The 72,089-nt window shown below is 33.1% G+C and overlaps 1 protein-coding gene and 1 long non-coding RNA gene across 2 annotated transcripts; both read right to left on the bottom strand.

Moving 5' to 3' along the window:
* Window positions 1-2,294: 2,294 nt before the first annotated feature.
* LOC134271988 (uncharacterized) lies at window positions 2,295-9,609 on the bottom strand. Its single transcript, XR_009993114.1, has 3 exons — window positions 9,533-9,609; window positions 8,126-8,225; window positions 2,295-2,401 (listed from the first exon to the last, which is right to left on the bottom strand). It is a non-coding gene; the product is annotated as an uncharacterized LOC134271988 (long non-coding RNA).
* A 27,395-nt stretch (window positions 9,610-37,004) lies between these two features.
* On the bottom strand, window positions 37,005-38,184 carry LOC134271992 (uncharacterized). Its single transcript, XM_062754226.1, has one exon. The coding sequence runs from the start codon at window positions 38,182-38,184 to the stop codon at window positions 37,027-37,029; it is 1,158 nt and encodes a 385-aa protein (XP_062610210.1). The 3' UTR covers window positions 37,005-37,026.
* Window positions 38,185-72,089: the final 33,905 nt, after the last annotated feature.

Consider the following 72,089-nt stretch of genomic DNA (forward strand, 5'->3'; position numbering starts at 1 on the left):
ACATTGTGAGTGGTTCTTGCCAACATGGGGGTTTCACTATACAGTATGAAGTACTAAGTGCTGATGGTCGTATAAGGGACCCCCCTTATTGGCGAGATCTTCCGATCTTGTGGCGGAAGAACCACTCAAGTTCAATGACGGATATAAAAACTTACTGAAATGTACCATTCCATATTGTGGGGGATGCTGACACACATGCGAATCAACCCGGTGCAGTTGGCATCCCTTCATAATTGATTGTAAATATGTTGTCATTGGTAAATACAATTGTTGATTTTGATGTTGATGAAAGACAAACTGAAAGTCATTGAAATATTGACAATTTGATGTTGACGTTGATAATACAATGAAGTTGTTGATAATGTTGAAATGTTGATCTAACGTTGAATGTTGATATAACTTGTCATTAATATCTCATAAAATGTAAATATGTTGTGTGCTTGGGGCTTGCTCTTGCTAACTGGCATCCCCTTGCAGTTGTATGTTGTTTCATTATAATTTAATGTACTTATTTCCACCGCGGCCAAAAAATTGCCACAAGTAAACTTTAAACTTTTAATTTGTTGTGTTCTGCGATAATGTTTTTTTAATAAAATTTTGGAAAAAAGGAAGAATACAAATCAACAATCCCAATTGAAATAATGCATAAATTGATGTTGACGTAATAATAATTATAATAATAATGCATAATTCATCAGCAGGTTTCGTAAATATCTAGATTAATGATCAAGATTGCAAATCAATTTCACGAATGTGCTCGTATATTTGACTAAAATGAACACCTTGTAAATTTATAACTTTTCAGATTTATACACAACCATTCTCAAAGATAAATAAAGGTCCAGGCTTTTTGATTTCATTAAAAGCTGCTTTTTTAAGAAAAATGCAACTCGTACATTTACTCACCTTGTCTTTGATCATTTGCAAAATTATTTTGTTAAAACATTCCGATTGTACACACAATTTTTTGCATAAAAACGTCATTTTTTGACCCCCATTTGACCCCGGGGCAAATTAAAAATTCCAAAACCTTACTGCACATCTACATGACACCACCATCCATCTCCTAAAAGAAGATGTAGGAGGAGTTTCTTCACAAGGGAAGAAAAGTGTGACAGACGGACAAACGAACGGACAGACGAACGGACGGACATGAGTAACAACAAAATATCCTTTAGAACGTGTGGGTATAACAATTAAAATATGGAGGGTCAAATGAAAAAAATCTACTACCTTGGAGTCGCAAGATCATTTATAATTTTAGCGACAGGGAGTGTCTAGGGAGATCGGACCCACCCCCTCCCTGGAACTTAGAGTTATATAAATAGGACTGTATAATGAAGCAAATAAAAATGACTTTGGACGTCCTTCCCCTAGAAAACATGAACCCCATCATCATTGTTTTTAGTATGATTATTTATTATTAATCATGGAATTATTTTGACTTTTTCATTGGAAAGCCCAGCATGAAAGAGTGTGTATTTAGAGGCAAACATCTTAGTGCGGATATTACATGTACCTTCTCATGACAGCATCTAGTATATTTTTCTGTGATAGCTATCGGAAATCTGTTTGTTTGCATGAATATTCAAGAAACACAATGCTTTGACTAAGAGCAAGCTAGTGTGCACATCACTGAATTTATAACCGAATCGAAGACCAGGAAAAAATTTCATTCTAATAAATTTTAATTAATTCTAATTTTTCGACACTGTCATCTCAAAAAATAAGACAGTTTTATAGAAATTATTTCCATTTAGAAATGTCGGTGCAACTGTTGTTTCCATTGCTGTTTCTTCAGTTTGTAATAAATGACTTTTCAAAAAATAAAAAAAAAATCAATTTTTGTCTGAACATCTCTCAGACTGCGGTGTGCATTCTATAAACAGTTCAGTTTTCGACTTAAACCACTCGACCAACTTCAACCAAACTTGTATATATCCTGGAGTGAAAAGACTCCAGTACTATATAACTGAAGAATCATGCAGTGTTTACAGGGGAAACATTCCAGAATCCATATCTTTAAAAAATCCTAACCTCAAGAACCACCATTTGTGAGGAATTTTCTATCCAACTCATTTCAATAATTTTTTTTTTATGTTCTAAAATGAGGTGAATATTTTCATTATAGAAAAATAATGCCCCTGTTAATTGGTCAAACTTTGAAAAAGTGCTATATTGACTTGTGAATCGAATAAAGGAAGAGGGAAAAACAAAATAAGTCATAAATAGATCGAGAATACCACTTATTTATTAAACAAGGAAATAATTTTTACAGACATAAGAGACGTTTACACTAGATATTTAGGTCACGGGTAAGATTACTTTAAAGTGTTGTTTCTGTTATGTTTAGTAGCGTCCGTAGCAAGGGCATTCTCCCTTACAAGCCATGGGAACACCACTGTTGATAAAAGAAAACGAATATAAAATTGTTTTTCAATATAATGATGCTAAGTATGTATTTTTTGAAAGTTTGTGTTGTTCAAACGATTTTAATTTGTCATGTAAGAATCACGACTTTACCTGTTCGTACCAGTATCATTTTAGTTAAATATCTCCCTTTCATGTACGATGAAAACCGGATTGCTTAACCACCTCTATTATATATTTGTTATGCCAGCTTTTAATAGAAGAGGAAATTGTTAAAGTTGAGGTTTTCCTATAAATTAAATACATCGCTTATTTGATCATCTTGATCATCCATAAATATGGAAATATATTTTTAAAAAGTCTTTTAACATACGCGCATCCCAGACATGCAGTATTTGAGTAAGTCTGACCATCTACGCCACACACAGGATCTTAAACTTGAATACAGGCACATCAATTGTTGGTATAAAATCCTAAAAGGGAATCGAAATGTATACATGTAATAATTATTTACATCAACTAATACTTTGCTTTTCCCCTTAAAATCTTATTATACAATCAATAGATGGAAACAGTGATAATCCACACTTATAAGAACCTTTTTTTAAATTTCAACTCTTACATGTATATCACATAGTATAAAAGTATATTCATGCTTATATCTTCACTAAGGTAGCTATTAAGGAGGCTGGGGGCCAACAAAGTAACCATAAATTAACCACCAGATATAACTTATTTTTTTAGATACGGTATCTTAAGCTGTCAACTATCATTTGGCAAAGAAAAAACTCATACATTTAAGTTTTAAAATTTGATCATTTTTGTAAATCTTTATATGGAGCTCTTCTTTTAAAGGAGATTAAAATAGTCTGAAAATGGCTGCCACACCCCAGCCTCGTTAAATACCATATGCAGATATCAAACCCACATAGAGACATACACATTAACATATAAACTCTAGATATAACATTTAAATTCTAAATGTTGTTACAAGTTGCTTTAACATCAAAGATGAGAGAGAAAAAGAGAGAAAAAGCAAAGAATGATAGGGATATAGTGTTTTTTAACATTGAGGGGAGGGGGGGTTAAGGATCAACATATTTTTCTTCAGATATCAATATTTTTCCTATATTCAATACCGGTATTCGTATTAAACACAAATTTTATATCCGAACAGGTCTATTTTTTCATAATATAGAAGCATTTACAATTTAAAAATATTATCGAAAATTGGAAACATACAGGACATGTTATTAAATAGATATGTGTTATAAAAAGAAGTTGCACTTTCGGGTTAATGTATTTTTCTTTGAATTGCCTGGTGCTAATAGTATGTTGGATAGATTTTATTCTTTAAACGTTTGAACCTGTCGACAATTTCCTTTTGATGTTGCCAGTTAATATATTTATAAAACAATCATTCAAGACATTCGCAACTGGAAAAAGCTCTGTTTTAATTGACCTTACCTTCACTTGGGGCTACCAAGAATTGGACCACAAACACCAATACGGCAGTACTTCCTCCAAACATTCTGGATACGTCCTGAAGATAATTTTAGATAGAATTTGTCATATTCTGAATTTATTGTTGCTGTTGGCCCCTCCCACTACAGGGAATTTTATTTTGCTGACTCGGATTTCCAATAGTATAAAGTACCTATTTGGAAAACTTGTCAAGGTTTCACAAACCACCATTCACCTTGTTAATTTAATCTACGTATGTAATTATAGGGATTTAAAAGATTCAATGCATTTAAATATTTTTTTTCGAAAATAAATCATAGTTTTTTTAACAATGTTTTTTAAAAAGCAATTATTTACCAAATCCTCGGTGATTCTCAAATATGTATGAAATAGAAATCTCATTAATGTCTCACGACGTGGCTTTATCTCCGACAAGCATTTTAATGAAAGCGTCCAACAAGCATGTTTCTTTTTTCATCTTTTGACAAACTGCAATGTTTCCCTCAAAAATTTTATTTTCATGATTCATTTTCAAGTATGAAAAAAGAAAAAAGGCTAGAAAAAGGTACCAGTTTTTCACATAACCAGACCTACTAAATCATAATTATTTAATCTATAATTTGTAAATTCTCTACAAAAGGTTTTACTTCAAAAACAAAGAGAGAGAGAGAGAGAGAGAGAGAGAGAGAGAGAGAGAGAGAGAGAGAGAGAGATATCTAAAACTCTATATATTTAAAAGTACAGTGTATATTTGAAAATGTTATCTGAAACCTGATGACAGTCCTGTAACATATCCAGTATGGATTTTGCTTTAATTATTTTGTATACTAGTGAGATATTTTTAAAATTCAATGCTTCAAAGTGCAACATTCTGGTCTTGAAAGGAAGAAAATAGAAATTTTTGATTACCTTTATAAAACTATTGCACAGTATGTGATGAACAGTTTTGCAAGAAGTTTACTTAATAGATAACAGTATTCAGCTAAAAAAAAAAAAAAACAGTCTTTACAATTGCTGTTTCCTTATGTTAAGAGGAAAGTCTTCTCTCGTATTTACGTAATTTCGATATTATGAACATAGTTTATCTAAAAAATTATAACGGACTTTGTCATTGAAATGAGTTAGGTGCCTGTCAACTATACAGAAATGAAAAAAAAAAAATTTTAGTTGATCCCTTAAAATTTCCTTAAAAGATAATTAATTTCATCCATGAGTATATGCATTGGCAAAATGCCATATTGAAATCCGCAAATTACGGAAATCATGCATTTTGACACTTGCAAATGAAAAGCAATTTATCTACCATAAAATACTTGTTTGACTTTGCACTCTAAAGTTGTAACAATCATATGATTAAGGTGAACAAGACCCTCTAATTGAACATTGCGCAACATTTTATTTCACGGGAACATCTAACAAAACTTTAATAAAGTTTCTAGTGGCTTTCAAAAAAGGTGTCTGATTTCATGTAATATCTTCTTATTTCCTGTTAGAACATAGTATTGTCATTCAGAGTCACAAACTGACAATTCTTAGAAAGATAGAATTGCTCTGTTCCTTTTTTAAGACAACTAAGAGATTTTGATGTTATCTTAACCAAACCAGGAAAATAAGGTTCATTAGAAATCAGCAAGCACCATAAAGAAAGGATGTGTAAGCAATGTCTTAAATTAGTTTTTTTTAAATATCAGAAATATGACAATTAGTTAATTGATAAACTGAAAACTAAAAGGTTCCATTATATAAAATATTTTATTATGAGTTTTATAGCTCCGTTATTAGCAGATCTATTTTGGTATTGAAATGAAGCAAAAGTCTGATACAAGTTTTATATTTTGATATTTTGCTAGAAAAAAAGATAAAAGTTTTCAATCGGCAGCTTTCCAACTTTTGCAGCATTTACCTTTATCACCTGCATAAGGACTTCACATTTCGCTGTTGATTTGATACGGAAGATCATGTTTTACAAAAGAAATATATCAAGAAATGGGTTACTTATTTACAAACAAATTGCATGAAGAAAGAATATCAAAAACCTCGTTTAAAGTCATCATTTTTTAAGTTCTATGCCCGATACAATGACCTTGGAAGCAAATACAATCTATCATAAAGTCAAATGCTTACTGACTTTTTTCATACCTAGTGTAAGGCCATTATTTACAAATTGAATATTTGATAAATATTTTCCGTTCGTATCCGAACATGACAAGGAGCACACTGGATTGTGACTCGTCGGCAGGTTATGTTCACCCCTCCATTGCACCTGAACCCACCTCTTATTTTTAGAGGCCCGTATTTGCTCTGTTCCTAATTACCGTCTTCCTTGGAAGACGGTATTATATAGTTGAAGTTTTTTACAGTCTTTGGACTATGCACTTCCTCTCTTCTGTGATTGGTAGAAATTACATGATGAGAAAATTTTCAATTATTTCATTGGTTGAAATGCTGTTCAAGGCAAGGGAGATAAATTTCTGATGGTCTAATTTTCGTACGACTAAACTATTTTTCAATATTTCCAATCTTTAAAAAATGACAAAACGAACAAGAAAATCAGCAGTAATTAATTCTAAATAACAAATATTTTTAAAAGCAATAACTAAACAGGTCTCTTTATTTTCATCAAGTTGCAAATACGATTTGATTTTTAATTGCTTGCTGGCTTTACAATTTGCATGTATTCTTTTCCCCTTATTTGTTTGAAGAAGGTAACATTTAACGGAATCAGCCGAGGTTTGCCCAAGGTCTCAGTCAGTTTACGGAGATGAACGAGCGACAACCGCGGTAGAGCTAATACCAGTAAAATCTAATGTAGAAATACGAAATCAAGAAATTCAAAAGAATTATGCGACTTGGAAGATGTAGATTAGTTTATTGTTTATGGTTGTTGCTAAAGATGGTAAGCTTTTTTAAAAAGCTCAACTTGTTGTGCTATTTAATTGAATTTTGAGAAACTCATTTTATCATCTTATTTATCCAAATATTTCATTTTAATAACCAAACCTGTATTTCTGCTGGTCGACATTCTGCAACCCACGAATACTTGTCGTTCGGTTCCTATTCCTTCCAAAGTACAAAGAATAACAATATGATACTGACAGACGCATCGTCCAGCATAAAAAAATGGTCTTAATCTTTTTATTCTATAAGGGACACAGACTCGACGAGTTCTTGTGGTGTCCCTTGGATAATTATCGGGATATAAAACATATGTCATATAAGTTTGTACAGTCTTCAGCTTCCAAGTTTTGGTATAAAATCGACAGTTCAGACAAAAATTTGAAAGAATGTAAAGTTTCCATTGGAGAACTATTTAAAGATATATTTTTTCCGATCCCATGTCTTTTATTTCAAAATGATCTGCGAAAAATTGAGGAAAACCTGTGACATTTTGATAACTAACACTTCTTTTACTAGTATGCACACAGGACAGAGCTTTTACACCAAGACTTGAAAATCTATTAACTTCAAATCTGCTAATGTTATCTACAGAATAGAATACAATCTGTGTGTACTTGTTTTGTGGTGAAACCAATGATTCACAGGCGAAACAACCCAAGAATTCATGTTAATTTGGTGATGTTTGTTTTCAATTCTCACAACAAGAACCATTATCTGTGAGGATTTTTTTTATCCGAATCACTTCAATAACCTGATTTATTTGCTCTAAATTGTGCTGAACATTTTCCGTATAGAAAAATAATGCCCCTGCTAATTTGCCAATCATTGCAAAGGTGCTAGGTTGATATGTGAGTGGAATGAAAAAAGAGTGTAAAACAAAATAAGTAATGAATTGATTTAGAATTTTACCTTTTTATTATTGAAAGAAAATTCATTTTACAGACATAAGAGTCCTATGCACTAGACTTTTAGGTCACGGTTGACAGAAGTTGAAAGTGTTGTGTTCAGTAGCGTCCGAAGCAAGGGCATTCTCCTGTACAAGCCATGGGGATACGACTGTTGATATAAGAAAATTATCTCGTATAAAATCATTTTCAAATATGATAATGCTTTGAAATGTATGCATTTCTTTTTTTTTTCTTTTTTCTGTAAGAAATATTTTGAGCGTGTAAGAATGAAGAATTTAACTATATATTATTATTGTTAAATATTTCCCTTTCATGTGAAGAGGAAAAACAAGATTGTTTACTGCGTGTTTTATGCATTTTTCTCCCAGCTTTGTTAAAATAGAAAGGAGATTGTTCCAGTTACGTTTTCCTATAATAACATTAATTTTTATTTGATCTTCAGTAAATAAAAGGAAAATATATTTTAATAAAGTGTTTTCACATACGCGCATGCCAGGCATCCAGTATTGGAGTACGTATGTCCGTCTACACCACACACAGGATCCCAATATTGAGCACAGGCACATCCATTATTGGAATAAGATCCTAAAAGGGAATTGAAATGTAAAAACTTTTTTTCATATCCACTGATACTTTTCTTTCCCCCTTTAAAATCTTATGATACAATATATTTATGGAAAAAGTAATAATCAGGTATATAAAAGAGCCAATTTTGTGAAACAATTAAGTGTCAAATGTCGCGAAATTACAAATAGTGAAAGCTCTTACCTCATTTATCACCCTCAAGATTTAACATGCGTAAGCATTGAAATTCATTTGTTTTAAAGATATAAAATAAAAAGTGACACAAACCATTTATATGAAGAGAGGTGTTTAAGTACATAAACACATGACAAACCTACTGAAATAATGCAGAAAAAATCATCGGCAAAGGCGCTATTTGCCATTAAATTTTAGCACTGAACAAAAAAATAAATTAGACAATTGTTCACAACTTCATAATTTCCTTTTCCACTGTTCATTCATTCGAAATCTATTTCTTATCTTTACTCAAGTAAAATCGAATAAAATTTTGTGTCTAATATATTTTGAGTATTATTTCAAATGATAACTTATCGCAAGACTTACTTTCGTCTCTCTTTGTCTAAAATTGGTACAAACTGAGTGAAGAGTTAGATGTTGATTTATGGCATTTGTCTATACCTGGCTTACTAAATAATTGAATAAGCAGCGAAAATATATCACTGTATAATAAAATACAAAAACTCAAAAAATAAAAAAAAAAGACTCAAAAAAAAAAAAAAAAAAAAAAAAAAAATTAAACCATAACATGCAGTAAATAACATATATTGCATGTTTACTAATATGAAAATTTTTGAATACTTCATTCATTTTTCTTCATTGTTCCTTGCGTGCTAATCTATTTTGTATTAATAAAAAGTATCCTTTTTATTAAGATTAATTGAATAAAAAAAAAATATGTAATTTTTAAAATGATAACTTGATTATCATCAGACATTTTCGTATGAAAAATTGCATTTTTCTTATTGAAAATTTGTCTTAAGTGGGAAAAACTAAGCGAAGACTTTAGGTTGCTGATTCATAACATTTGTTTCTACTTTTCTTAAAAATCTTATCGCGTAACCTGGAAACGAAAGTGTTCATAACCTTGACATATATCTTGAAGTAAAAGATGTTATACTTAAGGGTTAGCCAATTTTCCCTTGTTTTGCTTGTCGCTTACAGTATAGTATGTTGAATGGATTCTTTTCTTTAAACGTTAATTTTAACTTGCCGACAATTTCCTGTTGGTTAATGCCAGCTAACATATTGACAGTACAACCTTTTAAAGACATTTACAACTAAAAAAAGCCTAATTTCAATTAACCTACCTTCACTTGGGGCTACCAAGAACAGGGCCACACACACCAATACGACAGTACTTCCTCCGAACATCCTGGATAAGTCTATAGATTATTGTAGATATAAATTCACAATTCTTAATTTATAGTTTCTGTTAGCTCCTCCCACTACAGGGAATTTTATTTTGCTGTCTAGGATTTCCAAAATTGAATGTACATAAATGGACAATGTGTCAAGATCCCGAAAACCAATGATTGTGACATCATGATTTACCTTGTAAATTAAATCTATGTATGTTATAATGAGGATACAAAAGATTTTATGCATTAAAATATTCATTTGTCCAAAAGTGCATTATAATTATAAACATTTGTTTCTTTTTATAAAGATTATATTTATTACACAATCTGTGATTCCTGTATAGATGGACAACCATGAATGTTCAACCACGTGCCTTGTACTTTGTATGTACAGGCGTCGGAACGGGGTGGGGGGGGGGGGGGGGCTTGCTAGGGGGTAGCTCCGAACAGCATTTTAATGAAGGCGACGGAGACGCATGCTTTATTTTTCATCTTTTGACACATTATATTGTTTCATCCAGGTATTGTTACTTCCGTCAAATATTACTTACTTTTATTTTCCAAAATTCATTTTCACTTTTCCTCTCTAAATATGATAAGTATATGCGTCAAAGGCTAAAAATCTTAAGTGCGGTTACATGTACCTGTTCTTAATATTACTAGCCCTCTAAATCAAAATATATTAAGGTATGACTCTTCTTCTATATTTCTTGAATTTAAAGATTAATGTAATTTGCAAAGAATCAATAAGACAATATTATTTAGTGATGGTACATGTATCATTAAGATTAAATTTTACGCTTTTATATTAGACGCAATGTCAAATAAAGGTCATTATTATTTTTCTGGATATTAAGAGAAAAAAAACAATTGTTGCAAATTTTGCGATGCCTATAATTTCAATTTCAAAAGGTCTCATGTTATCTCTTTGCATAAAAGATATTACAATATAAGGTGTATGAAATTATATTAACAAATTAACATTAAAGATTCACTAACCTGGATTATGGCTAATCCGAAAAACTAAATACTTTTAAGGATATATGAACCTTAAATGACAATCGCTTGGAGACTGGTAAACAGAAAAGTTATGCTGCCTTTCAGTTTTCACCACAATATAATATCTGTAAGAATGTACTTCAGTCGATCTCTATTGCATTCACTCAACCTAAAATAAGTTACGAATTCTCTTTGATACAATTTTCTGCAGTCATGAATTATAATTTCTTTTTGGACAATATATTTGCATGGAAACTGGGACTATATGTTTTGGCGTCAGATAAGCAAATGTGGCACTAACATGAATTTGACCGACAAATCAGCTGAATTAGAAATGCATTATGATTTTTGTATGAACACTACAGGTATTCTACGCTTGAAAAAAGAAATTATTTCTGGCTATCGGAAAGGCACAAAAACAATTTTCCATAGTTTCTAGTATTTTGTTCACCAGAATATTTTCTTTTTATTTTACACTCCATTGACATGTTCATATTTTAATCTGAACCACGTGTTCGAAGTAAAATGTAAACATTTTTTTAGCGTAAACGTTGCTATTCATTCAACGAAAAAAACATTTTTTTAGCGTAAACGTTGCTATTCATTCAACGAATGGTCAGATGCTGGCGGTAAGATCCTCTTTGCACATTAATAACAGTATCCATTTTGTAAGGCAAACAAAGGTTTGTCAGTGTAGTTGATATTTAACATTTTTTTAACCAGCGCGTATTGGGCACTAGTGACCTCTAATTTTCGCCGTAAATTATGATGAGATATATTGTTATTCCACCTTTAGCAACACTTTTCTGCTGCAAATCATGTCTTACAGGACATGTTTTCAATGGAAATAGTTTATAATATTTTCCTAAATACTGCCAATTTGTTAGTAAAACCGGTTCTACCCTTTGACCTTTGAAAAGGTCAACCTAAACCACGTGGCTTGAATTTCAATCACAATAAACAATTACAATAGTTGGAATGCTAAATCTTATTTTTTAATGCCCTATAATATTTAAATCAGAGAGAGAGAGATAGATAGAGAGAGAGAGAGAGAGAGAGAGAGAGAGAGATTACCATAAAGGGGTTATCAAAAAGTTCTTAAACTGAGGCTTTGAAATTAGTTTTAAGAAGTCGGTGCTTTACAATTGATTTGGAGCATAAAACATCAAAACGTAAAGAAATGTTGAAACCTTTAGCTTGATACGATCATTATTTTCCAATTTTTTTATAAAATAAAAACGACAATCTATGATCATCTGGCGCTGTCACCGTTTGGTTTTATGACGTAACTAGTTTTCAATGTCTTTTTCTACCTTATACAAAATATATTTTGATGAGATTTCCTAGAGCTGAGTAAGGACTGAAACTTGTTCACATAATTTTACAATGTCATGACCAGCGGCTTTCAATAAATATATTTTTCCAAATGGATTAATTTTATACATTGGGGAGATCTTCGCTTGATTGGGGGTGCCAAGATATTTTGATTTTGGGAGTTCAATATCTACAACACTTGATCAGCGTTATTTTTTGACGTGATTGATTTTTCATACCTTGACTACAATTCGACATAAACTGTTCACCCTGTTTCTCTTTGAATCTATTTTGACATTACTTTGGATGCATATTATATTTCCCTGTAGCCTATTTAAACATTTCTTAGATCTTTACCAGTTTCTTTTTCAGGGGGCAAAACTTTATAGAATGTTGAAAAAGGAATTCTCTCCACTCTTCTGACGTCATTTTAAAGGCCTTACTTGTTAAGATAATCCATAAGAATTTAAAATAAAATGAACTTTGTTTCGTCTATGAATGATAGAAAACACAACATTCTTGACTAATAAGAAGAAAATGGACATTTCTTATGACCTTTTTTCAAAATTATAGCACCGTTTTTCTATGTATTTATTTTCGATTAGTGTATATCACAGATGTTAAAATATATAATGAGGGTAAATTAAATAGCTTGTGAATAAGTTATGTCATATAAGAAGGGTCTGAAAAGGGGCCACACACGGTATTCAGCTCAAATAGAAACAGTCTTTTCAATTTCTTTGCTTAATGAAAATATTATTCCGTGTTTACAATGTTATTTTGATATTATGAGCACATTTCATAAAACATTTTAAATTAAATTCACCCCTTGGAATGAGATAGATCCTTGTCAACTTTAAATTTTAAATCAATTTTAGCAAATCACGTTACTTCTTTTACAATTAATTAATTTCACCTATGTTTATTTGCATAGGGAAAATGCCACAGTGAAGTGCACATAACTTTTATTACAAAGTACGAGAAACATGCACTCTGACACTTGCAAATTAACATCTTTTTTTATCTTGCTTAAAAAACGTTATAAATTATGCATTTTACGATTGCAACAATAAAATTATTACTCTGAACAAGACAACTAAATTCAACAATAGGTAACATTTTGCTTTACAGAAACACGCTTACAAATTTTTTTTTCTTATTTTCCAGAGTTTTTAAAACGATGTGTGATGTTATGTAATGTCTTCAAATGCCCTGTTTAGAGCATGATATAGCCATGATGACACGTGATCATTATTATTGATATTAATATACATGTAGCATTGCCTTGTCACTTTTTTAAACAAAATGAAGTGTTGTTTATTTTCTCTAATAAATAAAAATAAGGTAGATTAAAAAGCAACAAGCAATATATAATATATGCACATTATCTAGAATCAGTAAGATTGCAGATCAATTTCATGAATTAATGCAAAGTTTGATGAAAATACATTTTTTTTTTAATTTTACGCTATATCTCTGCATATTTCTGTGACAGCTATCGCAAAGAACTATATGCGGTATATTGTATGTATTTGCCCCCACAAAAGTCAAATTTTGAAAACTTCCTGAAATGTGCTGAATTCAATAAAGTGTATGAGAAATATAAATTAACAGAAAATATTATAATGTCAAAGCAGTGTATTCACAATTTTTGTTTTTATGACGTCATAAACTGGTCCGATTTTATATCCTTTTTCAGAAAGAGGACAAAATGGACAAAATTTCAACAATTTTAGCTTTCAATTCTTTATTGCAAAAGACATACGTCTTATAGCATTTATACAATATATAAACAAAAGAAAGAAATGAAATAATGGCTGGTCAGTCTTGTAAACCCTTATGGAACATGCACATATATACATATAAACTCGTTTTAACAGTCTTTACAGTTCATATGGAGAATGACATGTAATATAGCAGATATAATCATATCAATAATATAGGAGTAACAAATCAGCAAATGACACACCATTACATTATTAAATCATTTCTAAGCGCGAGGGCTTTATAGATAAACTTCCCTAAATTACATAATTCTTTTACATTATTCACACTTAGCAACTGTATTAATTTGTACATAGATGGCCTATACCAATAATATTTTTTCAAAAACTTTGTATGCAATGTTGAATAAATTGGGCATACAAGTAAACTAGTGCTAATTGTAACGGGGACCGTTACAGATGTTCCCCAAACGCTCCCCAACTCCTTTTTGGTGCCATATTCCCTGTAAGCGTCATTAAATAAGACAAACTCTGTGCATTTTGACTTTAACAACGTTTTCTCAGAAGGATACCAATTATATTCAAATTTTAGCATTGCACCCGTGCGCATGTGAATACATGTCCGTTATGATCATATCATCTTGTCTACACTATCTACACATTTTAATATACAATATATTAAAGCATTCAGTCCAAAAGTATGAAAAGTCACTCTTTCAAGTGTATTTTTCATTTCACTCGTTCCAAATGCACGCACGTGCGTGCACGTGCATGATGACCATACCTTCTTGTAGGAGTACCTTACATCTATCTATATTCTAAATCCCATCCTGTTTGGTTGAAAAACAAGGGAGTTATAGCCATTTCAAGTTTAAGCCAATCAGATTGCAGCACACGTGCATGCGCGTGATTTCATGATTTATTTCTATATCATATTGTAGGATATCCTAATGCATGACAATGTTTTAAATTTCAAAGCATTTTGTCAAAAAACAAAGTAGATATAGCCATTTAAAGTTTCAGCCAATCAGATTGCAGCACGCAGGTATGCGCATGATTTCATGAAAATTCTTACATATCATGCTGTAGATCTTCATAATGTAGGTCTATGTTCAAAATTTCAAAGGATTATGACAAGAAACAAGAAAGATATTGAGACTTTAGTTTCAGCCAATCAGATCGAAGCACACGTGCATGCGCGTGCGATTTTGCTATTTTAACCATGTCATCTTGTGCATAGTACTAATATATACTTATAAAATGAGTTTCAAAGCATTTCATCAATAATTTTAATAGTTACGTCTGTATCAATTATATTGGACATTTCTCGTGTTGCACGTGCGAGCTCTTGCAAGCACATGTGCATGCACATGCTTTCATGAAAAATCTTATATTACAGGCTGTAGATCTCCCTAATGTATGACTATGTTCAAAATTTCAAATGATTTTATCAAAAAACAAAAAAGATATTGAGACTTTAGTTTCAGCCAATCAGAGCGAAGCACACGTGCATGCGCGTGCGATCTTGCTATTTTGACCATGTCATCTTGTGCATTCTACTAATATATCCTTACATTATAAGTTTCAAAACATTTCGTCACAAAATAGAGAAGTTACGGTTATATCCATTATATATTGGTCAGTTTAAGTTTTGCACGTGCGCGCTCTTGCAAGCACGTGCGCGCAAAATGACCTTGATTCCGCAAATCTACATAACATGCCTACTTACCCTAAAAAGGTTTCACCTAAGTCGGATGTGTAGTTTACAAGATCACTCGCGGACAAAATTTTCCCAGGAAGAAAAATAAGAATAAGAATAATAACTAGAAGCGTTCTTGTTGCTGGTGCAACAAGCAGGTCTTCCGACCGATTTTCCTTAGAATTCTGTGCTGCGTCATCCCATGAAATAGATTTCAGCATTTTTTTTCGTTTACGTTCATTTACAGCAGCCTCTCAACATACCTCATGATTATTACAAGTATTACTCAAAATATCTCAAAAATAGCTTTTAAAAATCGGCAAAATCTTCCATACGTGTTATAAAAGAGATAAAAGTCATTTGCAACTGAAAAAAGACATAAACAAAGAAAAAAATTTAAAAACGGCCCCAGCGGGATTCGAACCCCGACAGTAGGACAAAGTTTGGTGCGGTCATATCTTTTCAATACATGCACGTATCAAGATACTGAACACATATTTAGAATTCTCATAAGACACACTATAAACCCTGTAAATCCTAAAGAAAAATATTGAAAAACAAAAAAGTTGAGAAATGTGACTTTTTGAATTCACTTCCTTTGCGACCGGAAGTGCCGACGACGAAAAAAAAGGTCGTTCCCCATAACGGAGTTCGATGTTCTGTCACCTCAGTGAGTTTCACTTTCATATCTGTAGCCGTTCTCGAGAAAACTGCTGGACAAAATGCCTTTTAAAAAAAACGAAATTCCCCCAAAATCGCGAACGGAAGTAAATTTTGAAAAAATGGAAAACACGTCTGGAGATATTCTTATGATGCATCTTCCCTGAGAAAATCTTTCAAATCTGTCCACTCATAGCTGAGATATCGGCTGTACTATGAAAATAGAATAATAATAATAATAATAATAAAAAACAGAAGGAAAACAATAAGGTCTTCCGAAGGAAGTCGGAAGACCTTAACTAGATGGGATCTCGTTGCAAGCAACGAGTAGGTCTTCCGTCCGATATCTGATGGAATAAGACCTGTGTTGGGATAATTCCACTGATAGGATAAAAAATGTCAAAAAGGCACAATAATTCTTCAAAATATGTTTAGAAATACAAAAAAATGTACGATCTATCAATTCCAATCAACTTCCGGTTCTACTTCTTCACTTCCGGTGCAACCGTATGTGCTCAAAACTACTTTCAACTTTACATCAAGCAAGCAGTAATCATCCCTGAAAGTTTCGATGGAAAATACTCATTTTTAGAGAACTTCCGGTTTGAACAAACCGTACTTCCGGTGGAATTATTAAGATGCTACGCATTCTTTAAATTTCTATTATGAACAATTACATTCATTAGAAAATTTAAAAAATCGCTATACATGTACATGTATTTAAATTACATGTTCTTCCGGTTTACAACGGAAGTGTCCACGGACAAAATGAACAAATTGAATGTATGCATATTGTTGGGAACATTATTTTGACCATCTTTTGTTTAATACTGTAAAACGAGAATATTTGGCGCACTACTAATTTTAGCGCCTTTGGCGCAAGAGCCCCTGAGCGCTAAAATTTATTGTGCGCTAAAGGATTTCAAAATATCATTTTTTTTTGTGTGTTCAAAGCTTTTACATAAGTACATATAAAACGGAACGTAATGTCGAAGGGTCATTGGATTTTATACACACTACCACTGCACATGTTCGGAAGACAGATAGTTGTGCCAAATTATAATTTTATTAAACTATTGTTACCCCGGTAGTTGTTACTCGATAATTATCATTAGCACCTTTAAAGTTTGGCTTCTCGGCGTGTCAATCATCTATCGCCTCGAGGAAAACAATGCAATCAAGCACGGCGATTTAGCTTGCAGAAAATACCTGACTAGGATTACAGTTTTATCTAAGTAATTTTCTGTCGATGCATGCATTATTTGAATGTGATTTAAATGAGTAAATACTCCATTTCTTTTAATTGAAAATAGAAATATAATAAATTTTAACATTGTACCACGTCCATGTGATAGCAACACGTACCGCGGTAAAGTCAACGAATGTTTACTGATATACGGGAGTACTAATGTGTTTCCGTGCTTGACTAACTAAAAAGTCAAATACTGGTGTGGATAAAAAAAAAACAAAATATCACATTTTTACTGACAAGTGCAAGCGCTAAAATTTATTTGCGCCAATGCATTCCCACTTGCGTTTGCGCTAAAATACGTATGCGCCAGATTTTCTCGTTTTACAGTACTGCTTATCAAAATATTCACGCTTTTCGAGATATAAAGCGTCAAAGATTTAGCATTCTAGCCCCCTATGACCCTTTATTACGTAACATATGATCAAAGTTTTAGCATATATTGTTGCAAATCGTTAAGTTGAATATCTTTGCTTCAGTAATGTATCACAAAATATTGATCATTAAAGAGTTAAAGACGAGAGAATTTTGGCCCCTCTATGCCCCTAATTTGAAGGGCTAACCCCATTTTCTTCATATCAAATGAAAGGTCTTACTTTATTGCACATTTTTTATTATATATGTCTTAACAAAATATTAACCAGTAAAAAGATATAAAAGAAAACGTATCAATTTTTGCGAGATGCGTATGAGCCAATTTTTCGAGCCCAGGCGAGCGTCGATGCCTTTTTACCTGGAAAGCTCTATATGCAAAATGTCACATCTACTATCCTTCCTCTACCTTCACTGAAAATCTCAAGTCGATATCTTCAGTCGTTTAGGAGGAGATCTCAGGACAAGCCGACCCTCTAAAAATCAGAAAATCGTCCATATCTCACGACCGGAAGTGACGTCATCAACGACGAAAATTTCCGACAAGGTTCAGATAAATATCTATCAGATCTGAAAGTTTGGTGAAAATCGGGCGAGCCGTTTCAGAGAAATCGCGTGCACAAAATCGGTAAGAAAAATAATAATAATAGGGAAAAAGAAACCGAACGAAAACAATAAGGTCTTCCGTTGGAGACGGAAGACCTTAATAATAAGAAACAGAGTAAAAACAATATGTTCCCCAACTTCGTTTGGGGAACATAAAAATGATATTCATCTTCAATTTCTGTAGTACATATTTTACAGAATTTTTTGTCTCTTGTTATATTTTTATGCCTACCAGTTTCAATAAACAGATTATGCGAGGACAACCTCATTTTAGAAATACATTTTTCGTACACTTTTGGTATCGATTTTTCTAAATAATATTGCAAGCAAAAATTGTCAATTAAATGTTTATAAATATAACATTTTGATTCTGTTTGCATTTTGCTATATAGGGTCTGTATGAAGTGATCATTAAGTCTTTGGCGAATGATTGGCAGACAGATACGACTATTCAGATTCCTTTGGTCGTTCCACATATACCCAAGGCCCAAACAATGTAATTGCTCCTTGATAAATTTTGCCCAACTTTGATAATTTTGCTTATCATTTTCACAACTACAATAAGACCAATCATAAGCAGCTCTTAATATACAATTTTCAGACTGTAATAATTTAAACCAGAATTTAAACATTCGATAAATACGAATAAGGTACATAGGTAGACGTCCTGTCTCAAAGTACAACATGGACGTGTTTGTAGTTTTACGGACACCGAGTACATATCCTATAAACTCAAGATGAACCTTTTCAATGTCTTGGCCTTTGTGGAATCCCCAAACTTCACATCCATAGTTTAAGATACTACACATATAGGTATCAAAAATAAAAAACAAAGTACAATGATTTAGATAAAGCTGCTTCATTGTTGATTTGAGAGCGAACATAGCTTTGCGACCTTGTGTCGCTAATTGTTTTTGGGCAATAAGGAATTTACAGTTATAGTTAAACACAATGCCTAAATCGACAAACTGGTCCACTATTTCTATATTTTCACCATTATAAGTCCATTTTTCATTTGCGCGGACTTTCCCACCATTTCTAAAAACAACAACTTTAGTTTTTGATACATTTACATCTAGACACCACTCGTGCGTATATATCTCTAGTGTATTTAACATGCTTTGTAATTCCTCAATTGATTCTGAAACAATACCATGTCATCTGCATACATTAAAAGATAATGGCTTAATAAATGAAATCAGTAGGCGTGTTACCCTGCTTTATGAACTCATTCTCAAGATCATTAACATATAATACAAACAGCATGGGCGATAAAACTTCCCCTTATAAAAGACCAACATGACTTTCAAAATTTTATAGAGCGCAAGTTTGTTCAGGAGCAATATTGACATATTTTATTTATATTATCATTCTACACATTATATCAAAATATTGATCCTGAACACACATGCACTCGGTGACTTTTACTCAAAGAATCGACGAAATATGTACATTTTTCTGTAAAATTTATAAAAAACTGAAATTTACGTAATGTTTGTGACGTCATTACGTACATATGGCGTCATTACTTATGAAAATATTCAGTGCTTTGAAGTCAGCATATACTCCCCTGTTTTAGAACTTTATTAAATATATCTCCATCAAAGTTTGATTTGGGGGGCAAATATTGGTTATTACCGAATAAAGTTCTTTATTTGTTTGCATAACTAAGAAGGAAACAATGCTTGGACTTAGAGCAAGCTAGTGTACACAACATTAAATTTGTAACCGAATCAAAAATCAGATTTACTTGAAATAAGCAAGATAACTTATCTTTAGGACTTCTCATTCAGTAACATTTCCGTGGAATGTCGTGATTCCAACTCACAATTATTGTACCATAATCGCAGAATTTTAAAAAACTGCCTCCATTTTTATAAACAACAAGACACTTTGGTATATTGCACTTTGACACTTATGTGACTTTCATTAAAGAAAATACATGTAATTAATTATATAATTAATTTGGTCAAGAAATTCATAAAATTATTAATAAACTACTTATTATCTGTATCAATATAGCTTGGTATTAGATAACCATTAACGTATTTTTCACGTAAAACATTCAAGTATGGAACAGTTTATCTCAAGCTCATCAGGATATATTGCATCGACAGAGGAACGGATATTACCTTTGTTAATATTGACAATACGTCAATTTGTAAAGTAGCAAATTTTTCAGGATCAAACATTTGGGCTTTTTTTCCTACCGGTAAAAAATACCTAAAATCATCACATGTAAGTACATGTAGAACGGGGAAACCGGTACTATTTGTGCCATTTTTTTTTAAAAACGAGCACTTCTTTTTAAATTAATTATGTTTTATGCTTCAACCACCATTTTGTTAAGGTATGTTGACTTTTGAAAAAAAACAGACATTTTAAAGACATATTAAGGGTTTTGAGATAATCACTTTTTTTTGTTTTCCTGGTATTATAAGTCAAAGGTAATTTACATTTGTACTTATTTATTAAATCATTCCGCAGAGTTTTCCATGAGCTGTTTTACTGTGTTGCTCCCGACACAGTAAAATTTTCTCCGACACAGTAAAGGTTCAATATTTATCCCTCCGGCACAGTAAAAATGTTGCCGACACAGAAAGATCTGTGATAATGAGATAAACCAAGCATATAAATTCTCTCGAACTGAAACTTTAATCAAACAATTTTACCGTCTTTCAATTCTAAAAGGTTGAGCACTTAATTATTAGGGCATCACCTTGCATAATCAATAATCTCCTAGACCCTCGCCGGACTTTAGGCACGAAGGAACAAAGATAAATAATTATTTTCACACTTCCATGAAACGGTTAATTGGTAGTTGCATTAAAATATATTGTACAGTATTATTTTTTTAAAGATATTTAATTATGTCTTTTCTATAGAGCCACGGCTCTTGAATAATGTCAGTAATTTATTGAGGTTCAGAAACCCTCTGCTCACTTATAAGAATTTTTTCTTTAACTTTTATGATTTTCCAAAGGAAATGTATATGCTGAATAAAATACAAACAATTGTAGCTTAGCTTACGGGGCAAAATTTCACTTAAACTTGACTTATTTATAAAGGAATAATAGATATTTGTGTCATTAAAAGTTTCCATCTTATCAGAGTATCAATGTACCTTAAGTCAAACACAACATCGTACCGAAGTCATTCAATTGCTGTTAAGTAAATTGCTTTAATTTTTCAACATGTTAACTAAAGGGACTCTTAAAAGCATTTTACTGTTCTGAGGTTTCTTTCTTTCTGTGTGTTTAATTCGGTAATTCGATCAAGAAAACCGACAAATAATCACGGCAAATTTACATTCAAAAATGTTAAGTAGTTCGACGGGTACCGACCAAAATTTCCTCTGCTTCTCGGAACATTTTTTTTTACTTAAATCAATATGTACGACCAAAGAATAAGTGTAACGAATAAGAGAGTTTTTTTTAAAGTTGGTGCATGTATTCTTTTGTAATTATAATGAATAGTGATTCAGTTGCGAATTTGATCGTGAAAATACCGGGAAATTTTAATCTTCTAGTTAAGTCTGCAACACAATAAAAACTCAATTGATGGGGAACCCTGCTGATCCATATTTCTTCATGAGAGGTTAAAAACGTCATCCATAGAGAAACAAATATACCTATAAGACCTAATTTTTTAATTTAGCGCCCATTTTCGCACCAGTTTAAAAATAAGGATCAAAAACTTAACTTTTGAAATATAAACTTAAACTTTTGGAAAATAGCGAAACTCTTCAATTTTACACCATATATAATTTACATTAACTTCAGTGTACATGCAAAGTTCGGGGGAAATCTACCGTCCAGGTATTTTTGAGGGACCGTCTCAAAAGACAGGTTTATTTACTATAGGATTATATAGGAAACTGCCAATTTTTAGCACTTTAAATCAAATTACACAAATACTACAATAGACATTTTATTCAAACTATTATATTTGATGAGTAATACTATATTGTACAATATGTTACCAGAAGGGGCATCTCAAAATGCAAAAAATTTGCAAATTTTACTATTTTTATAAAGTATTACAAAATATGACGTACACAATGAATTCACATGAAAACATAACAAAAATATCGGGGAAAGTCTCAAATTTCTATGTTTTAAATTTCAAGAACGTATGTTTATTACTTTTTCTTTAATGATATTTTTATTATCCCTTTCTTTAAAAACTACAGATTATCATATACCAATACCTATTACTTCTTAATTTTGTTTAATTTTAATAATTAAGCGCAAAAAAAGTTGCATTAAAACAGTAAATACGCTTCATTTCATTTTAGTATGATGCGCGAAATATTGCGCAATGGAAACTATAGTCGGCCCCCTAAAATATTCCAACTTTTGACTGAACATCCCTCAGACTACTGTATGCATTCTATAAACAGTTCAGTTTACACTATATGTTTAGATCACGGGTGACATTACTGCAAAGTGTTGTTCCTCTAATGTTCAGTAGCGTCTGTAGCAAAGGGCATTCTCCCTACATACCAATGGGACACCACTGTTAATAAAAGAAAATTAATGTATTTTGTACAAACCCTTTTCATTATAATAATGCTTTGAAAGGTATGTATTTTTTAAAAAAAATTCTATTGAAAAGTTTTTGATCGTGTGAAAATCACTGATTTAACATTTTATACGATTATCATTTTAGTTGAATATTTCCCTTTCTTGCGAGGAGGAAAAAAAATCTTCTTTTTTATAATTGTTATTCCAGCTTTTTAAAGAAGGGAATTGTACCAGTTTAGGTATTCCTATAAATTTTATACGTGATTTTTATTTGTTTTTCCATAAATACAGTGAAAAGTCTTTTAACATACGAGCATAAGAGACATCCAGGATTTGAGTGCGTCCGTCCGTCTACACCACATACAGGATTCCATTCTTGACTGCAGACGTCACATCCATTGTTGGTATAAAATCCTAAGAGGGAAATCGAAATGTTTAATTCTTTTTCACATCCACTGATACTTTTCTTTTTTCCTTTAAAATCTTATTATACAATCAACTTATGGAAACAGTAATAACTGATATAAACATAGCCGGTTTTGTACACAGTCAAACAAGTGTCAAATGGAAACTACTTACCGTGTGGATCAAAGTACAAATAAGTAGGTTTTTCACTTACAATATATGAATAATATACAGATTTGTTATTGCAAAAAAAGGAATTCAGCGAAATTACAAATAGTGAAAGCATTTTCTTACCTAATTAGAGACCATGATTTAATATGCATAAGTAATGTTAGCAATGAAATCCATTTGTTTTGAAAGATAAAAAAAATAAAAAAAATGACATGAAATTCATATGATATGACCTTAATGCATGAACACATGAATTATGTACTGATCTAACGCAGAAAAAAATCACCAGTATTGACACGCTCTTTGCTATTTTATATTGGCACTGTACAGAGATTCATTTAAGACAAATTTTCAACGTTCTTAGTTTGTAAATCTATTTGGTAAATTAGAAAAAATGATAATAACATTTAATTCAAATAAAATCGAATTAATATTTAGTGTATTCTTAAATGATAACTTTTAGCAGGACTTATTCCTATTATACCTGTATTTTTCAAACATATTGTAAAATATTGAAACTTTGAGTAGGTAAAACAACGTGAAGAGTTAATTAATTTATGGCATTTGCCTATACCTTGCTTGAAAATTTATATTCTTACATGTAACTTTGAGAATAGATGTTCATAAGCTTGATATAAATTTAAATTGCAAGATGTTGTATTTATATAGTTTTTGTTCAGTGGTAAGAGCGTCTTCTCTACAGTCGCGAAATTAGGAGTTAACTTACGTCGCGGGTTGGAATTCCACTCAGATCGGTTTTTCGGATGAGACTGTATGAACGCAGTCCCGTGTCGCAGTAGGTTTCCTTTGCTTGGCCTGCTCAATGGCCGTAATTAAGTGCCGAGTATAGGACAAAGTTTGCGGTTCTCAACCGGCAAGTGGTGGCGTGTCAATTTGAGTAAAAAATTGTCGTGAGGGACGTTAAACATCAGACAATCAATCAATTTTTTGTCTGTCACTTCTTCTATGTTAATCTTTATATCATTAGAATTTGACATTATCCCTGTAGTTTATAAGTCTTGTGTAAAATATATAAACACTAATGGCAATCTAACAACCAAGCTATATGATAAACGTGATGACTTTAACTTTTCTATCGTCAACTTCCCTTACTTATGCAGCAATATACCTTCATCACCTGCATAGGGATTATATTAGTATATACATGAATATCTCAGTTGATTCGATATGCGAGAGTATGCTCTACGTATGAACAATTTCTTAAACGAGGTAAATAATTGACAAGCAAGTTGATGAAACAAGAATATCAACAGTCTCGTTTAAAGTCATCATTTCGTAAATTCTATGGTTCATACAATGATCTTGTCAGCAAATACAATTTACCATTGAGTCAAATGCTGACTGACGTTTTTCATACCAATTGTTAGTCCATTATTTATACACTGAATTGACGACGGATTTTTTCCGTTATTTCCTGATCATGACAATGAGCACACGGCGGGTGGGACCGGTCGGCAGGGGATGCTCACTCCTCCATGGCACCTGATCCCACCTCTGATGTTTCGGAGGTCCGTGTTTGCTCTGCTCTTATTTTGTATATTGTTTAATGGACGTTGAGAATGAATACTGTTCGTTATCTCCATATCCGTCACTTACTTATGAATACTTGACGAGGAGGTGCTCTGTTAGACACAAATGAGACCACATAGAATATCCAATAGTCATTTATTACTATATAAATAATCATGAATAACCAACTAAAATATATCACTATACAGTGATACAAAATGCACAACAATAAACGCAGTTAAACAAAATGATAATGTATGTAAAAAACAAAACGATGCAGTCAATACCATCTAGCGCATGTTTACTGATATAATGTTTTTTTAAATATTTCATTTATTCTTTCTTCATTGGTCCTTGCTTGCTTATCTATTTTGTATTTAGAAAAGGTAATAATTCTTTATTAGAATTAACTGAATTCAAAAATTAAGTATTTTAAGTACATTAGACATCTTCTTATATCGATTATTATTTTCTTAAAATAATGAACCTTTTGCTTATTAGGGTAAAAATTCAGCGAAGAGTTAAGGTTGCTGGTTTGTAAAATTTGTCTCTATTTTCCTTGAATATCTAATCGCGTAACTTGGAAAGAGCAGTATTAATATCCTTGATTTGATTAAAATATGTACTTTTGGGTTGGTCTATTTTCCCTTTTTTTGCCTGGTGCTTATAGTATGTTCAATATATTTGATTCTTTAAACGTTACAACTGGAGGACAATTTCCTGTTGTTTTATGCCATTCAAAATATTTATAGAACAACCTTTTCAAGACATTTACAACTTGAAAATATCTGTTTTAATTGACTTACCTTCACTTGGGACTACCAAGAACAGGGCAACAAACATCAATACGGCAGTATATGGAACGCCGTCACTGCCTTATAGCAGAACACAACAATTGCATTGCGTCAACCTTCCATTACATTATGTCAACTCTTTATGACATTTACTCACACTACTATTGCATTGTGTGAACTTTCCTTTACATAATGTCAACTCTGTTTGACATTTACTCACACTACTTTAAGATTGTGTCAACCTTCCGTTTCATTATGTCAACTCTTTATGACATTAACCCACACTACTACTGCATTGTGTCAACCTTCCATTATATTACGTCAACTCTTTATGACATTAACCCACACTACTACTGCATCGCGTAAACCTTCCTTTACATTATGTCAACACTTTATGATATTTACACATTCTACAATTATATTTCGTCAACTTGCATTTTGTTATGTTTACTGTTCATGACATTTAATTAAACAACAATTACATTGTGTCAATCTATCATTACATTATGTCAATTCTTTATGATATTAACTCACACTACTACATTATGTCGATTCACTATTACGTTATGCGAACACGGGTATCCTCGGCCTTTATATGAGCATAACGTATTTTCCGCGATCCGCAAACACTAAAATTGGCGGGAGTTTAAGCGACAAAACATTGACAATCTTGAAACGTGCAAAGCCTTAACACTGCGACTGTGAATTAAAGTCACGTCGAAATTCAATGGCGTTTACTTTAATCTGATAATTAAAGAAATCAAATATTATGAGTCGTGCAGCAATATTTTTTCTTTTTATTTTGAATTGTTTGTTTGTTTGTTTTTTTTTTTTTTTTGGATTAAAGTCTTAAACTTCTGATCTTACTAAGAACATTGTCATAAGTTTTTTTTTATCAGTCTTGAACTTTCCTTTTTTTTTAAGTGTAAACACATCGTATAACATACGTGTACTTGTGGGTTGGGGAAGGGGGGGATCCCGCCCTACCATCTTTAGTGAAAAAAAAATGTACATAAAATTAATAAATTTATTGGTTTTACTTTGTAGGACATTGCATTAGTTTCACATTAAGTTTAGCTGAATTAAGTTGAAAACTTTTTTCTATAAAACTATAAAGCCTGAGAGCTTCCCCGCTTTCCCCCTTGCTCTCCAACCATATGCCGTCCCCCTTCGGGCTTGGAAATTTTTTTTGTTCAAATTTCTCATATCCGCCACTGATATGTGCCCATGCATGCTTACTAAGGCATAATCAATAGATTTAGATGATGGATTGGTAGATTTTTGTAATAGAATTCTGGCCCTGGAATGGTTGAAAAAATTACTTATTCCAGTGACGTATCATCTTTTTCGAAATAGGGGGGGGGGGGTCAGCCAGAAAAAAATATTCGTCCGAAAAAACTTGAGAAGCCAAAATAAAAATTGTCCACTCTAAGCCCGAAATCCTATTTCGGGGAGGGGGGTCCAACTTCGATCAGTCCTAATTTTTTTGTCAGATATACTACATTACCCTCAGCGGACTATACTTCAACAAAAAGTGGGGATGGGGGCTGTACTTTCAATGAACATTACATTTTCTATTGTAAAGTTATGTTTGGGAAAAGAGGGGGGCTGAAACTTTGTGCCTGTAATTCTTCCTAATCAATCAGGACAAACCCCCTTCTCTTACCAGTCATAAAAACACGGTCGTCAACATTCATTTTATACCAGATATACAGCTTTGAGATAATGTAAATGTATTTTTACATCAGGTAATGCACTTTTGGAATCAACAAGATAAAGAGTTAAAACAATATAAAGATATTTAAAGATCACATAAGAAAGAGTTGACATAACGTAATTATACATCCACATCACGGAATGGAGTTTTAACATAATGTGCAAGTGTTGATATAATATGAAGAAATGTTCACATTATGTTATACACTTTTTTCACCACGTAATAAAGCACTGACATAAAGGTAAGATGTGTTCTCCTCACATCATGATGCTCTCGCCGTAAAATAAAGATAAATCCATATCATGTAATAATAATTTGATATAATAGAAATATACACTCTCAAAAAGGAATGCATTTTTGACTTCATGTAATGATAAGTTTAATTATAAAACACAATTCACTTGATGTAATGCAATTTTGACCTTACATATTAAAAAAATTAAATGATGTAAAGAAACATTCATTTCACGTAATAAAGTTTTAACACAATGTAAACACATTATCACTTCACATAATGAATATTTGACTTCAAGTTATGAAGTGCTGACATAATGAAAGGATGTATTTACTTCATGTAATGCAGTATTGACATGATGTAAAGATATATTTACATAATCTCATGAAAATTGACATAACGTAAAGATATGTTCACATCACGTAATGACAAATTGACATAATGAATGCATAGTTGTATGCTATAAGGCAGTAATGGCGTTCCATAGCAGTACTTCCACCAAACATTCCTGATAAGTCCTGAAGATAATGTAGATAGAAATACTCAATTTATAGATTCTGTTAGCTCCTCCCACTACAGGGAATTTTATTTTGCTGACTTGAATTTCCAATATCAAAAGTATCTATTTTGAAAATATTGTCAAGGTTCCACAAACAACTGGCTGTAGCATCATCACCATTCACATCTTCTCATGTAATTATAAGGACACAAAAAGGTACAATGCATTAAAATATTCATTTTCCAAAATAAATTTTAATTATTAATAACTTTTTTTTTCTTTATTAGATGATATTTATTAAGTACTCGGTGATTCTCAAATATGCTTTAAAATGGACGACAACTCATTAATCTCTCACCCCGTGGTTTCGGTTCCGACCAGCATTTCAATGAGGGAGACCAACACACATGTTTTCTTTTTCATCTTTTGACATATTGCATTGTTTCACCCAAGTAATGTTACTTCTTTCAAATATGGCTATTTTATTTTTGATTCTTTCTCAACTTTCCCTCCTCTAAATATGAAATATATTTGAGTCATATGCTAATAAAAATCTGTGCAGTTACCAGTTTTTTTTTATATTACCAAACTTATTGAATCATAATAAATTATTTAATATATATTTTATCAATTCTCTATGCAATTTCTTTTTAGCTGAAATCCATTCTATTAGGATCGCATCGGGCAGGCGTTGCCTTAGAAATCATGCTCTCTCTCTCTCTCTCTCTCTTAATTAAAAAATAAATAAGTAAATAAATTAAACAAAATCGATATTGATTTTTTAAAAAGCAAATATGCTTCATTAGTAACTTGATTTTATATATATATATATATATATATATATATATATATATATATATATATATATATATATATATATATATATATATATATATATATATATATATATATATATATATATATATATATATATATATATATATATATACTTAAACCCACAGTTTCCATTTCTGACTCAAATGAGGGTTTATCTCTACGAGATATTCCTTCACACCCCCTCCCCAAAACCTGATGACAGCTCCATTAAATATCCGGTATGGACTTTGCTTCGCGTATTCTGAATACGTATGATAAAATCTAAAAGAAGATGGGCGCATTTGGCGTGTGATCTGCAGGAATCATTTGTACGAATCATTTGTGGTTTAAATGATGTCCATGATTTGGTTGGCTGAACATAGCTGTTCAGATTTTACAAACACGTCCATAGGTTTTTTTTAACGATTTAGTTTGAAAGTATGAGATTGTAACATTTTTGTCCGTTTTTCCTAGGGGGTACTATAACATAGTAATGTTTCACAAAAAAATAAACACCTAAAATATTTAATGCATATAGATTCATGATACGTGTACATGATTGTACATTATATAGCGGAATAGAAGATAAGAACTGATTTCGCTCGATAACCAAACTGAACCAAAATCTATCTAATTAAGAATTTTAATACATCAGTACATAAAACGAAACTGACAAAATAAATGGTTGTTTGCGTGAAAAAAGTAAACGCCCCATGCCAGGCTCGAACCAAAAACTTTTCTATCCCAGTGCAGTGAACAGGTATCTCAACTTACTGAGCTATCACCGCTACACATACACAATTGGTTTTAAAAGGACAAAGAAGAACCACATTCACACATTTGGATTATTTTGGGAAAAGTTCGTTTTTTGTGGTCTCTGGGTCTTCTCTCCATTTTTAAAAAATCTTTGAATTAAAATACACACAAATAATGTTTCAAAATTATGGAGAAAAGACCCAGAGATAGAAAATTGTTAGAAAAACGTGTTTAAAAATGTACCATTTTGTACCAAATGTCTGATCTAGCCAATTTTCAAGTTATTTTATAGCAAATCAAAGCTCAATTTCGGGAAAATATTTTCCTTTTCTGTTGCACAGGAACCCGATAAATAAAAATTATGCAAAAATTTCATGTGACATGAGGATAAAATTTTCAATTACGCCCAGATTCCTGCCGAAAATTAGCCATTAAAATGAGAAATAAAAAAGAAGTTTATTTGAGTCAATCACTTTATTTTTCCTTAACAAGTAATTTAAGTACACACTGTAGATTAATTTCATCCATGTCTATCCATGTCTATTGATTGTATATTGTTTAACGTCCCTCTCGAGAATTTTTCACACATATGGAGACGTCACCGTATGCCGGTGAAGGGCTTCAAATTTTGACCTTTACTCGGCACTCAGGGCCATTGAGCAGTGAGGGATCTTTATCGTGCCAACGCCTGCCGCTGACACGGGGCCTCGGTTTTTAAGGTCTCATCCGAAGGACCCGCAACTTTCACTTCAAAGTGCCGAGCGCATGGCGAAGGAACAGTTGCTACCAATTTTAACGACTAGGTCAGTCGCGGCCGAGATACGAACTCACGACCTCCCGATCACGGAGCGAGCTCATCCATGTCTACATGCACTGGCAGAATGCCACAGTGAAACACACATAAATTTGGTTGCTAATTACGGAAATCATGCATTTCGACACTTGCAAATTTAAAGCTATTTATCTACCATAAAACACATGTTTAACTATGCACTCTAAAGCTGTAACAATCAAATAATTAAGGTGGAGAAAACCAGCTAACAGAACACTGTGTAGCATTTTACTTTACAGAAACATGCTTACAAAAATCAAATAATGTTTCTAGTGGTTTCAAAGACGGTGTCTGAGGTTATGTAATGTCTTCAAATGTCCTGTTTAGAACATGGTATCGCCGTTCAGAATCACAAAATGACAATTCTTAGAAAGATAGCATTGCCCTTTTTAAGACAGCTGAGAGTTTTCGATACTATTTTAACAAAATAATAAAAATAACGTAGACTAGAAATCAGTAAGAAGCATGAAGAAAGGATGTGATAGCAATGTCTTAAATTAGGTTTTTCTTAAATATCAGAAATATGACAATTAGTTAATTGATGTACTGAAAACTACAAGGTTGCATTACATAAAACAATATATTACAAAATAATAGCAGACCTATTTTTGTATTCATATGAAGCAAAAATCTGACACATCTGTTTTATATTTTGATATTTTACTAGAAAAAGATAAAACTTTTCAATCGGCATCTTCCATTTCTTTCCAGTGTGATTACTTGTTACATGTTTGCAAATGAAAAATATCTGAAAAAGGTTATCTTATTTACAAACAGGTTGATGAAGTATGAATATCAGCAGTCGAGTTTCAGATCATCATTTCTTAAGTTCTATGGTCGATACACTGACCTTGACAGCAAATACAATCTATCATAAACTCAAATGCTGACTGACATTTTTACATTTTTTATATTGAGTGTAAGGCCAACATTTACATATTGAATATTCGACAGATAATTTTCCGTCCATTTCCGAAAAAGAAACATACTTGGTTGTGACTGGTCGGATTCTGATGCTCACTCCTTCGTGGTACCTGACCCCAGTCTGATATCGATATTTTAGAGGTCCGTGCTTCCTCTGTTCCTGTTTTTGCTATCTAATTGATTTTGAGCTCAAAATCTGTTTGTTTTATCCAAATATTTAAATTTAATAACTGAACCTGTATTTCTTCTAGTGGACATTCTGCCCCAGAGGATACTTGTCGTTCAATACTTATTCATTCATCAGTACAATAATTACAAGGCCTTTCAACTAGTTTTTTCAAGTTGCACATACGGTAAAAACATTTCAGAGATTGATTTATAGGTACATGAAATTATCAAAAAAGACTTATGCATACCTTTACTTAAATCATTAAAAAGTTCAATTATTTGCAGTTGACTAGTTCGATGTTGTGTTCTAATTAAGGACAGGTAACTCAGGTGGGAAAATGACCAACTAAGAGTCGATTTATGAGTTATCGCTTATACAATAATTGTATGAAACAAGAATTTCAACAGTCTCGTTTAAAGTCATCGTAAATTCTATGGTCGATACAATGACCTTGTCAGCAAATACAATTTATCATTGAGTCAAATGCTGACTGACGTTTTTCATACCAATTGTTAGTCCATTATTTATACACTGAATTGACGACAGATTTTTTCCGTTATTTCCTGATCATGACAACGAGCACACGGCGGGTGTGACCGGTCGGCATGGGATGCTCACTCCTCCATGGCACGTGATCACACCTCTGATGTTTCGGAGGTCCGTGTTTGCTCTGCTCTTATTTTGCATATTGTTTAATGGACGTTGAGATTGAATACTGTTCGTTATCTCCATATCCTTCTGATAGCAATGACATATAGGCTGCTTTGGCATTGGTATTGTTATGTACACAAAAGGGAAACGGGTGCCTTACATTGTTTTGTACCAAAAGTGTTGACCAAAAGAAGGAGAATGTCTTCAGTCTACCTGAAATAACAGGGTCAAATGAATGGGGAATAGACTATATTCAACATGTTTAACTCTATTTGACGATTGTTATGAAGAAGAACATATGTCATGTTTTTGTGTGCGCACTTTTGCGCTTCCTATATAAACATATATTTTACGAGTAAATGCAACAATTAAATATCTTATTTGTATTACTAAGCACGAAAAAGAACGACCGAGTATCAAAATTAAATTAGGTTAAAACTACTATGGAGGGTAGACTACACTTTTTATTTTAATTAAAAACTTTACTTATATGTAATTAAATGGTGTTGCAACTACATAGTTAATAAGTTTAACATTAGTGCTAAATTTTAAAACCACTGGATTCTACTGACAGCAAAGAAACACTTGGGAAATGCTAAAAACTGAGATGTATATAAACAGTTCGATACCTCGGACCTGCTCTAAACAAGGTGTCAGCAACGAGTTATCGTTCATAATAGCGAACCCTTGCGGCAGTTGAAAAGCCTATAACAACGACGTCATACTGACAGACGCGACTCCAGTTTAAAAAGGTGTTAGGGTGAATTCACCATGCGTCGGCCACTCTTGTACTTCAACAAGTTCTAGCGATATTGCTACCGACTGAAAATTATCAAGATGGGACATAACATTTAGTATGTGATTAAAATATGAATACAGGACACAGTTGTATTGAGAGAATATTATAAAAAATAGAGTTTTTCAAAATCACTCAGAATTCACCAAGAATCGGACAGTAGTTACCATGCATCGGATAAAGACATATCTTTATCACAGTGCCATAAATTCCTTGCTATGGATTCAAGATGTCTCACTTTGCCGTAGAAAGGCTTTAAAATGTTTGTAACGCTGTAATTCGCGCCTTTTTCTTATTGTTTACCATACCCTGGTTTGTAGAAATAAATGGAGTCAGATTCTAGAAGTCACATATCAATATCTAGTGTTTTGGTTGAAAATTTAGATATTTTGTTTTCTATTTCCGCAAAAACAGCTGTCAGCTGGGTTCTGTATGAAAATGCTAGTGATTATCTCTGCATCTCTGCATCGAAAAATGTCCAATGCATCTTTAATTTGTGTCCGACGTACGGTGAAATGAACTTACCAGAAAAAACCAGCTCTAAAAAGAATTATACAGACATTGAAGTGAAATTTCTTTAAACTTTATGTAAAATTACCAATTTATGACAAAATTCACCAAGGTCTGGCTCGTTCCGTTGAAGTCGAATTTAAAAAACTATAACTCTAACAAGAGGCCCATGGGCCACATCGCTCACCTGAGCACTAAGGGTGGGAAAAAGTAGAAAATGGCTTTTCATTGTAAAGTTTAAATCCAAAAGAAGTCCCATGACCAATCATGGATTTGCTATTTGTTAGAAAATGATTTTTTAAAGAATTTACCTATGTAATCTTTAAAAACTTTGGTCGGCCATTTTGGCCAAGCCCTACCCCTGGGGGTGATGATTTGAACAAATTCGAAACTACACTACCTGAGCATGCTTCAATATAAATATGATTAATTATGGCTTTGTCATTCTTGAGAAGAAGATGTTTAAAGAATTTTCCTATATATTTCTATGTAAAAATTTAGTAGGCCATTTTGGCCCCGTCCTACCCCGGGGGGTCATGATTTGAACAAACTTGAATCTACACTACCTGAGCATGCTTCCATATAAATATGATGAATTATGGCTGTGTCATTCTTGAGAAGAAGATGTTTAAAGAATTTTCCTATATATTACTATGTAAAACTTTGGTCGGCCATTTTGGCCCCACCCTACCCCCGGGGGACATGATTTGAGCAAACTTGAATTTACACTATCAGAGGATGTTTCCCCATAAGTTTCATCTTTCCTGGCACAGTGGTTCTTGAGAAGAAGATTTTCAAAATATGCCACTAAATTTTCATGAATTCTCAATTATCTCCCATTGAATGAGGGCGTGGCCCTTCATTTGAAGAAACTTGAATCCCCTTTACCCAAGGATACTTTGTGGCAAGTTTGGTTGAAATTAGTTCCAGCGGTTCTTGAGAAGAAGAAGAAAATGTGAAAAGTTTACAAACGGACAGACAGACGGACAGACGGACGCCAGACAAAATGTGATCAGAAAAGCTCAGGTGAGCTAAAAATGGCAACATCAAAAATTTCTGGTCATTCCCCTCTGATGATGTAAAATATGATGTAACTTCAAGGCCATTATCGCTCAATTTTTATCAAAACTTGAAAATAAAAATCGGTATCATTAAAATATTTTAATCTTCAGCTTCAAACAGAAACAAATAAATACAGTTGAAAGTGATTTTATTGCTTAAAGTTGTCCGAAGCAAGGTATGTGTCCGATACATGGTTAACTCACTCTACTCGTTTTATTCTATAAGGGACATAGACTCGGTGAGTTCATGCGGTGCCCCTTGGATGATCCTCGGGTTATCAAACATATGTGATCTTAGTATGTGCAGTCTCCAGATTCAAAGTTTTGGTATAGAATTGACATTTCAGAAAAAAATTGAAAGAATGTTAAGCTTCCATTAGAGAATATTTTCAGATATATTTTCCGATTCCATGTCTTCTTTTTCAAATTGATCTGCTAAAAATCGGAAAAAAAGCTAACTTTTTTTTAACAAGTAATCACACTGGAAAGAGCTTTTAAACAAAGATTTGAAAAACACTGCACTTCAAATCTTCTAATGTCTATAGAATAGAATATAATCGTTGGTGAAACCAATGGATAACTTCATAAAAGAATACCAGGTCATAGATTTTAAATGAACAACAGGGGTCAGTAGCTTCTCTATATGCACTTCAATTTACCTGGTCATTCTTTTTCGCCAATGAAAGTTAGAATTCTAGAAAAATTGCACCATTCCATAACGGTGTACACTTTTCCTTAGATATCGAGACGAATTTAGATAATAAAATTAGGAACGGCCTTTTCCTGTGGATGCAATGACAATTTCGATAGTCTTTCTACTCCAAAGTGATGGGACTTATTAATCAAACTGAAAACCAATTACCATGTTTACGACTATGGGTATCGGTCTTAAAGTTGACCTCTAATAATAGATGCTTCTTTTTTTCAATTCAACGAAACATGTGAAACGAAAACATTAAAAATAATACAGCTCGTGTCCCGTTTTCAAAAACAGTTTACAATTCTCGGCTGTGTTTTATTAATAACAATAATCACTTCAATTCATAAGGCGCACGAGAATTTAATATCACATAATTTCAGAATCGGCATAACAATAGAGTTGGCAAAAGAAGGGCGCTCGGGTACGAAAATGAAGACAAAGAGAAGGGTGATCTACTTCAGATATACTAACTTTACCGAGGATTTTTCGGGTACACTTTCGGTTTCACCTTCCATTTAGACACTGGGATCGTCAATGCGGTTGTTGGCATGCCATCACGCCACCACCAGGCCACAATGCTGTAACGTGCCACAATCACAACTTGATTAGGGTGTAGGGGTACAGTGTAGTATTGACTGAGTTGAACAAAGTAGTTTCTGATTATTTGCTCTAGTATTCTACACACAACTTTATGTTTTGATACACATTGGTTTCAATTATTTAACTATAACAAATTTTACAGGCATTTAACTCAAATTACAGTGTAGATTCTCTGTATCGCTACAATGCACTCCTCCCTGGTTACAATTTTCCATCAATTTTCTATTCTACTGGCATTACAACCTACACACAATAGGTGAAAAAAAATAACAAAAAGACTCAAAGCTAATGAACTCAATCATCAACAAATTAATTACTAAGGAAGTTAAAGCTTGTAACATAAACCACAACTGATCAACCATTAAAATTTAATGAGTACAATTGTCTAGGCATGACGGTACCCTTGATTAAAACTGGCCTTGAGGTTAATCTAGTAAATAATTTGCATCTGCTCTCAACCTACTTTTAAAGAAACGAATGAATATCCCCCTTATTAGCTTACAGCTTTATAAGAAGCATCCAATTTTTGTGTGAAGACATTCAAATTTTTTTATGGTTGGCACTGATTGATAATTTTGTGTATTTAGGATCAAGTGACCCCATAGCCTTGTTGTCTCTCCATCCTGCCTCATAGAAGGCGGTGTCGTTTTTGTTTGTAATACACAAGTAAATGTAGCAAATTAGCTTCCAAAATAACAGGGTATTGTGATACTCGTGGTTCGTGATCATGACCTTGCATGGCTAATTCCACCTCCAGCTTGGGAAATTACAAGCTGGGGTAGCCAGAGTTTTGTAAATTAATTTCTTAACAAGTCGGCGCTGGAGACAGGAGAAGCGCAGTCTTACAAACATTGGTCCAGAACGTGTTGATCGTTTTGATCGGGGATTTCACCCCTACACCCCGACCCCCAAAGCGCCATAATTATTTCGATACATTTGTACCCCAACAAAATGTTGCCTTTTAATTCTTATTATGCATTGTGCAACAAAACTGTTTAATGTGTTTGTAAGTTCTAAAGACATCAGAGGTGGGATCAGGTGCCATGGAGGAGTGAGCTTCCCCTGCTGACCGGCATATGTAATGATAAAATATCTCCCCATTTGCCTCAAGTGATTAATAAGAAATGTTCAAACGCTTGAACCAACAGCGAATACAACTAGGGGATGATCATTAATTGATTCTTCGACTTTTTGATTACACTTCACAACATGTTTATAGAAGGAAGTGGTGGTTTCGTTTTTTGCCTTTACACAGAATATTTCGTCTATAGAATTAGATGGTCGCACTATTTGCAAAACTGCGTCAATGTTACAATGTTCCATCACCTGATTAGGATGTAATCGAAACAAACAATGAAAAGCGCATATATAAAGAAACACATGCTTAAAGACGAAATAAGGCTTATTTGAATCGCCAGGTTCATCTTCAACGTTCACAAGATTACTTCTGGATAGACATTTAGTGTACTTTCCTAAATTTTCACATTGTCGGAAACACCTTTTGGTTACCTCGAAGTGAAACATCTTTTTTATCCGCTGATCAATATCTTCACCGACTTTGTACTTTCCTTTCACAACAATGTACATGAGGCATCCGTAAAGCTTTTTGTCTTTCGTTCTCAACTCATCAAAATGAGATACTAATGTTTGTAACAAATTTTTACTTCTTCGAAATTTAGATATCAAGTCATGGTCTCCTGCTAAAATATCAATCTTTAAATGATCTCCAATATCTGAGTAATTTCTTAAATCTTCCCAATTCAGTATTTTACACTCACAATTGGATTGGTTGCATGCTTTTGACAACAATGCATCGTTTAGATGTTTTTCTTTTTCCTGGTGATTGTCTTTTCTTGTGCTATTTAGATCGAGAGGGTCTTCAACTATTCCAGCATCAGTAAAAATCTTTTGATATCTGTGATATATATCAGTTCGAAGACCAATAACAATCTTACATATCTCAATACATGACATTTTTTGTTTTATGATTTTTAGAACTTTAATTACTGTTTTTTCTTCGGAAGGATTTCGATTCCAAAGTCCGAACCAACCATCGATAAAAACAATTTTTCGATCCGTAAGTGATGGTTCTATATTATCACGATAATGTAAATGTTGAGGCTTCCATCCAGCATTGCTGTTTGCGAAGCTTTTTATGGCATTTTTTCCAGTAATTGATACACCGGTACCTAGCTTTCCATGAATTATGAGTATATCTGTTCTCCTTAGATCTGTGAGTACTGTTTCAACTGCTTCATTGTCTTCTGGTTTATTTAATGCTTGCATTTCCTCATCATCATTTACAGGGTCTGCTAATAAAAAAACTTGAATATTTTATTTTATTCTTTCTGACTAAATTGTTTTAAAATAACAATCGATGGTTAATCAAGATTAAATTAAAAAATTTAAATATCTTATGATCTTGTGACCTTTTGGATTTTACAGTCATGAATATTCATGTTTTACGCATGTAAATATCATAACTGTTTTTCATAATCCTCAATCATGTGTAACGACGAAAAGTAACCCCCGTAGAATATTGATCAGGGGTCATTTTCCTACGTAGAAAACAGACCCAGGATCAATATTTTACAAGTGGGATCAATTTTCGACCGTAGAAAACCATACCAGACAAGTTATTCTACGGCTACACACACAATAAAAAATTACCCTCATAGAAATTTGGCCCCTCCTTTTTTTTATAAATAAAACCTTATATCTGTATCTCCTGATATTTGTTATGCTTTGAAATGTAAGAAGGAAGAATATACATTACTCTTTTTAACATATTTGATTGCATAACTTAAAATAGCATAGTAATCAATGTACCTGGTACGGATTTTTTTTTTTTTTGATAGCAGAATCCAAATGAATGATAAATTATTGAGGAGCATAAATTTATAACTATAATTTGGGTGTTTTTTCTCATTCAAAGATTTTATTCCGAAACTGGCAAGATATGTTTCTGATAACCATAATCTAGCTTGTATGGATGCCCCCGAAATAAGCACTTTTAACTATTTGAATTCTATTTTGAAAATGTTTACAAAACCAAAACTGATTTCATGGAAGTAAGAAAATCAACGTAATTTCACAATATAACTTCAATTCCTTTAGCTCATACGTTTAAACTTACAAATATCTGTATGCATTCTGCTTTAAAATACATTACTTTTTTAACTGTACACGGGAAATTGAGATATTGTGAATGTTCTAATAATGATATAATAATTCTCTCAAAAAAAGCAAATATTTACATTTGAGTAAATAATAGTTCAACTATCACAGATGTCTATAATTTCTTTAAAAACCACTTTTAATCCACAGTAATCTGGCAAAAAGTTGTTGTTATCTTCCCCTTTCTTCTGCGATTTTCTTAGACACTAAAGAACTGGGTACGGTATGTATAACGAAGCGGCCCTTTTTTTCAAACATGCAAACGATGTGTCTTTTCAAAATCCTTTTATTTTTTGGAATTATCTTATACCGTTTTTCCGCCAGAGGTTTGGAAAAATGGTGCATTTTCTTCAATAATTACAACTTTTGACGTAACGACGTCATCACGACGTTACTAATTTAAACGTTTCGTAAATGAAATCTGTACATTCTCTTAACCAAAAACTATTTATTTAATCCCGACAATATTCCACTTAACCATTTTGAACTTTCTTTCTATTCATCATATATCGTTGATGGTTTGAAATAGTTTAATAATTTTCAGAAATGTATAATTTTTAAAAAAACGATTGTACCAGACACACTAGTCTACGAAACTTGATTCATTATGGAACTAATAATCATCATAGACGGACGTTGATATCTTTAGATTCAGATCTGATGTGTACCATTTTCACTAAGCTGATAGTGTACTGGACACCCCATCCACCTTCCCAGCCCTGATGAATGTTAATTTTTATCAATATTTAATTCCCGTGACATATTTAATGTTTTATTTCATGAATAATTTGGTTAAAATTCTTTTAGATCTTGACAATATTTTGTCTGATACATGTACATTCGTTTTCACAAAAATAATTTTTAAAAAGCAATTTTTAAAATGTCTTGTAAATGTCTTAACTAATATCTGAAAAAGTCTTAATCGAGCTAAATACATCAAATGTATTCAGCGGAAGGGGAAAAGCGGTGTTTCTTGTCCAAAAATAATGGTTGATTATGCGTGTTTTTATTTCTCAAATAACGGATTCATGTAGTATGTTAAAATTTCCTTCACTTATCTGTATAAAGAAAAACGGTAATTACAGTTTGGAACAGTTCATTTTTATTTAGACAAAAATAAATGGTTGATTGCATTATGTTTCTTTTAAAATATTGTAGTAATTGCCAGAAACGCTCACAGCTGTACCCTTACAAAACTTTGTCAAAATAATATTATTTCGTTATCTACAGTTCCTTGTAAACTACAGTTGCGGATCTATTACTAGGAATTTAAAAACAGGGGAGGGGTGGCATTGAAGACAGGGTGTCTGAGCTGGAGCTGCGTTGAAGCCCTACGGGGGTGGAGGGCACATTCCTGGTGGGGTCCGGGGAACGAATACCTACTATAATATGTGTTTCCCCCTTTTACTTTAGAAAACCAATCATGACCTTGCAGGAATTTTAGAATACAAAGTACATGTATGGCGGTTATATAATATTTCGGAATATATCGTACCACACATGTAGATCTACATGTTTGTGTTTAATGCTAGTGATAAAAAATAAATAAAGGACTTAGATGTAATTATTTTTTTTCAACTTATAAACTAAACTGTACAAAACTGAAGTTAAAAAAATGCTTGTTTTACAAAACACAAACATTTTTTTAAAACTCAAACGGGGATGTCAACATTCTGATCAGCATGATAAATGTATAACCTAAAATCATACTCAAGAAAACTGCATGATAATTGTGAATAAAACGTTACACTGTAAAATTTTTTTTCTTGAACAGTAAGGTCAATATCACGTCCATTATAAAGGAGACGCTAGTTTTATAGGTACATATATAAATGTAAATTAATCCTCTGAACCATACCAACTTATATATTTAATTATTTCTATTTTTCACTGCATATATTGATTGAAAATTTTTCATATTAATTATTCTATTTTGGAAGACTGAAGATTTTGGTTGTTCAATATATGATGGCTCACTATGACGTCATGTTTTTCAATGTATTGCGTCATTAATTGTCATGTAATGTTTCTTGATAAATTTTACAGAGAAAAGTTTATGTGGTTTTCATTACAATCAGATACAGATTTAAGCAATAATTTATTGTAAAAGTATTGATCAGATAATAAAACTTTTAGATTCAAACTTAAACAATAAATTTCTTCAAAAGTATAGATTTTATTATGGAGGAAAAGTCACATCTATCCAAAAACAAAATATTTTCGACTGCAATTTTTCGTAAAAACGGACGTGGCCGCACTTTTGTACAGTCAATTTTTCTCTTGCATATTAGAAACCAAAGTATACTTGTTTTTTCTGCAAAGTTTCGCATATATACTAGGATGCGGCCATATCGAAATCTAGACTTGAAGAGGAGGAAAACGTCCAAAATAGGTAAATTCCGGAATATTAGACCAGTTTTAAATGTTATAAACACAAAAGGTTTGAGGAAAACTTATACCAATTTTTCACAAAAGGGAACCTTAACAATAAATTGACACAGTTCAAAAAATGTTATCGTGCGTTTAATTTTTGCCCATTTTACAGGGCCGCCTCGGGATTCTCAGCACTTTTTTCGTTCAGTAGTGCTCATCATACATACCGTACCCAGTTCTTTGCAAATAAAACTGAACTGTTAGTCTTTCATGCCATTACTTTGATATGTAATGTAATTTTCCATTTCTGTTAAGTTTCAGAAATTATCCTTGTACGGTAGATAAAAAAATACTAAAATACAAATTCTTGTTTATACACATGGTGCCCTATTTCGAGGAAGATATTTATTACGAATACAAAATTACCAATTATGCAAAAGACAGATCAGTGGGATTGTTGTTTTAGAAGCCTCTTATAAATTACAAGGGACGTTTAATAAAAAACGCCATCAGCTCGATGACACACATCATGCATAGAAATCATATGCCATGAAGTTTGGCTTTCTCTATTTATTGAATCTTTAATGAGTTAATAACAGTTTATGTGAGTGCTTTTCATCACATAATTCCATTGTGAGAAGCTGGAAAACAAGGGCTACTCGAGACATTGCATTTAAAATAAATAGTCAAGAGTCAGTAAACTAGAGTGAAATTCAACGCATCATATCAAAGCTGCTGTTAAAATTGTTAAGAATCCCAAAGATATAGTAATTGAAATATGTTTAATTTACAGCAACCAATGCCTGTTTTATACACACATGAGCAGGTGAATTTCAATAAACAAAAATTATATAATCGGCATCAAAAATGGCTACCGTCCTTCAAGAACATACAATAACCAATGTATATTTGCAAAATTTCAACAAATTTTCACTGAGTATGTTTGATTGACTTTTAAGACACATAGTAAATGTGATAGACATGATTTTGATGGTATTTTAAACTGTTTTAAAGAAGCATTTGATAGTCAAAAAGTTTAATACTCGAAGGTCACCAGATATCTTGAAAAATGAGTGAAAACTACAGCGTGTAGAAATATCAAAAAATTATTTTAAAAGATAAAAAAATGTAATTATCCACGTTAGTCTGATATTCAATCAGATAATGAAACTTAAATCCATTTTGCTTAAACCCTTAAAATATATTTACAATGAGATACACTTGACAAAACATGAAAGGGCTGAAAAGAGCGAAGAATTGGAAGAGCACTAAAACAGTTTAATATGCTATTTTCTTAAAAATTAGTGGTCATATTGTTCAAATTTTTATTGTGGAAGTAATTTCTATTTCTGGAGGAATCTAGAAAGTAAAATGTTTGCAAAAAAGTGAAAGGTTTATGAGAGGAAGGAGCCAGAATAAGGATTCACTACATTAAATTTCTTCAGTACAGCGTCCAAATCCACAGGCTATGAAGAGTAAAGGCGTTCTGGGGATTAAAAGAAAGTTAATGTTTTGTCACACCAAAATTATTGGCCAGCACTTTCAACATTTGACTTGTTTTATTTCCCAAACTTGACAAAATACCTTTCAGAAAGAAAAAATAAGTACATGAAATCATAGGTTTTGCCATATTCCAGTATACGAAGGGTCATACTCAAAAAAGTGTTCTAAAACAAGTCCAAATTGAATAAAAATATTGCAGACATGTGTTTTCATTCAAAAAGAATATTTTAGTTTAATCATTCGGACTAAATCATAAAAAAAGCGTTTATTTGTTTCTTTCCGAGCATCGATGACATTATTTATTGAAAGTCAATGACGTTCCTTACTCTTTTGACAATATTTTTAACTTTAACATGTTTCTTTGCAGACAATCCATCGTCCGATTCAAACTCGCTACCACTCAAAAATTTTATTTTCAACTTAGTACAAATACACAGATTTTTTTTTCATACAGATCCTGATTTATAAGGATTTTTTTAAGCTTGTAGAAAAAGTTTCCCGAATGTAAAGTCTAATTTTATTGCTACTTGCTGCTCCGTGACGTCCTCCAACGTCATGGTTTTTTGCCTTTTTTAATCAAGTCCATATGTATTTAGAAGCTGATATCTTTCAAATGGAACGAGATATTACATAACCTGATTTCATTTTAATCAATACAGCAATACTTTATTTAAATATGTAAATCTTATTTCGTTTCAGCTCCATTTATTAGAGGTATTGCTGTAAATACTATAAAGTGAAAATTAGTAAATTACAAAATTTCGACGGTCCTCCGTGACCCTAATTTTACTGTTCAAAATCCTTGGTAATTTTAATAAATATGAGGATACATTCCAATTTTTTAACTCAAATTATTTGAATCTGTTGTTAGAACATTTGTATCAAATTTGGATATAATATGACGTTAAATAAAAAAGTTAGGACAAAAGTCTACGAACTTTTTGAATGACCCTCGTAGGTGTCATAACAGTATTACACTTTGGTTCACGTCAAATCATGGCTGACGCAAAATAATCCCGGAATCTTCCCTTCCGATTCGGGCATTTTGATACGAGACTGGAGGTGAATTTTTTTTTTTATGAGATGAAAAAACAGCATGTAAACTTCCTGTATTGACCAGATTTATTAAAATTTAGGGCGTGCTGGTTTTTCTATATACTGTCAAGAGTGGGAAGTGATTAGGCCCTGGACTAGATTTTCAAGCACCTGCTCAACTTCGACCGAAACAAACTTGCGTGCCTTGCTGGATGGCTATGTATTTTTTGGTACTAAAATCTTTATAAAGAATGGTTTTACGAGGGTTGTCCAAAAAGTTCGTGGACAATGACGTTTTTGTGAAAATAAATGGTTCTATATAAATATTTCTTATGAAAAAACAAGTCAGAATGATTTAGTTTTTATTGATGGAACGTAATATTTTTGTAAAAATCAGGGTCTTTAGAGATCGCGGATAGTGCGCACGGACCAAGGTTAAAATGATGTAAACTCTGATATAAAGAGTTCGGATTAAAATGATTATTTTCCATATAAAATAAGTAAAAAATTAATAAAAATTTTATGTAACACAAATAAAGAGGTTATTACCATTTTATGATATCTTAAATATCGCTTACTCTATAGACAACGAAAATACACAAAGAAAACCCTAACAAGTACGTGTCAAAACTCAATAGAAAAAGTGACGTCGCCCGTCGGCACGGGGCAGCGTCCGGTCAAAAAATTAAGTTTTTTAACGGTTGAAACGATGTAAGAGACAAAATATTTGTTAAAACAACTCAAAATTATTGAAATATATTGAATGTATCGATTTGGGATTCGTATATACGATTTTTAACAGTGTGTAGAAATTCGAAGACACTACAAGAATTTAAAAACACATGTAATTAACTGTAAATGGAGATTTCTATTCATGACGTTGTTATAAATCTAGTGCAGCGTCGGACTGGGCTGTTCAGTTTCCACGACTTTTTTGGACAACCCTCGTACAAGATCTGAAAAGGAAACTTCTCAGAAGTTTGTTTTGAATTAGTTACATCTACTCTAGTTACATCTAAACTTGCGCGCCCCGTGGGGATCCGGGTTAGAATAGGTTCTCAGTACCCCCTTGCTTGTCGTAAAAGGCGACTAAATGGGGCGGTCCTTCGGATGAGACCGTATAAACCGAGGCCCCGTGTCACAGCAGGTGTGGCACGATAAAGATCCCTCCCTGCTCAAAGGCCATTAGTGCCGAGCAAAAGCCTAAATTTGCAGCCCTTCATCGGCAATGGTGACGTCTCCATATCAGTGAAATATTCTAGAGAGGGACGTTAAACAGTATACAATCAATCAATCAATCAAACTCGCGCATTTTTGGTAAGAATATATAGCAGAAATTAATACTGTTGTGACACCTGTTACACTTTTGTCATTTAAGCGGTGTAACGACGAAATGTGACCCCCGTAAAATATTGACCGAGTGTCATTTTTCTACGTAGAAATTTGACCCCTTTGTCAATATTCTACTTAGAAAAAATGACCCACTTTTCTGTAGAAATTATGGCCTTTGTGTCGTTTTTCTCCGTGTGCATTGTAGAAAAATGACCCCGTAGAATAGTGAGCCCTTGTCATTTTTGATGCAAAAACATTCGTTTTGGTAGGAATATTCCTGTTAGGCGAATGTATACGGGTAATATCGAGCTGCCTTATGCTTTGAAGTGTTACTTCTGAAAGCTTTTAAGCCTAGATAACGAAATCAAAGCTATGCAATACCTAACATTAATAATACAAACTGTTTTATCCCAATTAAAGGAAAACAATTAAAATGTTCAAACTAAAGGCTATATTAGAGTAAAGATACGCGCATTCATAGAAAGGTATGGTGGCATATTAATGCCATCCAATAACATATCGTTAAGATAGCATATCATGTCAAACGAAGATAACTATCTCGTCAAGTCATGATAACTTTCTTGTTTGTCGACAAACGCCGACTTTATATCTTGTCCAGTGAAGATAAGCAATCTTATATTTGCAAAAGCTTTTTTATTCATGAAGCAAGATAAGTTATTTCGTAATGTCAACATAGTTATTGCAACAAAATGTGATATCTTATCTGGACAAGATAAAAAGTCGATGTTTGTATGACTTGACGAGATAGTTATCTTGATTTGACATGATATGTTATGTTAACAAAAAGTCATGTGGATGGTATAAATATGTCACCATACAAGACAAATTATCTCTTTTTGTCGAGATAGCTATCGCAAAAATACGATAGCTTATCTTGACTGTACAAGATAAAACTCGGCGTTTGACAACAAACCTCAAAGTTATCATGACTTGACGAAATAGTTATCTTGACTTGACATGATATGCTATGCTGACAAAAACTATGTTGATGGCATAAATATGCCACCATATATTTCAGAAGAACTTGGATTTAATTCTGCAAGTGGTAATCCTACTTATACTCATAATTCCCTTTCTGAGGAAGAAATTCTTCAAAATCATATGTCCGTTTTGAATTTTTTAATATTCCACAGAGCCAAAATGAATTTGAACCACCCTCTATAAATTGGATTCCAAAACTTCATAAGAGTCCTTACAAACAAAGATATATTGTGGGTTCCAGTAGATGTCCAATCTTACATCTATCGTTACACCTCACTAAAATATTGACAAAAATGAAGGAAAAACTTCAAGAGTACTGTGCAACAATATATTCAAGAAGTGGTGTGAATCAGATGTTGATACTAAAAAATTCCAAAGAATTTTTGGACAATTTGAAATCACAAGATTTTACCAAAATCAACAGCTTAAAAACTTACGACTTTTCAACTTTATACACAATAATTCCCCGCGATAAATTAAAGTCCGGGCTTTTTAGCTCACCTGAGCCGAAGGCTCAAGTGAGCTTTACTGATCACATTTTGTCCGGCGTCCGTTTGTCTGTCTGTCCGTCTGTCTCTAAACTTTTCACATTTTTGACTTTTTCTCAAGAACCGCTGAGCAAATTTCAACCAAACTTGCCACAAAGCATCCTTGGGTAAAGGGGATTCAAGTTTCTTCAAATGAAGGGCCACGCCCTCGTTTAAGGGGAGATAATTGGGAATTAATGAAAATTGGGTGGCATGTTAAAAAATCTTCTCAAGAACCACTGTGCCAGGAAAGATGAATCTTATGGGGAAACATCCTCAGGTAGTGTAGATTCAAGTTTGTTCAAATCATGACCCCCGGGGGTAGGGCGGGGCCACAATGGCCGACCAATTTTTTACAAAGAAATATATAGGAAAATTCTTTAAAAAATCTTCTTCTCAAGAATAGCAAAGCCAAAATTGATCATATTGATATGGAAGCATCCTCAGATAGTTAAGATTCATGCTTTTTCAAATCATGACCCCCGGGGGAAGGGCGGGATCAAAATGGCCGACCAAAGTTTTACATAGAAATATATAGGAAAATTCTTTAAAAATCTTCTTCTCAACAATATCAAAGCCATAATTGATCATATTTATATGGAAGCATCCTCAGATAGAGTAGATTCAAATTTGTTCAAATCATGACCCCAGGGGAAAGGGTGGGGCCAAAATGGCCGACCAAAGTTTTACATTAAAATATATAGGAAAATTCTTTGAAAATCTTCTCAAGAATAGCAAAGAAATAATTGATCATATTTATATGGAAGCATCCTCAGGTAGTGTAAATTCAAGTTTGTTCAAATCATGACCCCCAGGAGTAGGGCGGAGCCAAAATGGCCGACCAAAGTTTTACATAGAATAATATATAGGAAAATTCTTTAAAAATCTTCTTCTCATGAATAGCAAAGCAATAATTGATCATATTTATCTGGAAGCATCATCAGGTAGCGTAGATTCAAGTTTGTTCAAATCAATACCCCCGGGGGTAGGGCGGGGCCACAATGGCTGACCGAAGTTTTACATAGAAATATATAAGAAAATTCTTTGAAAATTATATTCTCCAGAATAGTAAAGCCTTGATTGGTCATGGGACTACTTTTGGATTTAAATTTTTCAATAATAAACCAATTTCTGCTTTTTCCTAGCCACAGTCCTCAGGTGAGCGATGTGGCCCATGGGCCTCTTGTTTATATCATTGACAGTTGCTTTTTCAGTAAAAATAGAACCCCTTAATTCTTTTACATGAAAGATATGGAGATAACGAACAGTATTCAATCTCAAAGTCCATTAAACAATATACGAAATCAGAGCGGAGCAAACACGGACCTCCAAAACATCAGAGGTGGGATCAGGTGCCATGGAGGAGTGAGCATCCCTGCCGACCGGTCACACCCGCCGTGTGCTCGTTGTCATGATCAGGAAATAACGGAATAAAATCCGTCGTCAATTCAGCGTATAAATAATGGACTAACAATTGGTAAAAAAAACGTCAGTCAGCATTTGACTCAATGATAAATTGTATTTGCTGATAAGGTCATTGTATCGACCATAGAGCTTACGAAATGTTAATTGGTCATTTGTAAAATTATTTTGTTTAAACACAAACTGATTACACACACAAGTACTCTGGAGTTGACATCAAAAAGATGCTTGAGTTTCTGATTGAAAAAATCTATGTAGTTTTTGGAGACCAGGTATTCCAAAAATCTATTGGAATTTCCATGGGTACCAATGCGCTCCGTTATTAGCATTATTTGTATTCATATAAAGCGGGATTTGTGCAAAATCTTATGCGTGAAAAGAAGAAAACACTTTTTGTGGCCTTCGACTCGACAATTAGATATATCGATGACGTATTGTCAAGTAACGATAGTAATTTCATTCCTACATCGATACGATATACATGTATTCTGAAGAGCTCGAGAAAAAAGATACCACAGAGCCTGAAATCTGTGTCATACTTGGATATATTACTTGAAAAAGGCGTTAATGGTAATCTCACAACCAAGCTATATGGTAAAAGTAAAACCTTTAACTTTTCTATCCTCAACTTCTCTTCCTCGCGCAGTAATAAACCTTCATCACCTGGATACGAAGTGTATACATCTCATAGATTCGAAACGCAAGAGCATGATCTACGCAGAAACATTATCTTAAACGAGGTAAATCATTGACAAGTAAGTTGATGAAACAAGAATATTCGTTTAAAGTCATCATTACGTTAGTTCTATAGTCAATACAATGACCTTGTCAGCAAATACAATTTATCATTAAGTCAAATGCTGACTGACGTTTTTCATGCTAATTGTTAATTTATTATTTTTACATTGAATTGACGATGAATATTTCCGTTATTTCCCGATCATGAAAAGGATCACACGGCGGGTGTGACCACTCAGACGGGGATGCTCACTCCTCCATGGGACCTGATCCCACCTTTGATGTTTCAGAGGTCCGTGTTCTCTCTGCTCCTATTTTGTTTTGTTTTATGGACTTTGATATTGAATACTTTTTGTTATCTTCATATCCTTTTTCCATACAGATGTATATGTAAGTTTAAATGTAAGAGCTAAGAGAATTGAATTTATATAGTTAAATAAAGTTGCTTTTTTGCTTCTATGCTATGTTTTTGGATTTGTAAAAAAAATCAAAGTTAATAGTTTTCAAAACATATCATGCCATTTCCGGAACAAAACCTTTGATTTATTTTAAAAAACCCAAAGATATAATAATAAATTTATCCTCCTCAATGAATAAATATTCATTGGGATTCTGCAAGCCAAAAATAAATCCATACCAGATATATTGACAGTGATGCTACACTTAAGATATGCAATCAAATATATGCTGGAAAGGATTAAAGTACATAAAAAATTCCCCCTACTTGCATTAGAAAGTATTAAAAAAATATCAGGAGACACATAAGTAATATTGTATAAAAAAGTAGGGGGTCAAAATTCTATGGGTGTCATTTTTCAACGTGAGTGGAGTCGTAGAATTACTGGTCTGGAATGTTTTTCTACAGTCGAAAAAATGACACTACTTATCGAAGAATATTGATCCGGGGTCATTTTTTACGTAGAAAAATAACCCCCCGGTCAATATTCTACGGGGTCACTTTTTGTCGTTACACCGTCACTTGACTTCCCTGTGAATATAATATTCAAATATATTTAAAGTTTATGGAACCAATAGTGATGAAAAGGTGTTTTTGATTATTATGATCCTATTTTTAATTTCTCATATTTTTACTTGGACCAAGACTTGAACACATTTAAAGAAAGGTATTGCTTTACGTATCTGTATGATTAAGAAATAAAGTCCGCGTTTTCGTGAATGTTGCAGAATAACCTCCGAGGTCGAGAAATGTTGTTTGAAATATAAAAGCCGAGGCGTTAGCCGAGGCTTAACGCCTCGGCTTTTATATTTCAAACAACATTTCGAGACCGAGGAGGTTATTCTGCATCATTCACGAAAACGCGGACTTTATTTCTATTCTACCAAGGGCAATAAATACGGCCGATTGTTTCCTCTATAGAGAAACGAATTAGGTCACCGTGTCTCGATTACGCTGTTCTATTTAACACCAGAGAGAAATATTGTTGACTTACCTATATATGGAATGCAGACGATTTGAGCTTTCGTTGCATTAAACATAGTCTTTTTAAATTACAAATTTGTTCGTTATATGTATTGATCAGTTAAAATGAATATACAAAAACAAAATCATGATCTTGTTTTTCTGTAAAATCACGTTGTTTAATGTGTAGGGAAGTCCGTGTAATAGCCCCGCTTAGCTATAAAAACCGACATTCATCAGCAACTTGATGCAATTTACAGTGTTTATACTGCAAAAGACGACACATCGATGCGGCCTAAACAAGTATTTCATTCTACAGCCAAACATGCATTTGAATCGTTCAGATTTGATACGTGTTTCTGATCTGATAATTTTTTGATGACGTTCGTGATTTATTGGAGAATAATGTCCGGCGGCTTCCTTTGAAGTTTTCAATAACCGTGGTAGAATAATAAATAAATCATATCATTTATCAAATCATTTATTGTTTTCATTATCAGGCGTAAAGTCATACTTGTCACGGATCAAATTAAAAGTGTTTGTGTGGTTTGAAGGTGCCTTAAGTCTGTCTAGATCTGTCTGTCTAGCTCTCTATTTAAGTTATAATGTCTGTCTGCCCATGAACATTTTTCAAAACGCTACCCTTTTACAGTTTTGGTCCGATTTCATGACGATTTTGGTTTTGATGAACTGTGTTGCCATTGTTTCTTATTAATTTTTTTATTTGCAAAATACTTTTAAAACTCTTTTTCCCCTGCAGTTTCGGTCTGATTTCAATATCACTTGGTCTAATTTCAATATGAATTGGCTAACAAATAGCCTCCAATACGGTTTTCGATTCGATAAATAGTGTTGTAAAACTTCATTCTTCTTAAAGAGTTTGTCTGATTTCAACATAAATTTGCTCACAAATAGATCTTCCAAAGGAACATGATTCTGCTAAATGGCTTTTGGTTTCAATGAATAGTTTTGTCGTAGCAACAAAAATATACATTCTGTGAAATACATGTACTACTAATCGCGTGCTTTGCTTCAATTTTGAATACCAATACTTCAATGACCAAAAATCATGACAAGCTGAAAAGTATAAAGCTGGGTATGCCTTCTTTCATATCTATTTTACATTGTATCTTAGTTTACTCTTAGCTTGAATACTTTTTGTTATCTCCATATAGTTCATTAAAACTTGTTAAAAGTTTTCTCCTTTCTCTGAGGCAAATCTTGTATAGAAGAAAAAATGAATGTTTGAAGCAATATTTCAGATTCCCACTGTTTTATTACATCAACCTTGGACTTTAAAATAATCAATCAGGAAGAATCAAATTGAGTTTATATGACACAACTACTCTGTGTAAGTATTTACAAATACACAAATCAGTTTTAGTATTATGTACGACAATTTTTTGTTAAACTCACCATTGTCACTACGATTCCGTGTCTTCCTATAGTACACAGCAAGCACTATAGTTATAAATAATCCAATTACAATCATGACAAGGGGCAGTCCAATTTTCAATCCAGTATGTTCTAGTGTACTATTCTCTGTTAAATTATTGGCCTGACTGATTCTACGTGGAGTTTCAATTGTACTGAAAAGACAAAATACACTGTAGTATCTTAATATAGTATTATCTCCGATTTGTAACACTGTGTTACAAAAATGCATAAAAGTTTTACCCGAGTCTTGAGGTTTTCATTTTTTCAAAAAAGTCTAAAGTAAAACTGAACATGATAAGATGACTAAAAGAACTTTCTCACCTTGACGTATAAGTAGTATTCCTTTTAAGGCAAACAGGGTCTGTAAAAAACTTAATCTATTAAAATGTTGCCATTAATTAATAGATATGTTTATTTCTTACTTATTTTTCTTGATTTCAAGTATAAAAACAAGCTATAAAAGTTACTTTTCAAAAAAAGGTAAATCATTCCCTTGCATGATATTTTAGTCTAAAAGATTTGTTCAAAGTTAAAAAAGATAAATGTTCTTGCGTTGATGTCCTAATTTTCAAATGAATAATTAATTTATATTTTTAACAAAATATAAATTAATTTGTCTGCAGTGTACATGCCAACCTTTGGGAAAAATGTACGGCCCGGGTATTTTTCAGGGACTGTCTCAAAGTACTATAGGATTATAAGGGAAAGTACCAATTTTTCGCACTTGAAAGCAATTATTACAAATGCTACAATAGACTTTTTGCTCAAACTATAAGATATGACGAGAACTACTATATTGTACGTTATTTGTAATATTCACAAATTTTACAGCCTTGTTTACGGAATGGACATCTCAAAAAGGCAAAAAATAACGAATTTCCTTATTTTAAAGAGTTCTTCAAAAAATGACAAATACAAAGGATTTAAAAATAAAATTAAAAAAGTGATATGATGGAGATTATCGATTACAAATTTTTATGTTTTAAATTTCAAGAGCATATATTTATCACTTTTTCTTTTTAAACATTTTTTTTATTACCCCATTTTTGCAGCGTCACATTCTCTGACATCAAAAACACACGATTACGACATCATTCTACCACTCAGGTACATGTTACAAATCGTTTTAAAGATCAGTCATTTCAATTGTTATTAAACTTTTCAGCCCATTTTTTTTTAAAATTTTGTTTAGTTCTATTAAATGGGTGAAAAAAGTTGCTTTAAAACAGTAAATACGTTTAATTTTACTATGATGCGTGAAATATTGCGAAATTGAGACCCGATTCAGCCACTTAAATTTGAATGAAATTTGGCACACATACAGTAATACATTTGTACTATATATACTATGTAGCACATGATAAATAATGTTTTGCATCATGATTATGAAATCACAGTATGACAATGACGTCAGTATGAAGGTGACCTGAGACAAACAATTTTTGATACAATCGAGTAATGAACAGCTGTAAACATTAAAGTATAACGTGGAAATTCATTTACAGTTGCATTTAAAAAAAATTAACAAATTTAAGGTACATGTATATGAAGGCAAAACGTTTTCCATAAGTTTAACAAATAACTGGATTGATTATTTTAGTGAAGGAATAGGAATGGTTAATACTGACATTTGTTCTGTTGCCCAATGAAAGTAAGCTAATATAGCAATTTATCATAAGTTGAACAATTTGTTATAACAGATCGCCAAGTAAGAGCTAGAAATGTAGCTGAATATCTCAAAAATAATAAAATTATTAAATCCCTAAATATCGTTTATTTCAGATTTTAATCATAACAAAGATATGGAGATAACGAACAGTATTCAATCACAAAGTCCATAAAACAATACAAAATAAGAGCAAAGCAAACACGGTCCCCCAAAACATCAGAAGTGGGATCAGGTGCCATAAAGGAGTGAGTATCCCCTGCCGACCGATCGCACCCGCCGTGTGCTCCCTGTCATGATCAGCAAAAATCCGTCGTCAATTCAGTGTATAAATAATGGACTAACAATTGGTATGAAAAACGTCAGTCAGTATTTGACCCAATGATAAATTGTATATGCTGACAAGGTCATATCAGATTTAAAAAGGCGCCCATTCTATATCTATATTGGATAAATGACGTTTCATCGACTCGATTTGTAGCGGTCATCATGCTTTTTCTGGAAAATTAATTCATAAACTATTTTATCACCCCTGGTATACGCATATAAATAAAGGTATGTCAAGATATTGATTTGAATTAAATATTAAACACGTAAATGTAAAACTACATACAGTTGTAGACTTCATTAGTTTTGAATGCTGCATTTGGGCACTCCGGACCGCTACATGGAATCCAATGAATATAGCCAACTCTAGTCAAAATCGGACAGTATCCTGAAGAAGATATTGAAGTCTATTTTTTTTTATTTAGCATTTTTAAGAGTTTTGAATAACATTTCCTAAAAAGAGGTTAAATAACATTAGTCTGAGCTTTGAAAAAAAACTATATGGTAAAGCTATAATTTTCACTTGAACTTGAGACTTTGGTTGTAAAATTACTACAAACGAAAAACATGCATATGGTTTATAGCGACACATCATTAAAAATGAAATTTATTGTTGGAAAGCCAAATTTGTGTAAATTTTCCTTAAAATAACGAAGTGCTTCTCGTACTGAATTAAGAAATATTGTTGTGTAATAGATGATATTTCCAATTTGGTTTTGTCAATGTATTGCTTTAGGGCATCAAAAGGGAAACAAAGTTTGTTTTTCTTTCTTATTATAACTATACTTGCATCTGATTATCTGACAAACACGTCACAGTCATTTAAAATAATTGTTTTGATATTACTGTTTTGTGAAGCTGTTGTGAATTTCAAGACGTAAGTGTACTGGACTTGTAAAAGATATATTTAGACCCGACATTCCGAACCACACTTATATGATATAAGAAGTATTTTCTCATAAACAGCAGATTTGTATTATTCATACCACAAAAGGAGTCTAAAATAAGAGTTATGATGTTTATTTTAGGTGCATCTGAACGTAAGAAGTAAACCCATGTTCTTGTGTTTGCTATAGGCGATGATTGGTTGAGAATCAAATAAGTTCTGCAATCTTGATTTCTGCGAATGCTATACTTTCTTCGGAATTCGTTTCTTTTAGTCCTTTCATGCAAGGATTAAATTTAGTAAGCAATACTAAAATGTTACAGTAGATTTTTGTTATTTATTGCTTTGAGAATGGGTTGAAATCGCTTATTGAAGTAGAGTATCCTCGCTTTGATAAGTGCGTCTTGAAATCAGTGAGTGTTGTATTTATCATAGTAGAGTCAGTAGTAGTTCTTCGTGGTCTCATGCATTCTCTTTTTAAGAATCCTTTAAAAATAACTGGGCTTTTTAAGTTGTTTATTTTACAAAGAACACAATATGAAATGAACTTTCCGTTTTACACAATGCTTACCTTTATTAATAAGATGGAATTTCACACAATCTTCTTTGACACTTCTACCATCCTCTTCTAACAGGCAATGATAAGTTTCTTTTCCATGGCAATAAAAGGTGTTCGATCTTTTTTTCCACGTTGATTTATTTCTTGGGCAATCCATCATTAACTATAAACGATGATATTACGTATTACCAGTGCAATTATTACACAAAAATAGCCAGTGAAAGTCACTAAGAAGAGATTTAATATATTTTTAGCAAATCAACAATTTATAGTAACTTTTAATAGGTATTTACATGTAGATAACTAAACGATTCCCGCTCCATGTGACACCTAGGACTACTCACAATCTTCGCAAGTAAATAGAATAATTAATTGCTAATCACGACGACCGCTTTACTAGGGTCTGTGTAACACTTAACAATTCAAATTTCTAAAACGATTTCGAGTTTTAGATGTTAATATATTAGTTCAAATATCTAACTTACAAAAACTCAAACTGATTTGGTATATTGAATTTTAATATTTTAGTTCAAAAATCTAAAATTTGAATTTTCCAAAACAGGTTTAATATTTTGAGTTTTATGATATTTACCATAAATATTCAAAATTCAAATGTCCAAAAACACATTTTGTATTTTAAACTTTTGAGTTTTTAATCTACCGTTTGTTTAAAAAGTTTACGCTTAACAATCTAAAATTCGGTAACATTTTCGTCTTTTGATTATTTAGAATTTACTTCAAACTTCCAACTTTCAAACGCTTTAGATTTTTAGAAATTTAAAATTTTGATTTAAAAACTTAATTTTTATATCACCAAAACACGTTTGTACATTTTGAGTTTTTAGATGTTTACTTTAAATATCCAAAATATGAAATTCTATACCTGGTTTAAATTTTGGATATTTAAAGTAAAATTCTAAAAGCTCAAAGTGTTAAGTTATTAGAAATTTGAACATTAGAACCAAAACTCCAAATTTCTAAAAATCTTAAACGTTTCAAAGTTAGATTTTAGAAGTTTGAAGCTAATTTCAAAAAATCGAAAGACGAAAAATATTACCGAACTTTAGATTGTTAAGTGTAAACTTTCTGAACAAACGGTAGGCTAAAAACTCAAACGCTTAAATTCTATTAAACGTTTTGGTAATTTGAATTTTGAAAATTTAACGTAAAAATATAAAATATCAAAATTATAAAACCTATTTGGAAATTTGAATATTTAGATTTTTGAACGAAAACATAAAATTTCATTATACCAAATCAGTTTGAGTTTTTGAAAGTTAGATATTTGAACTAATATATTAACATTCTAAAACTCTAAATCGTTTTAGAAATTTGAATTGTTAAGTGTAACACGGACCTACTAGGTACACTAGTTAAAGCTTACGTTTTTTTTTTTTTGTATCACAAATGTACAAACTCATTTTGCTAGTTTTGGAAGTACTGTCCTAAAAAACATTTTAAATACAGTGTATACAAATGTCACTACAACCCGCACGATTTTAGTCAGTGTCAAGCGAAAAGAGGGATTCTAGTATTTACTGGGGGATTTTAATGTGGCATTAGATTCATATTTATAGCATTAAGGAAAGAAATAAAAACATAAATCTTAAAGATATAGCTTTTCTCGTTTTTCCGCTCTACATACATATGGGGGGTGATCAAAAAGTTCGCGAACTTTCTCCATATTTTCAAAACAACTATTCAGATCAGAATGAAATTTGATACACATTATAGTCATGCACATATTCTATAAATAGCATATATAAGAAGTATTGATTTGTAGGTTACTCGTGACGAAAAATGGTTGCCTTAGTCTGACTCGAGCAACGAACAGCTGTAAAGTTTAACGTATAACTTGGCAATTCCTTAAAAGTATCTTATACTGTTTAAGGTCTATGAAGACAATAGACTTTCTATCTAGGTTTAATCATTAATTGGATGGATTGTTTTAGCAAAGAGAGGGAGAGAGTTAAAAATGACGCTTGTTTTGTTCCTCCCAGCGAAAGCAAGCTGGCGTAAAATGTTTTTTGTTAGGAAATTTGTTATGAAAGATTACGAATTTACAGATGGAAAAATGGTTGAATATCTTAACAATAATATTATTATTATATCCTTAAAATATTTTTTTGTAATTTTGAATTTTAATATATTAAATATGATAAAAAGAATGCCCCTACAACTATATCCACAATTGTTAAAGGGGATTCCCAAGACAGAGGACTCGGGTTGTAATGGTTACTATGTTCTTTCTGGGAAAGGATATCCTTATCAAACCATCCCATCTCCTAGATTTGGTCATTTCTGAGAAATCGGTCGTTTTTGTTAAAAAATCAACTTCCATGACTCGGAAAATAATGAACAGAGAGCATCATGGCATGTCACGTGACCGCCCGGATCGTGTATACGTAAAACGGTAGCAGATATATATATCAAAATCAGAGAGGGCTTTTTTAAAAAAATAATCAAGACTGAAACTTAATTTTGTTTGTTTTATGGAAGTTATTCAATTTGTTCGCGAACTTTTTGATCACCCTTCGTACAATATCAGCATTGTTTGTACCCTATATTAATAATCATTTTCTTCTTTTGAAAAAAAAACCCCATGTCATTAAACATTTTTATCAGATGGCATCTAATTTCATTCTTTGAAGAACAACAGATGTCTTTAAGTAAGAGAACAATAACTAGTGTACAATGCGTACAGTTAAAAAAGATTTTAAATTAAAGTAGTAACATGTTTTTTTTCTCTCAAATTATACACATTATTAGTCAATTATAAACTTTTCTTTTAATGTATAATGATGACATCAAAAACCTACCTCAATTAGATTCAGTTAAACATAATATATTGTATATATCGAAGCTTGTCTCCTTTTGGAAACTAAATTGTGTATACTGTAATGATCCTACAATATAATAAGCATATTAAATAAGGTCATTAATAGGCGCCAAAAATTACATGCATGCAAAAATATAAAGAAATATACTTCTAATTAAGAATACCGATAATGGAAATGAAAAGAAATCCAACATCTAATTATCTTCCATAAAAAAAAAACTTGGAAATCCCAGTCGTTTTATCCAACTTTCATTTTCATATGTATTTGTTTACTCGTTATGCACTGAAAGTTAATTCATCCGTAAACAATCTCATACCAAACGGCACATTACACTTCGCTACCAATCGCATAATCTCGGGTCTTTCCGTCAGAGGTCGGAAAAACAACCGCTTTTTCCGCTAGTCGGTAAGGCCCGAGAAGTTGCGATTGGCTTCGCTACTACATATAGGCCTTTCAAGTGCCGCTAGGGTTCGCTTTTATGAGCGATAACTCACTGCTGAAACTTGTTTAAAGCAGGCCCGAGGTATCTAACTATTTACATGCAAGTCAGTTTTTAGCATTTCCCAAGTGTTTCTTTGCTGTCAGTAGAATCCAGTGGTTTTAAAATTTAGCTCTAATGTTAAGCTTAATACTTATTTACTGTGTATTTGCGGACATGTTTAACAACATATGTTTCAATTTTTTTAAAAGTATACACGCTATAACTTGCGCCAGTCAAAATACGATGGGAAATTGATATAATTTGTTTATCAATAAAAGTTACGAAATTACTGTAAATTACACCATTAAGATTAAACGCGTTACAAAGTTATCAAATTATAATTATTTACTATCCTGCAAGGAAAGAAAAATAGCTATTTTTAAATAAATCCATCATGTGACTTCGTCGCTACTTTTAGATTGATAAACACACGTGGCGTAAAGAAAACAAGGTAGGCTGTTTGAGATACTACTCACTTTTGACGTGGATGGCAAGCGTCTTACTTAATGGTACTTATCTTTTAATGTATTCAGTATCAACCATCTTCTCTGTTATGAAGCATATTAACCTTATATTAATAATTGTTGTCAAAATGCAACATACCTCGTTGTCTGTGATTTCCCGTGGACATGTCTTTCTATACATAGGCCTACATCCTTCATCAATATTCATGAAAAGACTGAATTCTTAATTCCTAGATATTGTTTAGTTGTTTTGTTATTACAACGACATCTATAATTACAATTTTGTGGAAAGTATTATTTTTCATTACACTTTATATGTTTTAAATCATTAACCATTTTGTTTCACACAAAATTCGGCGTTCATATAGCGTATATGACTTTAATTAAAATAAAAAGTAAAATCTACCCTCCTTCTTAGTTCTAACCTGAATAAATTTTAATACTCGGTCGCTCCCCTTCGTGCTTAGTAACACAAACAAGATAATCAATTGTTGCATTTACTTGTAAAAAAATGTTTTCATATAGGAAGCGAAAAAGCGCGAACACAAAAATCATGATATTATATTTTCTACTTCACAACAATCCTCAAAGAGAGTTAAAAATATTGAATATACTTAGTCTGTTCTCCATTCATTCGACCCTGTTATTTCAGGTAGAGTGAAGGCATTCTACTTCTTTTGCTCAACACTTCTGTGTACAAAACAATGTAAGGAACCCTTTTGTGTATATAACAATACCAATACCGAAGCAGCCTATATGTCATTCTTATAAACGATAACTCATGAATCGGCACTTAGTTGGTCATTTTTCACACCAGAGTTACCTGTCCTTAAAAAACAACATCGTAAAAGTCAATTATGAAATATTAAATTATTTTTTAATGATTTAATTAAAAGTATGCATAAGTTATTATCTTTTTTGATATTTTCATGCACCTATAAACCTATCTATGCAATGTTTTTTATCATATGTTCAATTTGAAAAATTAGTTGAAAGGCCTACAACACGGTTTATCAGTTGAACGATATGAGACTTTCACATAAGTTAAAAACATACGCAGACAATTTGTTTGCATTTCTCACATTGTTGTTACATACTGATACTTGTGTTTATTTTGTGATTATCAATATATCAGACATAGAATAAAATACTGATTTTAAGCAAACGTCAGGAAATGTTTTAAAACAAATTATTCCTTAAATTCATGAAGGACAAAACTAGAAAAAAGTTCACTTTTAAAAACTGAAATCTTAGTGAAGAGCTTATGTGATTATATGAAGCTTATATATTATTTCTAATTGTTATTTATAAAAAAAAAGTTCATTGATATCAAACACCAAAGTTTTAAGATAAAAGCAATAACTTTTACTTTTTAAACTGTGTTTACCGGTATATCTCCAAGTTGATTCAATATACAAGAGCATGCATGCTCTACGTATTCTCAATTAACAATTTGATGAAACACAAATATCAGTAGTCTCATTTAAAATTGCAAAAGTTCTATGATCGATACAAGGATCTAATCAGCAAATGCAACCTATAATTAAGTTGAATTTCGTTTGATGTTTTTGATACTTATTGTTAAGTACTTACATGCACACTGAATTATCTACGGATTTTTTGCCGATATTTACCGATCATGACAAGAAGCACACGGCGGGCTTGACCGGTGTCGCATAATATTTGGTCCGCCTCGTTTTAAGGTCCGGCCAGACCTAATACGATAACATATTTGGTCCGCCTAGCTCTATAAGAAACGGTCCTACTAAACAGAGAACCCTAGAGAACTCTAGAGAACCTTAGAGAACCCTAGGTTTATATGGTGATTTTTTATATGTTTTATGCGTAATTGAGTTGATTTGTACTAAATAAATAATATTTTATACATAAAATCAACTAGAAAGTTATTTTATGGAAGTTTTCATCGGAAAAACGTAACAAAATAGATGGTGAAATATTTTTGACATCCCGATCCCGATTGAATTTTAAAAAACATTGTTTATTGAAATAATAATTTTTATCACACAATTTTCCAATTATTTTTCACATTATTTTTTATTTAATTGTTATGATATGTATAATTCTTAAGCAATTACTATGATCTTAAACATATTTATTAATTTCTTACTAGTTTTATCATAAAAGCTATGATGAAGTTATAAGAGATTGTAGTACTCTTTTAAATAAGCAAAAAACTTGTCAAAATATATTTTTTTGAATTTAATTTTGTTTTAGCATGTTATATTAGTGATCTAAAATATAAATATTTCATTTACAGACAATAAATAATTTAAAATTAGTAGGGTTCTCTAAGGTTCTCTAGAGTTCTCTAGGGTTCTCTATTTAGTAGTACCCTATAAGAAAAGGTCCTCCCTCGGTCTAAATACAAATTGTATGCCTGTGTTCATTCGATATTAATTGAAAAACTATTGTTTTAAAATTAATTTAGGATATAAAGTCGTATCAATAGCAAGTGTTTCCTCCAAGAGATTGTAGTAAAAAGAAATAAGAAATACATAATTAAAGGAATTTTATATTAATTGATCGAGTTTCCTGTCGGGAAGATGAGAAATGCTTATTTTGTATTTTAAATACACTAATGTCAACATTATCACTTAAAGATATTAAAAATATAAATAACATACATTTACCTTCAACACCTGTTTACTGATTAATCAGTATGCAACGAACAGATGAATGTTCGTAAGTCCAACACGGATAATTTAGTTACACTCTCTTTCCATTAAACATGATAAACGTCCGACTTCCACTCGCAATAAAATCACATATTTCAAAATATATTTCTTTATAGTATTAATAAAAAACAATCTGGCATTCTTTAGGTTTAATATTTTTGTCAATAAGTGGAGGGTCACTATGACAGGGGCTTATGTCACGGTGTACTACCCTACACCTGTTATTGTAAAAACAACATGCATGCGGATTGGACAATTGGGGGCTAGCCAATAATTGTCTCGTTTGAGAAAACATTAAGTACCATATCCCCTGTGTTTTTATAACACTATGTCTTACCTATTCAAAGGCTTATCATAATATCTACTAGACCTCTGCATTTCATTTCCCGAATTTTGCATTGCATTTTCAAACAATTTTTATTATTATTTCGGAATCCTACATTTTTATTTTCATTTCCGACATTATTTATTTATTCTTTTCTTCTTTTCTTCACATTTTCGGATTTTTAAAAAATATATCTTTTTGGCAATTTAAGGTTAACATATATAACAAAGATGGAAACTGTATATATGTATTATATAGTATTGTGGTAAGAAACAACTTGGTACGATCTAACAATAAATGAGTTTGCAACCTGATACTGGCTTAGTGATCCCTCGTGGTTTCCGAGCCCCTGTATTGGCCTGTAGCTGAACTCGCAGACTTATAGGTCACTACAACTGGTGTCAGAAGTGACCGATTCTACGTCCAGTTGAAAAATATACATATCCTTTTACTGATTTTTCTTGTATTTTGATTAGCGTAGGGCAATAGTGTCGAGGAAACTCGGACATTCCCGCGTTTTGTCAAACTTGGTTTCTCGCAGAAAAGGAGAAATTAATCTATCAAGTGTGACAATATTACTACGCTACTATTTGACAATCATTTTTGAAATTTTATAATTCTATCTCAATCTCTATTTAGCGCCAGTGTTGATTTTTAATTTGTAAACTTGGGTACGGAAACCCATAGCTGTCACAATTCGAAATTTTATTTTCAATTACAAATTTTTTCGATATCATTCAATTGCGATTAATATTTTGGAGTTATTGTTTGAATTTCTAATTTCAATAGTCATATGTGTGTATTCAACCCTTCAATCTCCATATAATCATATTGCATATTATTTTGTTCATGTCATTTTCTGGACCAAAAATACAAGCTTTTCTTAGCAAGCCACCAACAACACCTCAAGGGTCACTGTGTCACACACCAATTCTTCTGTCAGACAGCAAAGGTTTTGCTCTTAAAAATAAGACCCCCCTGAGATTTGTCGAGTTTTGGTGCCAAAGTGGCCTGCAAACTGAAAAGGCCATAGATCAACTTGAACATAGATTGGAGTCCAGAGACTTTGGTTCAGCACTGATTTACATTTGGCTTGGGACTTGTGACATTACCAGAAAAGAGGGGAAAATTACTCAAGTTCGCTGCTGGGACAATACTGTCGTAGATACCATTACGGCACAATACCGAAGAGCCATAACAATTGTATCCAAGTTCCAAGATATAAAAGTGAAATTCATTGAAATACCGTGCTACTCAATTGTGGCATATAATCGGCACAAAGGTCATTCCAATCCAGACTTATTCAAAAGCCAAGACATTGAAATTTGCAGGCAAGTGGAAGCTCTAAATGCCAATATTCGTGCAATAAATTCAGAAATTGGACAATCTACTTTGCGATTTAATAAGGACATAACACGCAGACGCAAGGACACAGACAATCGTAAGAAGAAGAACAAGGGTGTAAGGATTTCTTACAAATTTTCTGTTTTTTACGACGGCATCCATCCAGGTACAGAATTGGCCTTGATCTGGAGCAGAAGGTTGACTGAGGACATTAACAGAAGTTGTTTCAGAGTTTTACCAGAAGACATTTTGGACATACAAGTATCTGAGGAGGATTTAAAATCAATAGAATAATGCCTGCTATAAACTTGAATACTGCGTCTTATGAGGACCTAATTGAACTCGAAGGAATTGGTCAGCACAGAGCCACAGCTATCCTTAAACTACGGGAGGAAAAGGGCTTTATAACAGAGGATGACATACGCCAATTCCTACAGGGCACCTATAGTACCATAAGAACTCTATTGGATGAAGAAAAAGTTTCTCTAGACACACCACCACAGTTACTTCAGTCACTTAAAAAGGAATGGGATGACCGAATGGAAAAAATGTCAAGCGATTTTAAGGAGCAAATGAAGGCTTCACAAGAACACTATGAACTCATGCAAACACAGTTTGAGGAAAACATGAGAAAAACATATGAAGAAAAGTTACTAAAAATAAATGAAAATGCTGTCGGTAATTTGGCTCCACATGGTGTTTATGGTGGTGGTAACCCATGGATGAAACCTAAATTGGATATCAAAAAGGAAAACACCTCGTTACCTAGTGACAGTGCTACTGCTAATTGTGGCTGGCTTTTGTCTGGCCCGCCCAGTGGGAACACTGCTGCTAGGTAACCACAGATGGAAATTCACAAAAAGTGAAAAGTGGACAGAAGCCCAATCTCATGAGTTATCAAACTATGGGTCCTCCCCCCACCAAAGATGGCCACCTTCGATGGAAAATCGGAATGGAATCCATACATTGTGCAGTTCAACATGATAGCGACAAGATATAACTGGAACAATGAACAACGACTGGAACGCCTAGTTGAATCTTTGCGTGACAAAGCATTGAAGTATTACTGTACATGTTCAGCCCAAGTACAGAGCAGTTTCTCATCACTTTGTGCAAAGATGAAAACAAGATTTGGCCAGCGAGATCTCCCTCACACAATTAGGAGGAATCTCCAGGATATCAAGCAAGGTGACCAATCTGTTGATGAATTTGCAGAAAAAATCCAGGAGATGGTAAGTGAAGGTTACCCACAGGCTCCAGACTGTGTGAAAGAAACGATAGCTACTGACACTTTTCTGAAGGGCCTCGAAAATAAAAGAGCAGCACTTACAACTATGGACAAAGATCCTCCTGACCTTGAGACGGCCTTACAATTGGTTAAGGCTGCACTCAATAATCAGAGATTAATCTTAGGCGCTAAGAAGCCGGAGGTGAGGAAGGTTCGTTTTGAAGAGGATGACCTTGATAGTGACTTGGGCTTGTTGAATGAATTTGAAGTTAGACCAATACGACCCCAAAGCAGAGTAGACAAACTTTCAGAAGAAATAGCTGAACTCAAAATTGGGCTGGAGGTGACCAACGCTAAAGTGGATAAAATCATCACCCTAATGAATAAACAACTTTCCACAAGGTCACAATCCCCACCACGGAAAACAGACAGTGCTTCTAGTTCTGTTTCCAACTCTTCACCACTCAAAGCAGCACAGTGCTTCAACTGTGGACAGCCAGGTCACTTTGCTAGAGAATGCCAAAGGCCACACAGGTCCCGTTCCCCATCCCCTAGATCACCGAGGAGAGAAACCAGGACTAGTCCAACCAGTTACGACATACGAATGTATGACTACAGTCAAACACATCCATACAACTTGATGCTAGGGATCTCTATTAACGGAAAACCTGTTCACGCTATTGTCGACACGGCAGCCCAGATAACAGTTATCAGCCAAGCTTTTGCCAACACTTTCACCCCACCCTTAGATCGTGGAGAAAAAGTAACCATGAAGGGTGCAGGAAATTCTGACTTTATTGAGGCTAACTACTGTAAAAACATTCAGATTTGTATTGGGAACACACAAGAAGACCCAATCACCTGGACTGCCCTTATAGCTGACATATCTGATCCCGTCATATTAGGTCTGGATTTTCTAAAGGCACAAAACCCTACCATTTACCTTAATGAAATACAGATAGTCCTTGGTGGCAAACGGATGAATGCAACTCTACTAGATGCAGGAGGTAAACAAGTTCAAATAGCTAGAGTGAAATTAAGTCAAAAAGTGAGAGTTGAACCATTTTCATCAGTGCAGGTTCTTGGCCATTTGGACCAACACATAGCTGGTACTTTGGTTTTCAAACCATGTCATAATGTTAAGGGATTGCTTTCACCACATGCTTTAGTTGATAACAGTGATCAAGTGCCAGTCCTCTTGCGCAACTTGTCAACAAGACCAGTTAAACTTCAGAAAAATGTAGTGATTGGGACTGTTTCCGAAGTGGACCAAGTCGCCAATGGTGAAAAACTACAAGACTACAGCAAGACAAATGAACATTTTCCTGTCAAATTACCAGACCACTTGATAGACCTAGCAGATAGATCAACAAGAGATCTAACCTCAGAGCAAAGTCAAAGTGTTAAACACCTTCTTCTGGAATTCCAAGACATTTTTTCTAAAGGCGACTTTGACTTGGGACTGTTCAAAGGGATCCAACACAAGATAAACACTGGCAATGCCCACCCGGTGAAATCCAAATTGAGGCGCACACCACTAGGATTCCGATCAGAGGAAGAGGAGCATCTGAAAAGCATGCTGGACAAAGGTATCATTGTTCCGTCAGTTTCTGAGTGGTCGTCAGCACCGGTCCTGGTGCGGAAAAAAGATGGGACTGTTAGATATTGTATTGATTTTAGGGGAGTTAATAAAGTCACCAAGAAAGATGCTTTCCCACTCCCGAACATGGAGGAATGTCTAGACACTCTTGGAAAAAACAACTTTATGAGCACGCTTGACATGGCACAGGGATATTATCAGATAGAGGTAGACCCTGATGATAGACACAAGTTGGCATTCATCACAAGGTATGGCCTGTTTGAATTTGTACGAATGCCATTTGGAACATGCAATAGCCCTGCAACCTTTCAACGGGTGATACAGTTAGTTTTACAAGGTCTTAACTGGAAAGAATGCCTTGCTTACCTAGACGATGTCATAGTCTTAGGTCAGAATTTTGAGGAACATTTAATAAATCTAAGAGCGGTATTTGAAAGATTTAGGACCCATAACCTCAAACTAAAACCAAAAAAATGTCATCTCTTCAGGAAGGAGCTTCAGTTCCTTGGTAGCTTGGTTACAGAAAAAGGGGTCAGTATCACCACGGAGAGTGTGAAATGTATGGCAGAATGGCCGACACCCAAATGCAAGAAGGACCTTGAAGCATTTCTTTGGTATGTTAACTACCATAGAGAGCATATAAAGAGTTTTGCAGAGATAGCAGCACCTCTGTACACTCTCACAGGACCAAAGACAAAGTTTATCTGGAATGAAGAGAAGGACACAGCATTCATTTCCCTTAAAGAGGCAATGACTAACCCTGCAGTTCTGGGATATCCCTCTGATGATGGCATGTTCATATTGGACACGGATGCTTCGGACATGGCTATTGGAGCAGAACTGTCCCAGATTCAGTGTGGTAAGGAAGTCTTAATCAGTTTTAACAGCAAGACCTTGACATCTACTCAACGGAAGTACTGCGTTACTAGGAGGGAGTTGCTAGCTGTTGTAGCATTTACTCGTCATTACCGATACTATCTACTGGGCAGACCTTTCATTTTGCGGACAGATCACAACAGTCTGGCATGGTTAATTGGGTTCAAAAATATTGAGGGGCATCTAGCTCGCTGGCTAGAAGAGTTATCACAATATGATGTTACCATCCAGCACCGAAGTGGAAAGAAACACCAGAACGCTGATGGCCTCTCAAGAATGTCAACAAATGATCTGTCCTGTGACTGTTACAATGCTGGTTGTGATGTCAGTAGACTACCTTGTGGGGGCTGCAGTTACTGTCGACGGATGCATGCTCAATGGGAACGCTTCCAGGAGGATGTTGATGATGTAATCCCCCTAGCAGTCAGGACCCTCCAAGAAACAGATAAACCAAATGAAACACCTAACACTATAGACAAGGATGCATGTAACTTGGCTTCTGCCTTAACAGATGAAGAAATCAGAGATGCACAAATGCAAGATTTAAACACAAGTACCCTAATGAAATGGAAGACAGAAAACTATGTTCCAACTGAACTGGACCTGTCCCTTTCCAGTAGAGCTGTAAAATACTTTTGGAACTGCTCATCGCAACTACAAATCTTGAATGGTATCCTTTTCTATGAGTGGTTAGATGGCTCTATGTCCCGCCTATTGCTTGTGGTCCCAAAGTCACTACAAAATTGTGTTCTAGAAGGATCTCATGACAACAAATTAGCAGGCCATATGGGACAGCAGAAAACCCTACAGAAGGTGAAATCAAAGTATATCTGGTTTGGAATGAGTTCAGATTGCGAGTCTTATGTCCGAACGTGCCCAGTTTGTAATGTCAACAAGAAAGCCAATGTACATGCCAAAGCAGGCCTTGGCCAATACCATGCTAGAGCACCCTTAGAAAGAGTGCATATTGACCTGATGGGTCCATTTGTGGAGTCTAGCGGAGGGAACAAGTACATTTTAATGATAGTCGACCAATTCACCAAGTGGTTAGAGTGTTACGCACTGCCTGATCAAGAAGCGGAGACAGTAGCAACATCATTTGTGGAAGGTTTTGTATCTCGATTAGGGTGCCCTCTCCAGGTTCACTCTGACCAGGGTAGGAATTTCGAGAGCCGCTTATTTCAGGAAGTGTGTAAACTACTCCAGATAACAAAGACGAGAACCACCCCGTACAGGCCCTGCTCGAATGGACAGGTCGAAAGATATAATCGTCTTGTTCTCCAAGCCATCCGATGTTATATGGAAAACATCTCACAGCAGAAAGATTGGGACCTACACCTCCAACAAATAGCTGGGGCAATCCGTGCCACTGTCAATCAACAAACAGGATTCACACCAAACAGAATGATGCTGGGGAGAGAAGTCTCTCAACCTTTAGATATAAAGATAGGAAGGAAGATACCAGGACAAAAACCAGCAGGATATGTGGAAAATTTGGAGGAGGCTCTTTCAGTGTGTCATCAAGCTGCGAGGGACAACTTGGGGGAAGCACAACTCCGTCAGAAGAGGGCCTATGACATAAAATCAAACACAAGAAGCTATGAGGTGGGTGATGTGGTATATATGGTAGATACCTCTTCCAAAGTAGGCCAATCGAAGAAGTTGAGGAAGCCATGGATAGGCCCTTTTGTCATTGTTCATAAGATTAATCATGTGCTATACAGAATCCAAGGGAAAAAGGAAAACAAGGTGGTCCACCATGACAGATTAAAACTTTGTCAAGACAGAGATCTACCCTTATGGCTTAAAAGGCTACGACATTCAGTTCTTCACCCAGAACCCAATGACAAGGAATCCAAACTGCAAAATCAAGTACAGGAGGAATTACCGCAGTCCAGCTCTTACGAAGATGATGCCGTAGGCCTCACAAATGAAGGACATGAGAATGAATCATCAGATGGTCTGGAGATCTGCCAAAGATCCGCTCGAAAACGACAGTCACCTAAATGGTTGAAGGATTTTTGTCTTTTGGACGATTAATCATTATGTTATTGGAAATTCTAATTAGAATTATATGTATTTGAATATCTTTTCCTTCTTATCCACTCCTCCCTCTGTAGAATTTATATGTTTTTTTTATATTTGTATAATTATGCTTTTTCTTCCAGGATGTGTTCCAAATGAAGTTTTATTCCCTTCTGATGATGTTTTATTTGCATATAGTCAAAGTGGCTTGATTTTTCTGGCCCAGCTGACTATTTCATAAATATAATACGCATTGTACATCTCTTAAAAATTATGAGGGGGAGGAGTGTGGTACGAAACAACTTGGTACGATCTAACAATAAATGAGTTTGCAACCTGATACTGGCTTAGTGATCCCTCGTGGTTCCCGAGCCCCTGTATTGGCCTGTAGCTGAGCTCGCAGACTTATAGGTCACTACAGTATTATTTAATTCAAATCACAATTTCTCGAATCTAATCATTACATACATTCTGTACACAGAATTATGTCTAGTTATAAGTACCGGGGTAAAGGAAAGAGTTATGTGAAGGTTCACAATACCTACATCTGCTCCAGAGTAGAATCAATTAGTTTCTTTGACAGCTTAGCAAAGCCTTTTATTTGAATATCTAAAATATTTTACTTTAAGGATTTTTATGACGGAAGTTTGATTTTATTTCATTGCCGAAAAAATACTGACATGAATTTGACAAATGTCAGAGATGAAAACTTTAAAAATATTAAAAAAAAAAAAAACTGTTGGAAATGAAAGCTCAATTTTTTTTTGGGGGGGGGGGTGTTCCGGAAATGAAATGCGGCCTACTAAATATTACTCCGGGACAAGGTAATTGTACATTAATTGGCGAAATCAAACCCAACGTTGATAAATTGCTGGATTTATAAAATAAATGCCTTTATTATTCATATTAAATATACATGTCGCTTATATAAAATTTCTGTGCAATGCATAAATAATATATTTATATATCTCGGTTTCAATAAAAAAAACCGAACATTTTATACGCCCCTCTTAAATGTTTTGTTTTGTTTTTGTTTTTGTTTTTGTTTTTTTGGCCGGGGGGGGGGGGGGTAATGGGACGTTAACAGCATTCAATCAATATAAAAAAGTCTTTTTTGTCAATGTATTTTCTTATGTTCATTTTTTATCAGTAGTCAGTAGTCACATAATGGGGTCCGCCCTGTCCCTTTCCCTAGTTCTTAAGCTACATGTACGAAAATAAATCTTTTCTAAAAACTTCCCTTCATAACATAAAGATATCTGAAATACAGAGGGCGAACCTTTTTTGATAACTGCGTTTTAAGGTCCGCCCTGTCCCTTTCTCTAGTTCTTAAGGTACATGTACGAAAATAAATCTTTTCCAAAAACTTCCCTTCATAACATAAAGATATCTGAAATACAGAGGGCGGACCTTTTCTGATAACTGCGTTTTAAGGTCCGCCCTGTCCCTTTCTCTAGTTGTTTAAGCTACGAAAATAAATCTTTTCCAAATACTTCCCCTTTATGACATAAAGATATCTGAAATACAGAGGGTGGAACTTTTCTAATAACTTCGTTTTAAGGTCCGCCCTGTCCCTTTCTCTAGTTGTTTAAAAATAAATCTTTTCCAAATACTTCCCCTTTATGACATAAAGATATCTGAAATACAGAGGGCAGACCTTTTCTGATAACAGCGTTTTAAGGTCCGTCCCGTCCCTCTCAGGCCTCTCTCTAGTTTTTTAAGGTACGAAAATAAATCCTGTCCAAAACTTCCCCTTTATGACATGAGATATCTGAAATACAGAGGGCGGACCTTTTCTGTCCGCCCTGTCCCTTTCTCTAGTTTCAAGCTACGGCTTATCGGTCTTACTATTTAACTCTAGACTTGGAATAAGGAATTTCTTTAAAGTCATATAAGGTGGGGTCTTTTTATTATAAGTTCGGACTAACAATATAATAAAAAATATCTCTATTTGTTTTGGTACTTTATATACAACTGTAAAGATAGTACCGCTGCATTTATTTTTCAGGAAATCGTCATGGCAAAATTATATTTAATGTATAAAATAAAACATGGCCTCGCACCAGAATATTTAATAAATCTATTACCCCTGAAGTCTCTTAAGGAAGGCCCACACTTTTACGGATCCGTAAAAGTCCATATGCACTCTGTCCATAAGATCTGTATATCATTAAGTACATACACAGACACAAAATTCTTAATTGCTTTTATGGACCTAAATCTTTTTAATTTTCTTTTAAGCAAACTTACCTGAGATCTATTTTTATTGATTTAGAGCCTATATCGTCCATTTAATTTTTACTTTTTAAAAATTTTGCATTGAATAATTGAAAAAATTGATATTCCAAAAATGGGGGTATACGTCTTCAAAAGACTGTTTTGTTAAAATTCTCTGGTCAACCATAATAAAGTAGCTGTTTTTGTTAACATTAGATATAATTCTTAATAGTTTTAAAGAAAAAATGGCATCTAAACATTTTGGATTTTGAGAAAAAATAAAAATAAAGATATTTTAAGATTTTTTTCTGAAAGACATGGACAGATTCAACACCAATTTGTTAATGTTTTGCAGTAAAGATTTCAAATATTCTCTTGGCAAATGAATATTTTTGATCTTCATAAGTTTTAACATAAATTTGATGTGATTTGGTACATAACTACGAGAAATATGATATCACACTTTTTTATGTTCAATTTTGGCTGTTGAGTTTTTAGAGGTATGTGCGCTGAGACATGTTGTATGAAAATTAACCTACGATAAGATACGTCTTTTATGTGTGTTTTAGTAAGTTCAAGACTTGTTCAAGGTATTCATATTGAAAAATTATCAGTTTGACAGAAAATTCTGAAAGTACGGACCTACCTTAAACTACCCAATATTCTACTCTAGACCATATTCTGACTTTAC

This window comes from Saccostrea cucullata, unplaced genomic scaffold, assembly GCF_032062105.1.
Source record: "Saccostrea cucullata isolate Sc308-1 unplaced genomic scaffold, CSIRO_AGI_Scuc_v1 ctg1249, whole genome shotgun sequence".
Classification (NCBI taxonomy): domain Eukaryota; kingdom Metazoa; phylum Mollusca; class Bivalvia; order Ostreida; family Ostreidae; genus Saccostrea; species Saccostrea cuccullata.

Coding starts and splice junctions, on each gene's coding strand:
- LOC134271992 (XM_062754226.1), bottom strand. CDS start 38,184: ATGCAAGCATTAAATAAACCAGAAGACAATGAAGCAGTTGAAACAGTA.